Source organism: Microtus pennsylvanicus, chromosome 1 (assembly GCF_037038515.1).
Source record: "Microtus pennsylvanicus isolate mMicPen1 chromosome 1, mMicPen1.hap1, whole genome shotgun sequence".
Taxonomy (NCBI): domain Eukaryota; kingdom Metazoa; phylum Chordata; class Mammalia; order Rodentia; family Cricetidae; genus Microtus; species Microtus pennsylvanicus.
The window spans coordinates 114976515-115037462 of record NC_134579.1 but is presented as its reverse complement, the minus strand read 5'-3'; the positions used below and the strand labels follow the sequence as shown (position 1 = coordinate 115037462).

At 45.7% G+C, this 60948-nt stretch overlaps 2 protein-coding genes and 1 long non-coding RNA gene across 3 annotated transcripts; 2 read left to right on the top strand and 1 right to left on the bottom strand.

The window, feature by feature from the left end:
- Window positions 1–259: 259 nt before the first annotated feature.
- On the top strand, window positions 260–16109 carry Arpc3 (actin related protein 2/3 complex subunit 3). The gene is made up of 7 exons (XM_075979921.1): window positions 260–392; window positions 5715–5814; window positions 10668–10744; window positions 13203–13271; window positions 13995–14121; window positions 15019–15113; window positions 15815–16109. The coding sequence occupies exons 1-7, from the start codon at window positions 387–389 to the stop codon at window positions 15875–15877; spliced, it is 537 nt and encodes a 178-aa protein (XP_075836036.1). The 5' UTR covers window positions 260–386; the 3' UTR covers window positions 15878–16109.
- LOC142854411 (uncharacterized) lies at window positions 5808–24578 on the bottom strand. Its single transcript, XR_012911329.1, has 3 exons — window positions 24507–24578; window positions 23398–23475; window positions 5808–7597 (listed from the first exon to the last, which is right to left on the bottom strand). It is a non-coding gene; the product is annotated as an uncharacterized LOC142854411 (long non-coding RNA).
- A 311-nt stretch (window positions 24579–24889) lies between these two features.
- Anapc7 (anaphase promoting complex subunit 7) lies at window positions 24890–54025 on the top strand. The gene is made up of 11 exons (XM_075979908.1): window positions 24890–25087; window positions 31443–31629; window positions 32389–32508; window positions 39364–39475; window positions 40027–40180; window positions 41501–41643; window positions 44437–44554; window positions 48547–48743; window positions 49488–49712; window positions 50915–51065; window positions 53388–54025. Exons 1-11 carry the CDS (start codon window positions 24987–24989, stop codon window positions 53575–53577), a joined length of 1698 nt encoding a protein of 565 aa, XP_075836023.1. The 5' UTR covers window positions 24890–24986; the 3' UTR covers window positions 53578–54025.
- Window positions 54026–60948: the final 6923 nt, after the last annotated feature.

Below are 60948 nucleotides of genomic sequence, written 5' to 3'. Positions count from 1 at the left end.
TTGGACTTCCCCACGTGGACTGTGGTAAAAATAAAAAACTAGACATGGCAGAAGGGTAAATCAAGGAACTGAGGCCAGGGCATGAGGAAAACGCGGGAGGTGATTATTAACCTCTGAGGGATTTTTCAATTTCAAAGCCCAGCCTTCCTCTGTGCACGATTTACGCATGCGCCACACACAGAGCCTGATGCTCGCGCACCCCCTGGCGTCCTTTCTGATTAGCGCAGCTGCAGCAACCAGGGGCGGAAGCTAGGCCGGAAGTGCATCTCTTCGTTTCGCCCGCCTCTTCCGGCTCACTTCCGCCCACTCCACCCAGGCTCGCTGGCCGGAAACGTTCCGCGTTACTTGAGTCCTGCTTCTCTGGATCGAATCCGGACACCGCCAAAATGCCGGTAAGGCTTCGAGCCCCGAGGTCGGGGAGCCGAACGGGACCGGGGCCTGAGGAGGGACGGGAGTCCCGTTCTAGAAAGCCGGGGAAAGAGGAAACTGCCTCCCTCCTCTCCTGCCCAGCTTTTTGCTTCCAGCCCCAGGACCCTTTCTCTCCTCACTATTTTATCCCGAGTCCTGAAGTGTTCCCAGATCTCACCCGAGAGCTTCGAAGTTAAGAGCGACGGCTTTTAATTTTTAAATCTAAGGTCCAGCTTCTCCTTTTCTCCCCCACCCCCACCCCTTGTCACTTCCACTTCCTCCTCCGCCTTTGGTTGGCCTGCAGCTAACGACCTGTCAGGCTCATTTCCCTGACGGATCCCTACCTTGTCCTCCCTGTTGTAGCTGTATTTCTACACCCAGACCCCCACCGAGTCAGCACTGGTTTCCAAGAGTTTCCTTTGTCGTGTGCTTTCGGGTGGGAGGAAGAAATGACAATAGTCTGGTAGTCCTTAACATCTGATGTCAGTCTCCATCATGGGTTCCGTTTTGCAGATTAGTAAAGGGATAACTAAATGAAGTCCACATTGGACATGCTGAGCTCTCACTATGAAGTCCACATTGGACATGCTGGACTCTCACTATGAAGTCCACATTGGACATGCTGAGCTCTCACTATGTATGAAGTCCACACTGGACATGCTGGACTCTCACTATGAAGTCCACATTGGACATGCTGGACTCTCACTATGAAGTCCACATTGGACATGCTGGACTCTCACTATGAAGTCCACATTGGACATGCTGGACTCTCACTATGAAGTCCACACTGGACATGCTGAGCTCTCACTATGAAGTCCACATTGGACATGCTGAGCTCTCACTATGAAGTCCACATTGGACATGCTGGACTCTCACTATGAAGTCCACATTGGACATACTGGACTCTCACTATGTATGAAGTCCACACTGGACATGCTGTTCTCTCACTATGAAGCCAGCACTGGTAACAGCAGCGACTAAGGCCCTCTCAAGGAGCTCGCATTTTAACGGGTAGACAGTTACCATGTAAATGTAAATAGGAGGTAGTTCCAGATCTTAAAAAATCCTATGAAGAAAATAGATGGAGGACAACACTACCTCCATGGTGGTACTTATCTCTCATCCCAGCACTTGGAGACAGAGGCAGGAGGATTGCAAATTTCAGGCAGAAGTGGACTATGTTGTGAGTTCTAGGCCAGCTTGGGCTATACAGCTATAAAACCTGTCTCCAAAATATGGGGGAAAATAGGCTCTGGAAGGTGCTTGCTGTGCAAGAGATGGGGGTGGGGGCAGCGCAGCTTGTGTTTATTCCTTCAGCCCTGGGGAGGCAAGAGTCAGGCAGACCCTCTGGGCTCATCAGCCTGCCAGCCAGTCTAGCCAAAATCAGCAAGTGCTGGGTTCAGTGAGAGAGAAAGTGGCTCAGTAAGTGAAATGTTTAGGTGTTTAGGGCACAAGGACAAGGACCTGAGTTTGGCTGCCTAGCACCCAGTGCAGTCGGGGGAGGGGGCTCCTGCCTGTCATTCCAGAGCTGGGAAAGTATAGAGATCACTGGGGCTCCTTGTCTCACAAATAAAGAGAAAAGCAGTTGCGGAAGAGACCTCTGGCCTCCACGTGTGTACACATACACCTGCATGCACACATGAACACATTTACACACACTACATACACAAATGCTGGAAGTAATTGAGGAAGAAACCCAGCATTTGACTCTGTCTTTCACACACAAACATGCATGAGCACATGCATAAACGTGTGCAAAAAGTAAGACCACTACAGTGTCCAGTGACGGGTGGTGAAAGGAGAGCAGATGTAACTTTCAGTTGTGTGTGTGTGTGTGTGTGTGTGTGTGTGTGTTTGGCAGCACTGAGAATTGAACCCAGAGCCTCATCGCAGGCTACGTAGACCCTCTACCACTAAGCTATATCCCCACCTCTGTTTTGCCTTTTATTTTGAGAAAGGGTCTCATAAAGTTGCCCAGGCTGGCCTTGAACCTGTGATCCTCCTGCCTCAGCTTTCCAGGTAGCTATGATCACAGGCCTGCATCACCATGTTTAGCCTTGTAAGGTTTATGAGTCTTAATGAGTCTTACAGTTACTGACCATTGAGGTGTATGTGGAGACCTAGAGTTATTATCCAGATGAGTCCTTCATTCTCAGGATGACACTGTGAAGTAGATTTTCTTACTGTTTTGGTTTTCCTGAAGGAACTAGGGCTCAGGGAATTAAGTGACTTGCACAGTGTTGCTTACAAGTAGTAAAGCCAGAGTTTAAGCCAGAAAGGAAAGCTACACTGTGCTCATTCTAGTTGGACAAAGAAAGTTCTGGACTTAACTGTGGTTATTTTATGTCAGCGTTCTCTATTAGCGTGAAACGTCACACATGTCTGTATATGTATATATTTGATCTTATATGAGGGCCTAGAGAAATGGCTCAACAGTTAAGAGTGCTTGCTGCTGTTGGAACCACATATACTCGGTGTCTCACAAAGAAACACACGAATAAAGCAAAAGCAACTTCATGAAGCAGTTTCTTTTTTCCAGAAAAGGGTGTAGCATGACCTGGACCCAAACTGAGCTAGCAAGCACAATGGGATAGGTAGTTCATGTAGGTCTTATTCTCAATCAGATAGTGACTGTGTCTTTCATGACTGGCTAGTTTTCAAAGAATCTTCATGAAGGAAATGAAGGGAGGAGGAAAAGAGTCAGCCCCTTGGACTGTCAGGTTCTAGCAGTGTAGCAGTGCCTTTGGGTAACAGAAGTGTTACCAGGTAGGGCGATTAAAAGATTGCATAAGAGCTGGAGAGATGGCTCAGCAGTTAAGAGCACTGGCTTCTCTTCCAGAAGTTCCAAGTTCAATCCCCAACACCCAAATAGTAGCTCACAATCATCTATAATGGGATCTGATGTCTTCTTCTGGCATGTGCTTATACATAAAATACATAAATAAATTAAAAATGTTTTAAATGTGCATAAAAGTTTTATTAGGTGGGACAGGTTGACTTGAAGGGCTAGTCACCGTCCATAGGGAAAAAGCCCCATTCTCACACTGCTCTTAAGAGCACTAGAATTTTTGTTCCCAGCATCCATATGCAGCAGCTCACAACCGCCAATGCCAGGGAACCCAACACCCACTTCTAGACTCTGTGGGCACTGTATACACATAGAAATTCCCATACACAGACACAACACATACACATAATAAATTTTAGGTTTTTTGTTTGTTTGTTTTGGTTTTTGGAGATAGTATTTCTCTGTGTTTTTCTTTGGATCCTGTCCTGGAACTCACTCTGTAGAGCAGGCTGGCCTCAGACTCACAGAGATCCACCTGCCTCTGCCTCCCAAGTGCTGGGATTAAGGCTTGTACAGCCAATAAAATATTCTTTAATCTTAAAAAAATTACAGCCATTCATTCTATCTCGCACAAAAACGGTGCTTAGCAGTCATTTGATGGATGAATGGTTTTGTTCACAGCAGACATAAAAAGCAAAACTAGGAACCAGCATATGAATTTGTTCATCAGCACGATGTTCCCTCTCCTGTAGCTCATACCTGCTCACCAGAGACGTAGAGTTTAGTTGGTAGAGTACCTACCTAGCATGCCTGAAGCCAATACTGTGGTTATCTAGTCCTGTCATCTAAGCACTGGGGAGGTAGAGGCAGGAGGACACATTAAAAGTCATCTTCACCCACATAGTGAGAGGCCAGCCTGGGCCACATGAAACCCTGTTGGGGTTGGAGGGGGTTGGGAAACAGGCTCAAGGAAGAATCATGCAGTCTTGATTGAGACTTAAAGACGGGGAGTAGTAGATTACAAAACTAGGGCATGGGTCCTGGCTAGCTGGAGGGTGAGAAACCCATTTTGTATGGTTTCTATTATGGAATGCTCCCACCAGAAGGAAACACATCTTTCCACACCACATTTCTAGCCTAAGGATATAATCCCAGGAGGCAGAGGCAGGCAGATCTCTGTACGTTTGAGGTTAGCTTGGTCTACCTAGGAAGTCCCAGGCCAGGCAGGGCTGCTCAAAAAGCAGGTCTGGCTTTTGAGATCCTATCTCAGAAGAGCTGGTGCGGGAGAGAAGGTTCAGTGGTGAAGTGCTTGCCACTCTAGCCTGAGGATCGAGTTCAATCCTACACCCCACAAAAATAGCCAGGTGTGGTAGCATTCCTGTAAACCTGGTGCTGGGAAGGAAAGACAGGAGGATCTCTGGGGCTGGCTGGCTGGCAATCGAGCCAGTAGATGAGCTTCAGGCTCAGTGAGAGCCCCTGTCTCAAATATAAAAGTGGGGAAGCGATTGAAGAAGGTACTTGACACTGACTTCTGACCTCTGCACACAAACACATGTATACCCACACACATGTACAGCCAGATCCATGAGGACAAACACACAAAATACTAGTAGGATAAAAGAATGTTAAGAATATAGACAGTAGGGGCTGGAGAGATGACTCAGCGGTTAAGAGCACTGGCTGCTCTTCCACTGGACCCGGGTTTGAGTCCCAGAACCCACATGACAGGCCACCCTGTCTGTAACGCTAGTTCCAGGGGTCTGACACTCTCACATAGACATGAATGCAGGCCAAAACATCAGTGCATGTGAATAAAATGAAAAAAGGAACAAAGAACATAAGCAGTAAAGCCAGATATAGTGTGTGGCTTTAAGACATTAAGCCCAGCACTCTGCAGGTGGAGGCAGGTGGATCTCTCTGAGTTCCAGGCCAGCCTGGTCTTCATAGTTCAGTACAGCCAGGCTGCACAGAGAAACTGTCTCAAGAAGAAGAAGAAAAAAAAAACAACAAGATTTTGTTGTGAGTTCCAGGACAACCAGGGCTACATAGTGGAAACGCTGTCTTAAAACAAAGCCGGGTAGTGGTGGTGCATGCCCTTGATCCCAGCGCTTGGGAGGCAGAGGCAGGTGGATCTCTGAGTTCAAAGTCAGCCTCGTCTACAAGCTGGTTCCAGGACAGGCTCCAAAGCTACACAGAGAAACCCTGTCTCGAAACACCACCCCAAAAAAGAAAAACAAAAAAGGAACACAGACAATAGTCAAATGTCATGTTTTAAAATGGTGAAGTAGTAGGTACTGATTGCCTCTGTTTTGCACATCTGATTTAGTTTGGGGGCATGTGTGCTTAACAACCAGCTGACAATGTCTCAGCATCTGCTGGCTGATATCTTGAGTTAGGAGCTGGTCCCACTGCTGCTGCCAATCCTCTCCCGGAGTTAGTCTCAAGCGGGTGTTTTCCTTTGGAGGACTGGCCTTGTCCTGTAATGCTTCTTGTCTTTGTTCCCTGTTTGCCACTGCAGGCTTACCACTCTTCTCTCATGGACCCTGACACCAAGCTTGTCGGCAACATGGCGCTGCTTCCCCTCAGAAGTCAGTTCAAAGGACCCGCGCCCCGCGAGAGTGAGTCTCAGGGTTCTTTTCCATTTGGGTTCAAAGCGTCCAGCCAGCCTGCTGACGTGAGAGTGGGGAAGAGCTTAGCGGGGTCACGTTCACTCTGCTGTGTCACACTTTACACCTCGAGGCATCACAGGAAACTGCGTTATCACTTCTGACTCCTTCAGGTGTGCGGGTGAGCCAAAAGAGGAAATGTGGGCTGGGGTGAGCCTAGCATGCAGGAGGGCCTGCCTTCCTTTCACAGCGAGTACTAGGTGGAGGCAGGAAGAACAGCAGTTCAAGGTCATCCTCAGCAAGTTCTAGGCCAACCTGGGCTACCTTGTCTCAAAAAAGAAAGAGGAAATGTGTTTAATTCTGGCCACAGTCAGTCATATCAGACTAACTGGATGCCAGGTCCCCAGCCTCCTCCTGTCATCATGCTGGAAAAAGACAAGCAACAGAAAGCATTATGTGGGCATGGTGCTGTACCCAGGAGGCTGAGTCTGGTAGTTCAAGACCATCCTAAGAAACACAGGGAGCCCTAACTCCAAAAACGAGAAAAATTAACCCTTCCCCACTAAAGCTATTTCTTCTCTTGTCAACTTTTAAAAACAGTCATTTGTTTTTGACTGTGCACGTTTGTGTGTGAGGGCCTGCATGTGTGCCAGCGTACGAGTGGAGGTTAACAGATAGTAACCGCTTCAGTCCTGGTGGAGGTGAACAGATAGTAACCGCTTCAGTCCTGGTGGAGGTGAACAGATAGTAACCGCTTCAGTCCTGGTGGAGGTGAACAGATAGTAACCGCTTCAGTCCTGGTGGAGGTGGACAGATAGGAACCGCTTCAGTCCTGGTGGAGGTGAACAGATAGTAACCGCTTCAGTCCTGGTGGAGGTGAACAGATAGTAACCGCTTCAGTCCTGGTGGAGGTGAACAGATAGGAACCGCTTCAGTCCTGGTGGAGGTGAACAGATAGGAACCGCTTCAGTCCTGGTGGAGGTGAACAGATAGTAACCGCTTCAGTCCTGGTGGAGGTGAACAGATAGGAACCGCTTCAGTCCTGGTGGAGGTGAACAGATAGGAACCGCTTCAGTCCTGGTGGAGGTGAACAGATAGTAACCGCTTCAGTCCTGGGGATCCCAACTTAGGTGGCTGAGCTTTCTCTGTGAGCACTTTCACCTCTGAGCCATCGCCACAGCCCATGTCAGTTTATTATTCTTGGGGTCTTAGATTTCACCAAACCCTAGTATTAGACCTTTTTTGGGGGGGGAGGGTATGCCAGAAGAGGGTAGAACTCTGGTGGGCCTGGAAGTCAAACTGAGCCAGCCTGAATTTGTGGTGACTCTCCTGGTGGCCCTCCTGCCTGCTTCCCCAGTGTTTGGATAACAGGCATGTGCTCCATGCTTCAGTCCTAACTCTTCATCTGCTTTGAAACACTGTCCATTTCTGTCTTGCTCATGTTTTTCTGAATACTTTTGTTCTTGTGTTTTTTTGTTTTTTTTTTTTGGTTTTTTTGCTTTTATTTCTTTGCTTCTAGGGTATTTTTGTTGGGTTCTTTGTTTTTTTGTTTTTTGTTTTTTTAACTTGTTTGGTTTTGGTGGTGGTGGCTTGTTTTATTTTCTTTCTTTTTTTTCTTTCTTTTTTTCCATATTTCTTTTTAATTTATTTTACTTTGCTTTTAAACCAAAACCAAAAAAGCTGGTTTAAAGAAGCCACTGAGATGCTTGTCCATTCTCTGAATCTGCCCATCTCAGGAAACGGTGAATGGCTAGAGCAGCCATTCTGAAGCTATAGAGCTTTACTGTGGACAGAGCTGAAAACAGAAAAATAGCATTAGGACCTCTTGCCCATTTACCTCCATTCTGTCCTTCCTTGTCACCTGCTGTTACTGTTTCTCGGTCTGCTTTGTAGATGTTATACTGTGCACAGACGCACACCTGCCTATACGAGCATGTGGCTAGGTCTGTATGCGGGGAACATGTGTTCTTTACTTTGCAAGTCCATCTACTTTCCTGTACATGTTATGATTTCATTTATTTTGCAGCTGAGTGATACTCTACATTTTGTATACAACCACATTTTCATTATCTATTCATCTATTGGTGGACATCTAACTAGGTTCCATGTCCTTGCTATCATAAATAGAGTAGCAATAAACATGATGTATAAATATGTCTGGCAGGATAGGAATCCCCCCCCTCCCAGCAGGGTTTCTCCATACCTTTGGAGCCTGTCCTGAACTAGCTCTTGTAGATGAGGCTGACCTCGAACTCACAGAGATCCGCCTGTCTCTCTGCCTCCCAAGTGCTGGGATTAAAGGCGTGTGTCACCACCACGTGACCAGGATCGGAGTCTTTGGGGTATATGACCAGGACTGGGATAGTTGAATCATACGGTAATTCTATTTTTAATTTTTTTGAGGAACCTCCAACCTGATTACCACAATGGGCATAATTGCACTCTGACTGGCAGTGAATCAGGCTTCCCTCTGTCCTACAGTCTCTACAACCTTTGTTGCCAGATTTTTTGTTTGATTTTTTTTGTTTTTCAAGACAGGATTTCTCTGTAGCTTTGGATCCTGTCCTGGAACTAGCTCTGTAGACCAGGCTGGCCTCACACTCACAGAGATCTGCCTGCCTCTGCCTCTGAGTGCTGGGATTAAAGGTGTGTGCCACCACCGCCCAGCCTGTATTTTAATTTTTTGTTATTCGATAACAGCTTTGTTTCCCAGTCTGGTCTGTGATTCCCAGATTTTGGGACTGCGCACCTTTTTACCTGTTTGGTGTTTATAGTCATCAAGATGGAATGCCCACTCTGCCCCCCACTGCCCTCCTGATCCCCCATTTGATTTCTGAGGCATTGTGTTTACTGTCCCAGAAGCCTCTTTCAAACTCTGAAGCTTTCTGACATGTTCTGAGATGTTCCACCAACAGTGTCATTTCTGTGGCCTGGGTCCACTCACAGTTACAATTCCCATCTGTATCCTCACCCTCTTGCCCTTCCTCTGCCAGATTATTCGCCTTGACCTCCTCTTAAGTGAATTGTTTTTAACACTGGCTGAAACATAAGTCACCCCAGTTTTTACTTGATTCTGAGAAAAAGGAGCAGATGGGGAAAGGCAGACATGAGGAGAACATCAGTACTAAAATGTTAAGAGCCCAAAGAAAAAGAACGTTGGCCCAGTTTGCAAGGAAGAGCGGTTTGTTGTATGGTTACAGATAACACATTGCACCGGAAGGCGCAGCCAACCTAGACTGGAGAAAACACTAAGCATCTTCCTTGACTCCTTGAGGAAGAATGAGAGCCTAAGAAACTAAACAAGTGAGGGGTGACTTCTTCCTTTGCCAAAGGACTGGAACTGTTGGAGTAGATGTCTATGTTGTGAGTTATCTTAGCATTGATGAGATGAATTCTGGGGCAGGAGCACAGCTCCATGGTAAAGCTTGTGCATGGCGTTTCTGAGGTCTGGGGTTCAAGATCAGCTGCAGAAAAATTCTTTTCTGTTGTGCAAATACCTCTAGATGTCTTTGTGAACCATGCTCTGCTCTAGGTCCCCTCTCCTGCTGTTTCCTCCCAGATGCTCAGGAGAAGTTTCCTTTTCTTGAGGGCAGAATGCAGAGAACACAGCTGGATCCTTCTGCCTAGGAACTAGCTAGGTTGTAATGGGGTCGCCCAGGGCTGCAGCCTTAGGGCTGCTCTGCACCACCAGAGACCACGGCAGCTGAGGACAGGAAGTGTCTTGTCTGTCAGTGGCCTGCTGCAGCCAGCTGCTGCATATCAAACCCAGAAAGTCTGTCCTTTCAAAATGAAAAAGAGAAGAAAAGATTGCCAGAGAAATTGTTTAATGAGCTCTGTTTGTCACAGAGTGCTTCTGGCTTTCCTCAGTGTGGCCACTTAGAACAGCTCATGCTGTATTTAAACCACAGTTTCCATAAAAAGAGAGAAGGTTATCTGAACCCCAATGTTCCTAAATAATTTGAGTATTTCCCTTGAATCTCCAGTGCACGGGTTCAAATAAAATTATATTGGATGCTTTTTCCTTTTCAGGGCATTTTGTTAGAGTGTTGGGGCTGGAGGGCTAGCTCAGTGGTTAAGGAGTGCTTCCTGCTGCTCCAGAGGACAGAGTTGAGGGCCCAGCACTCACATTGGCCTCACAACCACCTGTAGCTCCAGCTCCAAGGGATCTGATGCCCTCCTCTGACCTTTATGGGCCTCTGCACTCATGTGGCATACACACATAGAAGGATTTTTTTGTTTGTTTTTTGGGGGTTTTGTTTTGTTTTTAAAGGGAGATAGCCTGTGTCTCGGCCCATTTTTATAAGTGCATTGAGGTCTTAAATGGTTACTAAGCAGTGATAGTTTGCTCTGGGTAATAAGAATTAAGATGGCAATCTTTTTTTTAATTGATTGAATTTACTTTTCTAATGAGCACATAGATTTTTTTCAGAGATAGTAGAACTAAAAATAAACCACATTGGTTTCTAGAAATACTATTAAAGACTGTATTTCAGTAGCCCTATTTATTTTTTTAAAATTTTATTTTACCATGAGGGGTGCACCCACCCACTGAGACAGTGTATTATTATTAATTGTAATTTAAAAAATAGAAAGAAAAAAAAATTTTATTTTATACATGAGTGTTTTTGCCTGGTGACCTTTGAGCCAGAAGAGGGCGCCAGATCTCCAGGAACTAACCCAGGTCCTCTGCCAGAGCAGCCAGCCCTCTTAATGCCCGAACCATCTCTCCAGCTAGCCCCAGCCTCATTTTCCTTTATCCAACTCCAGATCTTGTGATAATCACACTTGGAGACCTCTCCTTGCAGCTGTGGGTGGACCATGTCCCTTTGGTAATATCTCTGCCTTCCTTCTTGTTTCCTGCCTAGCAAAAGACACAGATATTGTGGATGAAGCCATCTATTACTTCAAGGCCAATGTCTTCTTCAAGAACTATGAAATTAAGGTAACTTCCAGAGCTGAGGGTGCTTAGTTTTCAGACGGGGATAAATGTCTACTTGAGCCAGGCAGTGGTGGTGCACACCTTTAAACCCAGCACTTGGGAGGCAGAGGCAGGTGGATCTCTGTGAGTTCAAGACCAGCCTGGTCTACAGAATGAGTTCCAGGACAGCCAGGGCTACACAAAGAAATCCTGTCTTGAAAACCCAGAAAAACCAAAAACCCATCAATCAATCAATCTACTTTGAAGTCAGGGCTGCTGTGAGAGTTAAATGAAATGACGGTGAGACTAGAATCTGAAAGCAAAGCTGGGTGGGAAAGGCTATGGGTTGTGTGGGGTTTTTTCTCCTTTTTTTTTTTATTTTTATCTTTTTCCTTTTGAGATTATTTATTTTAGGCTAGGCATGGTTATACCCACCTTTAACCCCAGCACTTAGGAGGCAAGTAGATCTGTATGAATTAGAAGCCAGCCTGATCTATATAGTGAGTTCCAAGACAGCCAGGACTCTGTAAAGAGACCCTGTCTCAAAAAAAGAGAGAGATTATTTATTTATCTGTGTGTGTGCACACATGAACACACACATAAGTGCAGTGCCCGTATGGGCCGGAAGAGGAACTGAGAGTTGAGTCCCTTGTATTGTAAGCTGCTGTGTGTGTTCTGGGAGCAAACCTAGGCCTACTGAGAAAGCAGTTGCTCTTAACCTCTGAGCTTTCACCCCAGCCGTGTTAGCTTTTATTCTTTCCCCTTCAAAATCTTCGCTATTCTGCAGGCCAAATGCCCCAGTGCCTCTTTTTGCAAATAAAGTTTTTTTAGAACACAGCCATGTTCATTTGTTTCTGTATTGGCTATGGGCTGCTGTCATACTGAACAGTGGCTAACCATCCACAGCAAAGACTGCATCAGCTCCAAAGCCTATAAAGCTTATTTATTATCCAGACTTGACAGAGTTAGCCAAGCCCCAGTCTGGATGCATCGCTATTTACTTAGTATTAATTAAGCATCCAGGAAATCCCAGGCCCGTGTTTACGGATAACTAGTCAAAGTCTCATATGTTGCTTGTTTTCTTTGAATCAGGGCTTTACTATGTAGGGTTGGCTGGAACTTGTTATATAGGCCACACTGGTCTGGAACTTACACTGGTTCTCCTGCCTCTGCCTCCCATCACTGTTTTGTATGTGTGTAGGTTGGACACTGAGAATAAATTGCTGTCTTACCAGCATTAGGAAGCTGAGGCAAGAGGACTGTTATGAGTTCCAGGCTGAAATTTTGTTTCAAAAAAATAAAAACAATGCCCTTCTTCCTTACTCTAAAAAACAAACAGGCCTCAGATGCTCCAGAATCCTAAGCTACAAACTGGATTTTGGAGTGTTTCAGACTCAGGATGAAATCTATACAGATATTCCCAAATGCAGACCATGCCAGCATCTGGAAGACTTCTGGCCCCAAACATTTCAGAGGGGCAGTCCTACTGCACTGCTGTGTTGTGGACCCAGCTGGGATGGGGGGGAGGGAACCATGAATGACCTGGCCCTTCCTTGGACCACTTCTCCCCTTCTCTCCTTGTGAGGAAGGTGGTCAATGAGAGAATAACAGTGCCTGGCAGTAAAGGGGACAGATGTACAAAACATCTCCTGAGCTACTGCGATGAGCCAGGCACAAAGAAGGGCAAGGAATGTTCTTGACAGTGTTGTAAACTGTGTGACTTCAAACTCAGCTTGCTCGACTCTGGGATATCAGGATCCAACAGGATATGGACACTATCCAGCACTGAGGCGCTTGTGCTGTGTTTGTGAGAGGTATGATAGGGACAAGCTGGATGTAGTGTCTGCCTGTGAGGAGCCAGAGGCTGAGGGATTGTCCAGGAATCAGAGACCCTGGCTCATCACAAAGCAGAGCAGAGGGGACGTCTGACTATAAAACTGGGCCTGGGCTACAGGCCACATGTAGTCAATAGTCACTGTCTTTAGATTCTCCTGCTGGTAGGATGAGATGTCGGGCCTGTAGGGCTCTATAGGGCTCTCCCAGAACTGGTCACGTGAAATGACTTCTTCCACTGCCAAGGAAGGATGTGTCTGTTCTGAGACACTCAAGGGAAGAATGGTTTTTAAAAATAAGCCACCTTAGCTGGGCAGTGGTGGCACACACCTGTAATCCCAGTACTTGAGAGGCAGAGGCCCTCTGTGAGTTCAAGGCCAGCCTGGTCTACAAAGCAAGTTCCAGGATAGCCAGAGAGAAACCTTGCCTTTTTAAAAAAAAAAAAAAAAAAAACCCACACTCTTATAATCACCCGCAACTGTTCGTTCTCCAACTTATACAGCATGAGGAAGGAGCTGTGGAGCAGGGCAGCACGCAGCTGGGCTTGGGGAGACTGAGTACCCTGTGGGTAACCAGTGGATCATGAAGGCAGACGTGCTCTGAAGTGTCCATCTCATGTGGCCATTATGTTGTTTTATTTCCCTCGCAGAATGAAGCAGATAGAACCCTGATCTACATCACACTCTACATCTCTGAGTGTCTAAAGAAACTTCAAAAGGTAACAAGGCTTGGCTCTTCACATAAGGACAGCAGACAGAGACAGGCTATCCCTCAAAACCACCTGGGTCTGCTGAACCCATAGGGGAACTGACATGAAGGAGGGCGGTGAGGTGTCAGGAGACAGTAATCCCTTCATCCTCTGAGAACAGTGGAGCATTTGCATCAGGCGTGGAGCGGGCAGCAGGATACAGACATGTTAGTATCTCCCCCACTTAGAGGCTCACAGTCCTCATGTATTTGAGAGAGCTGACTTTGAAATGTGTTCGAATTTATCACTACTTCAAAATTTAACTAGTAAGATCTTATTAGGGCCCAGTGTGGTGTCATACGCCTTTAATCCCAGCACTCTGGAGGTAGAGGCAGGTGGATCTCTTTGAGTTCAAGGCCAGCCTGGTCTATATAACAAGTTCTTGGATAGGGCTATGTAGTAAGATTGTTTCAGAAAACTTAAAAAAATATATATATTAATGTATGCATTTAGGAAGAGAAATGTGTTCCTGCCTGGTAAGTTTGGTTTTCAGTGTTTTATCTATTGTATTCCACCGTTTCTCTGTAGTTTCTCTTGGTTTTACTTCTTTGACACTGTTCTAAAGAGGGTTGCAGGTTCACTCGCTGCAGAAGTGCACTCACGAAACATGGTACACTCCTGGAAGCTGCTGGCACCAAGCAGCTGGTGTTTGGGAATTACTCTTTTTCTTATCAATGTGTCCTTCAATTTTAGTGCAATTCCAGGAGCCAAGGCGAGAAAGAAATGTACACGCTCGGAATCACAAACTTCCCCATTCCTGGAGAGCCTGGCTTCCCCCTCAATGCCATTTATGCCAAACCTGCGAATAAACAGGAGGATGGTGAGACGGGACTGTGCCTGTGAGAGGGTGTGTGTGTGCATGTGTGTGCACACGTGAGCTCGTGTATACAGCCATCCCTCTGTCTTACTTTTGGTGTTGATGTGTGGTTTTTTTGGTTGTTTCTTGGATGTGGTCTCTCTGTAATCCAGGCTGGTCTTGAACTCATGGCATGGCCCTCTGCCTTGATTGGTGTTCATTTTTTGTATATGGTGTGGAGGCGAGCAAGTAGGTGTGGGTGTGAATACACTTGTGGGCATGTTCACTTGTGTGCGTGTGTGCGTGGAGGCCAGAGATTGATGTCAGGTCATTCTCCACATTGCATATTGACGCAGGCTCTTTGACTGATCCTGGAACTCACTGATCTAGCTAGTGTAGCTGGCCAACTTGCTTGAGGAATCCCCCGACTCCGCCTCCTAAGGGAAGGGAGTACAGGCCAGCTACCATGGCCCCCCTACCTTTATATAGGTGCTGAAGATTCACACAGCAAGCTTCTTCTCCACTGAACCATCCCCCCAGCCCAGTGACTGGTTCTCAGGTTGACAATGAGGCACTTAGCACACATGTGTCGCCTTACTTTCACAGAAGAGCTTGCTAGCAAGTGTCACATGCAGAGAGTGTTGGGCCAAAATGAATGTAGTTATAAGACCATCTGGAGTCAGCAAGATGGCTCAGCCGGTAAAGGTGCTCACTGCCAACCCTGACAGTCTAGTTCGATTCCTGGGACCCACACCAAGGAAGGAGTGAACCATCTCCTGCACACGCACACAGAATGATCTGAACCATTCTTTCTTTCTCTAAGCTGTTCGAATGGATACAGATACGTTACTAAGATCAGTGTCTGGCTGGACAGGCAGTGCGTCCAGCATATCTCCTCACATGCAGATTTCCCTGTTTCAGAAGTGATGCGTGCGTACCTACAGCAGCTGAGGCAGGAGACTGGACTGCGGCTCTGTGAAAAAGTTTTTGACCCTCAGAATGATAAACCCAGCAAGGTGAGCCTTTTACGCCACCGAAGCCTTCTGTCCCAAGAACACTCACTTCTGCCCGACCTGGAGGTTCGGCAGGGCAGAGCTCACTGCCCTACACTCACTACTGAATAGATTCCAGTCATGCACAGGGTTTGTGTATGGGGTGTGTAGCCACTGCATCCACAGTCTGTGGGTGTTATGTAAAATGGCATGGTGTTCGTATATAGCGTCTGTGCATCCTCTGTGGGCTTTGAACGCCCCAGGTTACCCACGCTTATGGCGTACCGAATTCCATGTAAATGATGACTCTTTTATTGCGTAGGGAACAGTCACAAGGAGCAGTTGGTGTGTATTCACTACTGGTAGGGGCCCCTGGGGAGGGTGGGGTTTGGGAAAATAGCACAAGCTGGGCTAGAACTGGCTACACAGCCAAGGGTGACCTTGAGTTCCCCCTACCTCAGCCTTGCTAGTTCTGCAGTATATGGGTACACTATGTCTGGTTCACACACCTCTCCCCCCTTTCTGTCTATGGTTGGATGTAAGCCTCACACCTATGGAGGGCAAGTAAGCACATTTACTTTTTCTGCTGTGGTCACCTTTGAATTTGATGTAAGATGCCAAGCTAGTTTAGATACAGTTGTGTGTCATAAGTTAACTGGAATTCTGGCCTGCCCTTGAGGTAGCATTGTGCCCTGACCCTGAGATCTGTCTTGTGCCTTTGACAGTGGTGGACTTGCTTTGTGAAGAGACAGTTCATGAACAAGAGTCTCTCGGGACCTGGGCAGTGAGTGGATGGAGCCCGGGCAGCATCACATCAAGGTGTACACAGTTCTTTGTGTCCGTTCATGATGGATTATGAAGTGAGGAGCGATTGTGTCTTTGCCTGAAATGCTCTTGATCAAGAATTTGGGGGGTGGGTGTCGGGTAATCTGGATTTTCGGCAATTTCAGGCTGGTACTTAATATGTAATAAATGTCATTGCTTATCTTAGACATTGAATTAAAACATTTTTGAGATAAAGCTTACACTGTACCTTTTATGGAAAGGGGTGTGGGTGGTATATTTGGGAGCGGGGGACTGGTGTTTATATTTATGATTTGGTTTGTCTGTTTTGAGGCAGTCTCACTGTGTAGTCCCAGGGTGGCCCATAACTAACTATGCCTCCCACATGGGCCTTAAACCCCAAATCCTCCTGTAGGTGTCCTCCACTGTGCCAGGCCCCATCATAGCCTCTCAGATAACGGACAGTGTAATGGTTGTCAGTATATATGTAGTTTCCTATATCTACATGCCACACCCAAAAGGTGTGTGACCTTCTTTGCTCCAAAGTCTTCCTGTCCCCAGGCTCTGGACTAACCTAATCTGTTCTGTTTTCATAGATTTCTTTACTCTAGATATTTCGTATACTAGAGACCTATAGTGGATAATCCAGCCTTTGAATCTGGCTTCTTTCCTTTAGCATGTTTCTAAGTCCGTCCCCTCGCCCCATTCCTCATGGAAGAGGAGTCTGGCTTCTTTCCCTTAGCACAGCATCTTTGTGTTGTACCCGTGTGTGGTTCGTTCCTTTTTACGGCTGAGTAATATTCCGTCTTGGTGCAGACCACACTGTGTTTATTTATTCATCATCCAGGGGACATCTGTGTTATTTCTATTTTGGAGCTATGACCAAACAGTGTTGCCAAGAACATTGGTGTGCACATTATTCTGTCCCTCGGAGTGGAACCGCTGAGTCACATGGGAACTGTTTAGCCTTCTGGAGAACAGCAGTTGCACTGTTTTACATTCCCACAGGGACATGCGACCGTGCTGTGCCCCCCCACCTCGCCAACACTTGTTTCCTTCCTTTGCTTTCCGGTGACTGTGACATGGCGTCTCACTGTGCTCTGGCCTCTATTTCTCTAAGATGGGTAGTTGCTTTGCATATGACCATGTAGCACCTTCTCCAGAAAACTGTTTACTTCTTTGTCCATTTTCCTTTCTTTTTTGTTTTGTTTTGTTTGTTTGTTTGTTTTGAGACAGTGTCTCAACTTTGTAGCTCTGGCTGTCCTGGAACTCATTGTGTAGACCAAGCTGACATCGGAACTCACAGAGATCCACCTACCTCTGCCTCCAGAGTACTGGGATTAAAGGTGTGAGCCACTATGGTCTGACTTAGAATTTCTGTTTTGGACAGAGTTCCAGGCTGATCTTGAACTTGAGACAGTCCTACCTCAACCTCTCCATTTCCCAGATGCTCGTGAGCCACCTCACTTGCCTTAACTAAGTAGATGTGTTTATTATCTCTTTAGAGTGGGCCTCAAGGAACTCAATGTCCTGAAACTTCTAGGTAGCCAAGGATAACTGAACTCCTCCACCTCCCAAGTGCTCAGATCAAAGGTGTGTGCCGCCATGTCTGACTGTGTCATTTGCGTTCCTGAGCTCAGTGCTCTGCAGGATGTGTGTATGAGCTACAAACTAGTTAAATACCGCTTTCAGCCCAGCCCAGCCCAGGGCTGTGCACAAACCTGTCCAGGGCTGGACAAAAGGGTTAGTATAGAGGCTGTGGGTGCAAGCCCAGCGTGAAAGAAAAATAGGAAAATAAGGAAAAAATAAAAAACAAAACCTATATATATTAAAAGACACATCTTAAAGCAAAAAGGTGGTATTCTTGGGTCATTTCTCCCAGCATGTTAGTCCCTAGGATTAAATTCAGGTTGTCAGGTTTGGTGGCATTGTCTTTACCTGCTAAGCCATCCCAGGTCATGTTGTCCCCTCCCCATGACTTGTTGGTTTGTGGCAGGGTAGCTTTGGCTAGCTTGGGAGTCTCTTATGAAGACTGGACTTAGCTGGGCAGTGGTGGTGCACACCCTTAATCCCAGCACTCAGGAGGCAGAAGCAGGCAAATCTCTGTGACTTCAAGGCCAACCTGGTCTACAAGAGCTAGTTCCAGGACAGGCTCCAAAGCTACAGAGAAACCCTGTCTTGAAAAACCAAAAAAGAAAAAAAAAATCCATCGGCCTCAGCCTCCCCGATGCTTGGACTAAAGGAGTATGCTGCCACACTAGAAAGTACAATTTAAAGTACTTTAGCAATAGGCGTCAAAATTTGTATGTGTGCTGGAAACTGAACCCAGATCTACTGCTGACTGGGACCCACCCTATCAGATGTTTAAGTATGAAATCGTCTTGGTCCAGCCATTCACTACTCAATGATGAGAAAATAATCCACCTATCAGTCTGCTATCCCATTCCCAGCACTTGCCTGTAACGCTAGCACTCAGGAAGTGGAGGCAGGAGGATCAGAAGTTTACAGTCATCGGCTACATAGCAAGTTTAGGGACAGTTTGAGACCCTGTCTCAAAAAGGGGGGAAAAAAAGCAGCAGCAGCAGTTGGGGTTGTAGCCCAGTGGCAGAACATTTGACAGGCATGCACAAGGCTCTGGGTTCAATTCCCAGCCCTTTAATAATAGTAACAGGTAATAAATAAAGAGGCAGTCTGGTAACCTTGTTCTTTTCCCATAAGCATCCTGTTTATATTCGTCATTTTACTAGGGCGCTAATTGCTGTCGTTTATCATCGGGTGCAGAAAGAACACAGTGCACGGAAATACTGGAACAAGATTGATTTGAGTTCTTTCGCTCTAACTTTTTCTTCTTCCAAAAACTATTAGTACTGAAGATCTTAAAAAAAAAAAAAAAGAAAAAAACAGTGGTTGGGGCTCTGTCCAGAGATTGCTGTAGCACTTGCGCTGAAAGCACTTTGCTTTGTTTGCCCTTTCATTTGTGTTTACAGATGTTAGAAGGCCACTCCATCAGGAGGGTGTAATTTTCAGGCCACATCTGTTCTGTGTCTATGCTGAGATGAATCGTCCATGAGTTTCTACTTTGCTTTGGCTCTGAAGCTCCAGTTCATAGGCGACCTGCAGCGTGATGACACTTTAAAGTCCAGGGTACCCAAGCCTGTATGGTGACACATGCCTTTAATCCCAGCACCTGGGAGGCAGAGGCAGAGGCTGGTGGTTCTCTGAGTTCAAGGCCAGCCTGATCTACTGAGTGAATTCCAGGACAGACAGGGTTGCACAGAGAAATACTGTCTCGAAAATAAAATCAAAACAAAGCAGTTTAACAATTATGAGAAGTTCACGGGGCAAATACAGGACTATCATGAAAAGCGGTAGTTTACCGAAGTATACACCCGAAGTGGGCAGAAGGGGCAGTCAGCAATCTGAATCTGAATGGACTGAGAAGACTTGTTGCTTTTGCAGAGGACATGGGTTTGGTTCCAGCATGCACTTAGTGGCTCACCTCCACCCTCAATTCTAGTTCCAGCAGTTCTGATGACCTCGTCTGACTTCCACAGGCCATGCAGATAAAATACTCACATTAAATAAAAAGTGGGGGTTGGAAAGGTGCCTCAGCGGTTCAGAGCGCTGGCTGCTCTTCCAGAGAACCTGAGTTCAATTCCCAGCAACTACATGGTGGCTCACAGCCATCTATAGTAGGATCTGATACCATCTTCTGGCATAAAAGTGTCAGATACATAAAATCAATAAGTAAATCCTAAAAAAGAGTAAATAAATCTAGTGGGGCAGTGGTGGGACAGGTCTTTAATGACAGCATTTAGGAGGCAGAGGCAGACGAATCTCTGAGAGTTCAGGGCCAGCCTGGTCTACAGAGTGAGTTCTGGGACAGCCAGGGCTACACAGAAAAACCCTATGTCTAAAAACAAACAAGCAACTTTTTTTTTTTTTGGCCAGGAGTGGTGGCAATACACCTTTAATCCCAGCATTTAGGGGGCAGAAGCATTTGGATCTCTTGGGCTACACAGTGAGACCTTGTCTCCTTGTCTCAAAAAGAAAAAAGGAAGACAGGAATGTTTCATCGTATCATTAAATGGCTTTCCTGTCTTAGTTATTGTATTTCAGCACAGTCAGTTTCTCTTGTAATCCTATTGGGATTTAGTCACTGGATGCAGACTTGATAGACTGGAGGGCCAGAGACATGGGCTCAGGAAAGAAGTAGCTGGAGTCTGAGAAGTAAGGGTTGATGGGTGTCGCATAGGAATGAAGGTTTCCTGTAGAGGGCTGTGGGCCGTGGCGACTGAACTCTGGCTGGGCCAAGCTGCCCTATGTTGTACCTGTCTCAAAGCTATCTCTAAGTACTGTCTGTCCCTTGCACAGGTGTCCCTGGAGCAGCTGAGAAGCCCTAAGTGTTGTCTTGCCTGTTAGTCCCTTTCGTGAAAAGAGGGCCAGTTGGAAAGGTGATGTCATTTAATCCCCTGCCATGGTTCATGCAAGTTCTTTTTTTAAAATATAATTTATTTAACTTTATTTTATGTGCATTGGTATGAAGGTGTCAGATTCCCTGGAACTGGATTCACAGACAGTTGTGAGCTGTTATGTGGGTGCTGGGAATTGAACTCGGGTCCTCTGGAGAAGCAATCAGTGCTCTTAACCACCAAGCCATCTCTCCAACCCCAGGCAAATTCTTTGTCCCACCAGTGTTACACCTAATCCTGCCTGAGTCACTCAGAGAAGCCAAACTGTTTCCCCATGCAGGAAAGACTTCTGAGAAACATCAGGGAGAGATGTTTGCCCTTTGGGTGCTGCTAGGCATATAGAAAAGGCCTGGGGTGTGCCAGCTTATTCCACTGTGGTTCCTCTGTGTCACTGTGCATGGTCATGTGACTTACCTAAAGCTCAGGGCCAGTTACCACCCTGTAGCACCTGTTACTTTTGGAGAGGACCTGGGTTCAGTTCTCAGCACACACATAATGGTGCAAAGCAGGCTGTAATTCTAGTTCTAGTGGATCCAACGCCCTCCTCTGGTATCCTTGGGCACCAGGTGTTGTAATAAGGGCGGCGGGCTGCATCCCCAGCACCCGGCCGCCCCCACGGCTAGCTTTACCCGAAATAATTACATAAAAACTGTATTCTTTTAAACACCGCTTGGCCCATTTCTAATAATTTGCTGTAGCCCACGAGCTGGCTTACCAGGAATGATCTTAACCTGCATCTGCCTGGAGTGGGAGAATCATGGCGACTCCTGACTCAGCTTCTTTCTCCCAGCCTTCTGTTCTGTTTACTCCTCCCACCTATGTTTTAAACTATCAGGGCCAAAGCAGTCTTTATTGCTTAACCAATGAAATCAACAGATTGATATATGACACTCCCACATCAACCAGGCAAGCACATGGTACACAGACATGCTTGCTGGGGCTCACACACACACACACACACAAACACACACACACAAGAAAAAAGATTAGAGCCCCATGATGGCACATACCTTTAATCTCAGCACTCAGGAGGCAGAGGCAGGCAGATCTCTGTGAATTCGAGGCCAACCTGGTCTACAAAGTGAGTTCCAGGACAGCGACAACTACACAAAGAACCCCTGTCTTGAAAAACAGAAAGAAAAAAAAAAGGAAAGGGGGAATAAAAAAACTAATGTGTTCAGCACTCGGGAGGCAGAGGTATGCGGATCTCTGTGAGTTCAAGGCCAGCCTGTCCTAAAAGAGCTAGTTCCAGGACAGGAAACAAAAGCTATGGAGAAACCCTGTCTCGAAAATCAAAAACAAACAAAAAAAACCTAATGTGTTGATACACATCTTTAATCTCAGCACATGGGAGGCAGAGGCAGATGGATGTCTGTGAGTTTGAGACTAACTTGGAGCCAGGTGGTGGTGGCGCACACCTTTAATCCCAGCACTCAGGAGGCAGAGGCAGGTGGATCTCCGTGAGTTCGAGACCAGTGAGTTCCAAGCTAGCCAGGTAGCCAGTGTTACACTGTGAGACCCAGTCTGGCCTACAAGAGCTAATTTCCAGGACAGGTACCAAAGCTACAGAGAAACCCCGTCTGGCAAAACAAATACAATACAAAACAAAACAAAAAAACCCACCACCAACAACAACAAAACACTGCTACAACGTTTCATGTAGATATTTAGGCTGGTGTTGATCAGAGGCAGTCCTGGGATTATTAGCCCGCACCACCTCGTCCTTGACCAGAGATTCTTGAAACTTTTTAAACAAAACGTTACCAGTGTTACCCCGAGGACAAAACCTATCCTAAGTGGAGGGCCAGCACTCTGCGCAGGACCCCTGAATGTGAGGCACAGTGTGGTACTGAAGAGCTGCGCAATGGCCAGCCAACACCTGTGGTGTTGAAAACAGCTTCAAGCCAGCTGAACCCCACATGGTGGACCAAGACTCCAGTAGCCGTCCTCTTCTTACTTATGAAACACTTCTCCATGTCTTGAACCTGGCAAATTTCCCTGACCCCATCATGCACTTATGCCACAATCCACCTGAAAACTTGGTGCAGGCCTGGAAGCCATGGGGAGGTGGAAGAGCAGGAACAGGGGTTTATAGCCAGCTTCAGCTCCACCGTGAGTTATAGCATAACCTGTGCCAAAGTTCTAACGCCATACTTTGTTCTGAATTCTTTCTGATGTCGAAGATCCTAGGGATTGGCTAAAGGTCGCAGTTTGGTCTCTGAGAGCCTCCCAGCCCTCGCCACTGGTGACCAAGGGATCTATCTATCCGTCCCGCTTCACGCCCGTTTCCAGCTCTGAGCCTTCACCGCCTCACCCAAACTGCCACTGGCTGCTTTTCTCTCCCTTGACCTCTTTCTTTGATTGCTTGTTCTCACCTAGGATTCCTAGTCTTCCTCCGGCTCCCACAGCACCACCCTCTCTTACAACCCCCTCCCGCCCACTTCATTGGCCACTGTTTCTCATTCTCAGGTCTGGCTTCCCCCATTTCCGCAACTCCCACAGCCCTCACACCCTTGGGCCAGGTCCGGGCAGGACAGCCCGTAGTTATTGATGACTTCCTGGCTCTGTGGGTTTGTTTGTGTCTTGATACTTCACATAAGTGGACTTGGAGTTCGCCAGCACTTTCCATCTGGCTTCCTTCACCTAGGGGAGTTTTATTTTTAGCATGATATTTTTGAGATCTGTTTTTCTTATTTCATGATCAGTTTTTCCCCCCGTCCTTTTCCCTCAGCAGCGTTAAGCTATATGAGTGTATTCATCTGAGTCTTCATGGATTGCTCAATATTCATTTCCATTCTCTGGTTACTGTTGAGCATGTTATATGCCAGGTGGCGGTGGTGGCACATGCCTTTAATCCCCTGCACTTGGGAAGCAGAGGCAGGTGCTTCTCTGTGAGCTTGAGGCCAGCCTGGTAGGTTTCACAGAGAAAGTGACCAGGCCTCAGCAGCTGGTGAAGTGCTTGCTGTGTCTTAGTTACTGCTCTATGGCTGTGAGGGGACCCCATGGACCAAGGCAACTTATAAAATAAAGCATTTAATTGGGAGTTTGCTTACAGTTTCAGAGGATTAGTCCATGATCATCATGATGGGAAGCAGGGTCACGGCAGGCATGGCTGACCGCTTTCACCTGATCTGAAAGATGGAGGCAGATAGCAAGTGAGACTGGACCTGGGCTCTTGAGAACCCCAAGTCCGCCCCACACCTTCTCCATGAAGGCTGCAGTTCCTAATCATTCCTTAACAGAACACTCACCGGAAACCAAACATTCAAATATAGGAGTCTATGGGGCCATGCCAGTTCAAACCACCACACCATGCAAGCTTGAGAATGTGAGTTCTAACCCCGCATCCATGTAAGCAAGCAAGGAATAATGGCTCAGGCTTGTGATCCCAGCATTGGGAAGGCAGAGACATGTGCATAAACACACACACACACACACACACCCCTAAATAAAATAACGAAAATAAACCTTTTAAAACAGACCTTGAGTCTCAAATTTAAGCAAACAGTTTCAGTTTAAAATTTTGTTATTTGCATTTACTTATTTCCTTTGTGGGGGTGAGAGGCACATGGCTGCTGTTCCTGTGTGGAGGTCAGAGGACAATTTGAAGGCGTCAGTTCTCTCCTTCCACCATGTTGGTCACAGGGGATTGAACTCTGATGGCCAGGCTTAAGGGCAGTAAGTGCCTTACTTACTCTCAGGCCACCCCACTTCGGTTTCAACATTTTAAAATTTTGGCTTCTTCGTTGGCAAAGAGGGAATTCAAAATTTAAAATTTTTAAAGTTTATTTTTATGAGTGTCGTGCATACCTGAGTGCACATGCATGTAGGTGACCATGGAATCAGGGGGGAAGGAGTCGGATGTCTTAGAGCTGGACTCACACGACGGTTGTGGACCGCCAGGAAAGTACTGGGAACCGAATTCGTGTCTTTTGCAAAAGGAACATGCAGTTTTGTTTTGTTTTTTTAATCGCTGAGTCGGCTCCCATGGCCTTAAGGGAATGGATTAAGCGTTATGGTTTCTGAGCATGCAACCTAATAACAAGTTCGTAAAGGCTCGAGATGTTAACTGCAGCGTTATCAGCGACCCTAGCTCATTCCTGTATCTATCCTTTATTACGTCCTCCCCCCGCCCCCCCCCCGATCTACCGGGTCATTTTACCTGGTAAACCATGCCTTGCACCAAGGAATCTTTGGGTGACAGGATACACTCCACCGGAGGAGGGGGCGTGGCACCTTCACCTGGTGCGCACGCGTCGTTGTAAAAAAAGTCGGCCCTTGGCCGCCTGATTCAAAAATTCAATTTTAACTGTCAGTTTTCCACCTTATTTGTGATGGACTCCTGTACAATGTTACTAGCCTTGAAGATGCATCTTTTCCTCGGGCTGACTTCATTTCAAACGAAGTCGGTATTCCTACTGGGCTGCCTTCTATTGCGTTGTCAGCCCTCAATAAAGCTTTCGCTCCCCGGGCGCTTCTTTTTACTCAGGCACCTCAATAGCTACCTATATCCTCAGGGGTGGAGCCGCGTCTGGCCCCGAAGGTCCCCAGCGCCGCCGCCATTTTGGAACCTTCCCCGAGGCTCCGCTCTGCTCTCGGGCGTTCTGTCAGCTGCTGCTGGGCCGCGCTGTCGCCGGGCAAGATGAGCGTGATAGACCATGTGCGCGACATGGCGGCCGCGGGGCTGCACTCCAACGTGCGGCTCCTCAGCAGCTTGCTGCTGACCATGAGTAATAACAACCCGTGAGTGGAGGCGGGGAGCGGCGGTCTGGGAGCCGGGGCTGAGGTGGTGGAGGAACCGTGTGGCCCCCGCCGAGGCTGCGCGGGCGGCGAGGCCTCTTCCGGCGGCGGCGGCCTCCCAGAGACCCCGTCCCCCGAGTGTCAGACCTGGAGGTCCCGCCGCGGCGTAGGACGGGGACCGCTACACTCGGCGCCGAGAGCATCCTTGGCGCGCCAAGTGGCGCCTTTTTTTGAAAGTTTCCCTGTCGCGTTTTGTAAGGCCCGAGGCAGCCGCTCGTTTGTTTTTGTTTGTAACAGGGCCTCTTGTAGACCAGGCTAGCCTGCAACGAGCTGTCTAGCCGAGGATGGGCTTGAACTTACTACGCTTTTGCCTCCGCCTCCCAGAAGCTGGGGTCGCAGGGGTTTGCACCACCATGCTCGGTGTTCTTTTGGTGCTGGGGATCGATCCCGGCACTTCATGAAGGTTATGCAAGCACTGCCAACTGAGTGACATTTCTGGCCGGGTTTACTGAGTCTCAGATGAAGCCTTGGGTGCTTGTTGGACCCTGCTTCAAAATTCCCCCATCATGCTCACTCTTCTGCTTGGCTCCCCAAGCCGAGCGATTCCTTCTTTTCTCCCGTTTCTTCTGAAGCCCGAGCTCTCACTGCGGGCCGGCCTCCCTGGTTGTGTTTTCAGCTACTGCAGTGCACACGCTGATTGACACCTGCGGCTCCTGCTTAGTCTTCACTTTAGAACTGCCTCCCGGTTCAGGTTTCAGCGCAAGTCACTTCCTAAACAGATCTCCCGCCACCAGAATTGACCTTTTTTGATTTTCTGCTTCACTCTTGCCGCCTGTTGAAAAAGCCCAGTTCCCATTTGTGAGAAGCACTCCTGAACTTCCTGAAAGTGCTGAGGAGCTGTGCAGACCGCAGGAGGTCCTGTGTGTCAGGCGAGGTCATAGAGAACATAGAGGAGCTAGGGAATTTGAATTCTAGTTGTCTCTGATTGGGATCATTTTTATTGTAATCTACCACTAGGGCCTCCAGATGATGTTACAGTGGAATCTTCTACTCTGTGCAGCTGTTTGCTTTTGGCTTGGCTGAAGCTGGTCTAGGTCAGACAGCCAAAGACGTTGAAGGACCTGTATCCCCCATTTCACTTATTGGTGTGCTGTGGACCTTACCAGTCACACGCATCATTTTATCACTTAGTGTGAGTTGGGGAACACTGGTCTCTCAACCTGTGTTCAATCTGGAGCCTTTCCTCCTGGGTCAGCGTGATTGGTCGTAGGAAATCCTCTAATCTTTAGGGGGAGGGGTTTCTAGAAAAGGTTTCTTTGTGTTGTCCTGCTTTGTAAACCAGGCTGGCTTTGAACTCACAGAAGTCTACCTGGCTGCCTCCCGAGTACTGGGATTAAAGGTGTGTGCCATCACTGCCCAGCTGCCCTAATCTTTATTCTTGGGTCTTAATGATGTTATAGCATTGTTTGAAGCAGTTTGCTTCTCTAGTTAGACTAAACATAGCTAACCTGTGCTTTTTCTCATTAGGATAGATTGGCAGTTTTTTTAGCTATGAAAGCATTTAGGTTCCTACATTTATCCTTTATATTTTAAAGTTTTTTTAATAGACAGTGTACATACACCCTGTTAAAAAAAACAAACTAAAAACAGTTAAAATGGACTAGTGGGGCTGGCTGGAGAGATGGCTTAGGGGTTAAGAGCACTGGCTACTCTTCGAGAGATCCTGAGTTCATTCCCAGCTATCACATGGTGGCTCGCACCCATCTATAATAGGATGTGATGCCCTCTTCTGGCATGCAGGTATGCATACAGAATACTCATACATAAAATATAAATAAATTTAAAAAGAAAGAAAATAATAAAAAGCAGTACTGGTGACATAGTTAAGTGGTACAATACTTAAGTAGAATGCTTGAGGCCCTAGGTTTCATCATTAGCACTACCCAAAATACATTTTTTTAAAAAAAAGAGGTCAAGATGGCTAAATACTTTATATAAAGTTACATAATAAATTCAAGGAATCAAAGGTTGGTCTGGTTTGTGATAGCTTTCCTAAGGCTGGAGATGTAGCTCAGACATGGAGAGCCCACTTAGCATGTGTAAGACCCAGATATGGGTTCCTGGTACCACTAAAAGCAAACAGACTCTTGAAATGCCTGATTATATTTATATACTGAAAAATACGCGTTTGATACCTAAGATACTGCTCTACCCACAAGTGGTCAGTATATGCTGTAACACACTTGCCTTGTAATGTGCCTATGATGTATCTCTGGAATAATACATGAAAAACCTGTTTCCTTTGGATAAGGAAGATGGATGAGTAAGGTTCAAAACTGAGCAAGCAGCCCATCTATTTATTCATTCTCTGCTCTCTGGTTGTTGTAGAAGTTTCTGTCCTGTCTGGTCCTGCAGCCATTCAGTTCCAAAGAAATACACAGAGGCTTAAATTAATTATAAACTGTTTGGCCTATAAGCTCGGGCTTACTATTAACTAGCCCTTACAACTTAACCCATAATTCTTATCTATGTTTAGCCATGTTGCTTGGTACTTTTTCTCAGTAAGGCATCCTCATCTTGCTTCCTCTGTCTGGTTTGCAACTTCCTCTTCCCAGAATTCTCTTAGTCTGGCTACTGGTTTGTTAAACCTGTGTGAGTGACAAATCTTTACAGTGTACAAGAGCAGGTTGTTTCACACCACACTGCCCCTCACCTAGTTTCTCTGCATAACCTGGCTGCCCTGGAACTATAAAGTAGGCTAGGCATGATCTCAGATCCACCTGCCTCTGCCTCTAGAATGCTGGGATTAGACTTGAGTCATTATGCCCAGCTTTGTTTTACTTTTTGAGATAGGGTCTTGGTGAAGCTCAGACTGACCTTGAACTCTTCATCCTCCTGCGTCCACATCCAAGTTCTGAGATTATAGATGTGTTCTATTGCACTTGATTTTTTTAATGATTTTTGGTTTTGTGTGTGTGCATGTACACAGGCATACGAGTACACATAAATAATAATAAAATTATTTTTAAGAAGGTATCACAGATTAGTGCCTTCCAAGGGAAATAGGATTAGGGAATGATTGCTTGGAATTTCTTTGTTTTTTATGTGTATGCATCTACGTGTGTGTGTGTATATGTGTACCATGTGTACACATGGTGCCTTCAGAGACCAGAAGAGGGCATCAGATTCCTTGGAGGTCAGAACTGAAGTCACAGGTAGTCGTAAGCTGCCTGATAGGTGTGTTGGGAGCTAGACTTGGATCCTCTATAAAAACCCAGATGCTCGCAGGTGGTGGCGGTGGCATACACCTTTAATCCCAGCACTCGGGAGGCAGAGGCAGGCGGATCTCTGTGAGTTCGAGGCCAGCCTGGGCTACAAGGACTAGTTCCAGGACAGGCTCCAAAACTACAGAGAAACCTTGTCTCGAAAAACCAAAACAAACAAAAACCCCAAAAATCCCAGATGTTCTTAACTGTGGAGTCACCCCACTCCTGTTTTTGAAAGGGTCATAGCCCAGACTGATTTTGAACTGATTATATATATAGCCAAGGTTAGTTCTTAGAATGCCTTGTCATCCTGTCTCTGCTTCCAAATAAATGCTAGGCTTCCAAATAAATGCTAGGACTACAGGAGAGTATGACCATAGCTGGTAGTGGAACCTAGTTGTTGGGGTTTTAAGATAGCCCTCTCCCTTATCACGTTTGTTTAAGACATGGTCTCAATGCGTAGGTCTTTTTTATTTTTTAAAAAAAGATTTATTTATTATGTATACATATTCTGTCTGCATGTATGCTTAAACACCAGAAACGGGCACCAGCTGCTGGGAATTTAACTCAGGACCTATGGAAGAGCAGCCAGTGCTCTTAACCACTGAGCCATTATCTACTCCTTGATATGTAGTTCTGGCTGTCCTGGAACTGGCTATGTAGACTGGGCTGACTTAAACTCATAGAGATCTACCTGTTTCTGCCTTCTGAGTGTCAGTGAATTAAAGGCCTGTGCCACCACTTATGGCTTCCACTTTTTAATATGCGTGCCTGCTTATAGAATTCTTTGTCTCAGTCTCTTCTTTACCTGTTAGAGAGAAATGCATAATCCCCAATTAGTTTGCAAGAAGTTGGACTGGAATTATCTGACCAGGGTTGCAGATAGAGCTGTGGATAGAATGCTTGCCTAGCATGCAGAGACCTTGGATGGATACCCCATGCAGGACAAAAAGTAAACCAGTGTCCAGGCATTTAACCTTGCTGATAAGGACTAGTTAAAATGGTTTCTTTTTGAGAGTAAAGGATGAAGTTCTGTGATAGAAGGCTTGCCTGGCATTTGTGAGGCCTTCCTTGGGCTTGATCTGAAATACTGAAAAAAACAACGTTTGAGAAATATGGATTCCCTTACATTATTTTTAAACACTTGAGAGTCAAGATGATTAATAGTGCTTCTAGTGTTGAAAAGTTTGTTTTTTGTATGTGAAATTAAAAAGAGACTTTCAGATCCTGGAGAGCTGGCTCCATAGTTTAAGAATTCTTGCTGCTCTTGCAGAGGACTTGAGTTTGGTTCCCAGAACCCATATCAATTACTTTCCAGGGGATCCAGCATTCTCTACTGGCAACAGTATATACATATACATGGCACATACATATAAGTAATAGTGATGACTTTCTAAAAAGACTTCCTAAGGCTAATCCTTTTTCATCCTGCCACTTTGACTTTCCTATTCTGTTCTCACACTGGCTTTCAAATTTTTGGGTGCTTGTTTTGGTTTTTCCAGTCAGGGTTTCTCTGTGTTGTCCTGGAACTCTGTAGAGTAGGCTAGTCTTGAACTCACAGAGATCCACCTATCTCTGTCTCCCTAATGCCGTGATTAAAGGCTTATGCCTCCATGCCCAGTTCAGGTGCTTGCTTTTTCAGTGTTTTTCTAAAAAGAATTCATAGTGGTAAATTTTCTTCTTTCTGGAGTCTCTGCCCTTTGGTAATAATAGTCAAGTTGTTGAGATTGATATCCTTGGCCAATATTATCCTTAAAATTTGATGTTAACCTAAGGTAATATAGGTGTATATAAAACAGTGCTAAACTGAGAGGTCTTATTGAGTAGGCATAGGGGGCCATTCTATAATCCCATCACTTCCAAGGCAGAAGCAGGAGGACTGCCATAAATTCAAGGTTGCCTGGGCTACCAAGTGAGGCATTGTCTCAAAATGCAGGAAGAGGGTGGAAGGGCCTTAAAAAGAGCCTTAATTAAAGCATGTTTTCTTTATCATTTTATTGGATTTGATTTATAGGTATTATTTAGCTTCAGTATTAAGAAAACACTAAGTTGCACAAGATCAGAATACAGTAAGATATCGTACTTGATGTGTTGGCCGTATTTGCATGGTGTTCAAATGTTGTGCCTCTTATTTACCTACTTGCACTTAATGTATACTAACTTTTCTATAAACTAGCATACAATACTTTTTGTTAGGCTTAAGTAAAAACCAAGGTGTTTGTAGGTGATTTTTTTTTTTTTATCTCTTTGTGGGCCTCCCACCTAACTCCCAAATAAATACATGGAGTCTTATTCTTACTTATGAATGCCCAGTCTTTGCTTGGCTTGTTCTAGCCAATTTTTCTAACTTAAATTATCCTATTTCTTTCTTTTTTTTTTCTTTTTTTTTTTTTTCGAGACAGGGTTTCTCTGTGGTTTTGGAGCCTGTCCTGGAACTAGCTCTTGTAGACCAGGCTGGTCTCGAACTCACAGAGATCCGCCTGCCTCTGCCTCCGAGTGCTGGGATTAAAGGTGTGCGCCACCACCGCCCGGCTTATCCTATTTCTTTTTAACAATGTTTTATTTCTGGACTTTTTGTCTTTCTTTCATTCTTACTCCATGGCTGACTGTGTGGCTGGGAGGCTGGCCCCTGGCTTTCTGCTCTCCTCCTTTTCTTGCTCTCCCTCTTTTATCTCTGGAACCTAGGTTTCTCCTATTTATTCTCTCTCCCTGGCAGCCCCACCTATCGCTCTCCTGTCCAACTATTGGCCATTCAGCTTTTTTTTTTTTAGGGGTTTGTTTATTTAACATGTATACAGTATTCTGTCTGCATGTATCCCTGCAGGCCAGAAAAGAGCACCAGATCTCATTACAGATGATTGTGAGCCACCATGTGGTTGCTGTGAGTTGAACTCAGGAAGAGCAATTGAACTCTGGAACAGCAACCAGTGTGCTTAACCTCTGAGCCATCTCTCCAGCCCCAGTCGTTCAGCTTTTTTTATTAGACCAATTAGGTGTTTTAGACAGAGTAACATTAAACTAATATGCCACAGCAGGTGTTCTTTCTAATCTTCAAAATAACCTATGTGGGATTTGCTTCTTTTGTTTTCTAGTGAGCTGTTTTCCCCGTCTCAAAAGTACCAGCTTTTGGTGTATCATGCAGATTCTCTCTTTCACGATAAGGAGTACCGTAATGCTGTAAGTAAGTATACCATGGCTTTACAGCAGAAGAAAGCCTTGAGTAAAACTTCAAAAGTGAGACCTTCAACTGGAAATTCTGCATCTACTCCACAGAGCCAGGTGATTAAAAGAATTGATTTATTTGTTTATTTATTTGGTTTTTTTTTTTTTGGTTTTTTTTTTGTTTTGTTTTTCGAGACAGGGTTTCTCTGAGGTTTTGGAGCCTGTCCTGGAACTAGCTCTTGTAGACCAGGCTGGTCTCGAACTCACAGAGATCCGCCTGCCTCTGCCTCCCAAGTGCTGGGATTAAAGGCGTGCGCCACCACCGCCCGGCTTATTTGAGGTTTTTAAGACAGGGTTTCTCTGTGTAGGTAGCCTTGAATGTATAGGAACTCACTCTGTAGACCATATTGGTTTTAAACCTACAGAGATCTTCCTGCGTCTCCCTTCTGAGAGCTGAGATTAAAGATGTATGCACCACCATTGCCCAGTCTTTGGCACACACACACACAAATTGGTTTTTGGTGTTTTGTTTTTTATTTTGAGAGACAGGGTTGAAGTATGGGTTGAAACCATTCATTTTGTTATCATGTAATATTCCGTGGTACATGCATACTGCATTTTGTTTATCCATTCATTGATGGACATTTTGTTTATCCATTCATTGATGGACATTGGGTTGCTTATTCCTGACTACCATGAGTAATGTGGCAGTAAAGGTTTGTGCCCAGGTTTTTGGGTGATCTTGTTTTTATTTCTCGATTATATATCTAGGAGCAGATTGCTAGGTTATAAGATGACGTACCTTGTTTAATATTTTGAAGAACTGTCACACTGTTGAGATCATATTTTGAAGAGATGTTTTTTGTTATCTTGAAGTGTCTTCCTTCTGAAATTGAAGTGAAATACAAAATGGCTGAGTGTTATACAATGCTGAAACTAGACAAAGATGCCATCGCTATACTTGACGGGATTCCTTCAAGACAGAGAACTCCTAAAGTAAGCTGAAGTTTCCTCTTCCCCAGTTCTGTTCACTCTGCCTCATCCTGTATGTTCTCCATGTTTCAGGAAGTCTGTCTGATCATTCTTCTCATGGCTCTCTCATTTTTCCCCCCAGACAGAGTTAGACTGGCCTCTAACTCACAGAGATCCACCTACCTCCCAAGTGCTAGGATTAAAGGCGTGTTCCACCACAGCCCAGCAATCACTCTCATTCTTAACACTTTCTCCCTAGTAGTGGAGTTGGGGTTCAGACAGATGGAAGGTTGACTTGTTAAGGAGCCCTGAGAATTCAGTTAGGTATAGTGGCATTCACCTATAATCCTAGCACTTGAGATGGAGGAGGAGGAGAACCAGGTGTTCAAGGCTATCCCCAAACAGACAAATAACAGAAAAAATGTTTGGCTTGGTTTTGAGGTACTGGAGATCCAACCCAGGGCTTCAGGCATGCTCAGCAAGCCCCCATCACTAAGCTGCAGCCATGACCCTTTTCTTTTTATCCTAAATTTTAATCTGGAAACAAAGTCTGACTGAGTTACCCAGGCTGTCCTTAAACTGTATAACCAGGACTGGCTTGGACTTTAACGGTTCCTACCCCATCCAGCCTTATAGTTGGGATCACAGGCTTGCACCACCAGACTCAGCTATTCCTTAGCCTGCCTGCCTGTCATCTGTCCCTCTATCCGTCCGCCTGTCCTTCCTTCCTTCTGTCCTTCCTTTTTTTTTCTTTCTCTCTTTTTTTTTAAAAAATATTTATTTATTATGTATACAATATTCTCTCTACGTGTATGCCTGCAGGCCAGAAGAGGGCACCAGACCTCATTACAGATGGTTGTGAGCCACCATGTGGTTGCTGGGAATTGAACTCAGAACTTTTGGAAGAGCAGACAGTGCTCTTAACCGCTGAGCCATCTCTCCAGCCCTCTCTTTCTCTTTTTTTAAAGATTTATTTGTGTGTCTATGTGTGGTTATGTGCATATTAGTACAGGTGCTCAAAGAGGCATTGAATCTCCTGGAGCTGGAATTAACATTAGTTGTGAGCCATCTGATGTGGGTGTTGAGAACCAAATTTAAGTCCTCTGGAACCTCTGGAATAGCAGCAATGCTCTTAACCACAGCCATCTGATGTGGGTGTTGAGAACCAAATTTAAGTCCTCTGGAACCTCTGGAATAGCAGCAATGCTCTTAACCACAGCCATCTGATGTGGGTGTTGAGAACCAAATTTAAGTCCTCTGGAACCTCTGGAATAGCAGCAATGCTCTTAACCACTGAACCACCTCTCCAGCCCGTTTTTATTATTTTTAATTGTGTGTGTCAGAGAGAGTGTTTGTGTGTGTGTGTACCTCTAGAGGCTAGGGGTGTGAGATCCCCCTGGATCTGGAGTTACAGGCAGCTGTAAGCTACCTGATGTGGGTGCTGGGAACTGAATTCAGGTCCTCTGGAAGAGTAATAGATACATGTTCTTAACACTGACTGCTCCCTCCTATCCCTCTTTGACATTTCTTCATCTCAGGAATAGTGATCTGAAGAGTACTGCAGGTGCAAAAACACTTTTAAAAAGCTTCTTCCTTTTTTATATTTAATGGTGTGGTCATTTGATAACAGGAATTGTGTTAATCTTTCCCTTTATAAAATCAAAACTACAAGCTACTCTTTGAACTGAGGAGGTGGCTCAGTGGATTGAATGCTTACTATGTAAACATGAGGACCAGCATTTGGATGCTCAGTGCCAATGTAAAAAGCCCTCTGTAGCAGCACATGTCTATAGCCCCAGAGCTGGGGTGACAACAGGCTGGCCACCCAGTGTAGTAGATTTCCGAGTTCCAATGTCAATGGGAAATAGCATCTCAGTAGACATACAGCATTGATTCTGGACTCCACACATGTGTATGTATATACCCACACACTTGCATGCATCTACACATGAGCACATGCACAAAAAGACTTCATTATCCCTTGGTACATACTGGCAAAATATATATTTGTGTTTAATTTGGCAGTGTATTAAAGAGTGTGCTTTTAACTGGAACTGGTTAGACATCTGAACTATGCCCTGGCAGGGAGGACAACTTAGCAATCTGTAAATATTTTATTTTTTTTTTATAGCTAATAGTATTTTTGCATTTTCTTTGTGAATCTTTTTGAAAGCTTATTAAGTTCATGAATATAAAAATAGCCTTTTTCTTTCTTTGATTCTTTTTTCTGAACTGGGAATTGGACTTACAGCTCTGTGTTTGCCAAACAAGCATGTTACCACTGAGCAGTACCCCTAGGTGTAAAATTACTTTTTAAAATACTATTCTACAAAAATAAATAAAGTGCTATAAACAGTGCTTTAGGTGTCTATCCTTTCCTTGTGCGTGTGTCGGGGTTTGTGTGTGTGTGTTTGTTTGTTTGTTTGTTTGTTTGTTTGAGACAGGGTTTCTCTTTGTAGCCTTGGCTGTCTTGGAACTTGCTCTGTGGACCAGGTTGGCCTTGAACTCATAGAGGTCCGCCTGCCTCTGCAGAAATTAAAGCCTTAAGCCATCACTGCTTGCCTTTTTGTTTTGTTTTTTTGTAATTTTTAAAGATTTAATTATGTGTGTGAATGTTTTGCCTGTATGTATGTATATGCATCACATGCTTGCTTGGTGCCCAGTGAGGTCAAAAGAGGCCGTTGGATTACTTGCAAGTGGAGTTTTGATGGTTGCAAGATGTCATGTAGGTGCTAGGAATTGAACACAGGTCCTCTGGATCAGCAGCAGTGCTCTTAACTGCTGAGCTGTCTCTCTAGCCTTCTGTTTGCAATTTAAAAAAAAAATTATTGTATTTACAGTATGAACTACATGTATGAACCAGATCTCATTATAAATGGTTGTGAGACACCATGTAGTTGCTGGGAATTAAACTCAGGACCTCTGGGAGAGCAGCCAGTGCCAGTGCTCTTAACATCCAAGCCATCTTTCCAGCCCCTTCTCTTTGCATTTTCAAAATGACCTCTAAAATGCACTACCTAAAGCCAAATAAAATAGTTTAATTTATAGCATTTTATTATTTCAGTGTAGGCATCAGTGTGAATTAAGTTTTGTATAAGACTTATATACTGAGGTTTATAATTGAAGCAGATGTTCTTTTCAGAGCCCCTGTGTTGAGTGAATACATAATATCTGGTATGTGAAGTTGGAGATAACTGAAAATTTTAAAGATTCTTTTACTTTTGTGCTCTCATAGCCGCTGCTTTCCTCAGGTTAACAATCTACCAATACCATCTTGTTTAGAGCTTAAATTGGGGCATGGTCGTTTTCTCTTTGTACCATAAAGATTATCTGTCTTTTAATTTCTGTGTCTATTTGTATGTTATTGTGTAAGGTTTACTTGTACCTTAGTGAATATGCTGTACACTCTTTGTTAAAATGTGTCCTGGGCACTTGTATGTTCATATGTTGTGTACATTTATATGTTAGCATGTGTACTGTATGTTTGTGTGTGTTAGTGTACTTGCCTGTGTGGGTCTATGAGGAGGCCAGAGGCTAATGTTGGAATGTCTCTTTTTTTTTTTGAGACAGGGTCTCTCACTGAACTTAGTGATCCATGTTTTTGGCTCGAATGGCTGGTCAGTGAGTTGTCAGTCCTAGGGTTGCAGTTGCAAGCTGCAGTACCCAACTGTTACAAGAGTCCTGGGGATTTGAATTCAAGATTCTTGTGGTTGCCTGCACTGTGCCCACTGAGCCATCTCCCCAACCTTCATCTTTGTAATTTGTACATTCTTTGGTACTTTTAGTTTTTCTTAGAAATGTAGGGGTAGGAGCGAGAGTGTTTTGTTTCGGGTTTCATGATTTATTTATTTATTTACTTTTACTTCACTGTTATTGTGTGTGACAGCACTGCATCGGAAGTCAGAGAGCAACTTTCAGGAGTCCATTCTCTCCTTCCACAGGGATTGGACTCAGGTTGCCAGGCATGTGCAGCAAGTGCTTTCACCTACTGAGCCTGCTTGCTGCCCTGGTTAGGTTTTTTTGTAATAAGTTTATTCATTTCTTTCTTTTTGGTTTTTTGGGATAGGGTTTCTCTGTGTAGCTTGTTCTGTAGACCAGGATGGCCTTGAACTCACAGAGATCCACCTGCCTCTGCCTCCCGAGTGCTGAGATTAAAGGTGTGTGCCATCACCATCTGGCCTTATTATTTTTTTGTGTGTATGTATTTGCATGCATATATGTATGTGCAGCATATGTGTGCTTGGTACCTGTGGAGGTCAGAAGAGGGTATCAGACCTCCTGGAAATTGCCAGGTGGTGGTGGCACATGCCTTTAATTCTAGTACTTAGGAGGCAGAGGCAGGCAAATCTCTGAGCTGGAGGCCAGCCTGATGTACAGAGTGAGTTCCAGGACAACCCAGTCTATAGAGAGAAACCCTGTCTCAAAAAAACCAAAAAAACCCATTCAACCTAATAAATGAACAAACTAACTGGAAATGGAGTTATAGATGGATGTGAAGTACCATGTGAGCACTGGGAAACAAACCTGGGTCCTCTGTAAGAGCAACAAGTGCGCTTAACCACTGAGCAATCTCTCCAGCTCTCATGTTTGGGTTTTTTTTTGTTTTTTTTTTTTTTTTTTTGAGAGGCTTTCAGTATGTATCCCAAGTTAGCCTTGACCTTGTGATCATCTGCATCTGCCTCCCTAGTGCTGGGGATTATAGGTAGAGGATTATAGGGTTTTTAATGAAGGATTTCTTTTGAAATAGCTTTATTAAGTACCATATTTAAGTTTTTCTGAAATGTAGATGTCTTATCTCACTGGATTTAAATAATGTGGTTAGTCTTTGAGTTATGTCACCTTTGGAGATCACTGAGGTGTTTTTTTTTTTTTGTCTCAATATGGTGAGTAGACAGTTCTAGTTTAAGTATTAGACCATATTCTAGCCACTGGTCTGCCAGGCCAAGTTTGTCTGTTTTCCTTGGTTTATGTCATTTATTTGGTGGTGTGTGGGGGGTATCTGATCCTTCTTAAACATCTATGTCAAATGTTGTAAGCTCAGTGTTGTGGCTCATGCCTGTAATTACAGCATTTAGGAAACTGAGGCTGGAGGATTGCCGTAAATTTGTGGAATAGCCAGGCTGAGCTACTAAATAAGAAACTTAAAAAAAGCTAGCAGCCATTTAGTTGTACCTATCTGTCATCCTGTGCTTAGGAGGTGAGGCATAAGGATCGGGAATTCAAGGTCCTCCGTAGGTACACAATGAGACTGAAGCTCAGGATGGCTCATCAGTTAAGTGTTTGCTGTTCTTCCTGGGGCCAGAGTTAGTTTTCCAGCACCCACATCAGTAGCTCATAACCACCTGTAAGTCCAGCTCCAGAGGATGATCCACCTCTGCTGATCTCCAAAGGCCCCCCATGCATACCCACACACTCTTATGCTCACAGACACAGTCAGTCACATTTGTGCACATAAATAAAAATAGTCTTTTTAGAAATTGAGACAATGTCAGCGGTGGTGGCACACAGCACACCTTTAATCCCAGTACTTGGCAAGTAGTAGCCAGCGGATATCTGTGAGTTTGAGGCCAGCCTGGTCTACAAAGCAAGTTCCAAGACAGGCTACATGGAGAAACCCTGTCTTGAAGTAAAAAAAATTAAGATTTCTTCACTTTTTTCTTTTTTGAATAAAGTTTTTTTTTCTCAACTTTTATTGATTCTCTGTGGATTTCACATCATGCATCCGGATTCCACTGATCTCCCTGTCCCCTTGCTTCCCCCTTCTGCCCGTGCAACCTCCCCCAAAAACAAAACAAAAAAGTTAAAAAACAACAAAAGAAAAAAAGAATCTTTTGGTGGAAGCACTAGTGTGTTGCTGAGTCACACAGTTTACCCATTAGTCCATTCATCTTTACTTGTAAATGTTCACTTCTATGGGTCATTTGTCTGGTTTGAGGCCTCTGGCTTCTGCTACACCCAAATAATGGGCTTTCTCTGGGGCTCCCCTTGGAGATCCTGTTGGTTCGTCCTCTTCACATGCTTCAAGTTCATAGTTGCTGTGGATGTTGGGGTGGGTTAACTCATAGATCTGGGTCTGGGTGGTAGCTGGCTTGGAAGACAGGGTTTCTCTGTGTAACAACCCTTGCTGTCCTGGAACTCACAGAGATCTGCCTACCTCTGCCTCCCAAGAGCTGGGATTAAAGATACGTGCCACCATGCCTGGCTTCTTCACTTTCTTATGCTTTAGTACTAAATTTAAAATATGAGTTTAGGCTGGAAGGGTGGCTTCAGCAGTTGGGAGTGTGTACAACTCTTCAGAGGACCTGAGTTCAGTTCTCAGCACTCATGTCAGGTGGTTCAGAGCCACCTGTAACTCTAGCTCCAGGGTAATTAACTCCTTCAGCCTCTGTGGGCACCAGTACTCATACACACAGAAACACAGGTGGGAGGCGCATGCATTTAAAAGAGGCAGATAGATCTTTTATGTGATCCAGGTCAACCAGGGCTATACAGTGAGACTCTGTCTCAAAACAAAAACGAACAACAACAAAAATTTTTAAAATACATCAGCTTGAGCACTTCTGGAGCCATTCATCTTAACAGCAAAAATCAAAGTAACTAAAATTCTGGTGCATTTCTTGAGTCTGTGTTAATCCCAGAGGCAGCATCTTTGGTTAGATATAAAGAGGTTATTTGGAAGGATTACAGAACTAGGAAAAATAAGGATAATTGTTCTTTGTTTTGAGGAACGGAATCAATCTTTATTTGCACAGGGCTGTGGGTAGATTTTTCTAATAGAAAGCAGAATAGTAATTGGGAGTAAAAATCAGAACTTGTTCATAGTGAAGTACTTCCTTTGCAGATACACTTGCTTTACTGTCCTTTGTTTTTTGTGTGTAGATAAACATGATGTTGGCAAACCTGTACAAGAAAGCTGGTCAGGAACGCCCATCAGTCACCAGCTATAAGGAGGTCCTGCGGCAGTGCCCCTTGGCCCTTGACGCCATTCTAGGTATAGAAAGTTTTCTTTCTGTTGCCTGGGGTATTTGCAGTCAAAGATGATAGTTCTCAGTTATGAGTATGCGTTAGATAGAGTAGGGCATTTTTTTTAGACTTTAATTTTATTTTGTATGAATGAGGTTTTTTGCCTGTATGTATATTTGTGAACCATGTGTGTGCCTGGTGCCCGTAGAGGATAGAAGAGGACATTGAAATCCAAGAACTGGAGTTGTGGATAGTTTTAAGTCATGTGGGTTCTGGAAATCAAACCCAGATCCTCTGCAAGAACAGCAAGTGCTCTTAACCATTGAGCCATTTTTCCAGCCCCTAGAGTAGGCCTAAAACTTTCTAAATACTGCCATTTTGAAATAAAGAGTAATGCCTGTCTTTTAGGGTTAGGGGAATAGCACAGTGGCAGCATGTGCTTACCATCCTTGAGGCTCTGACCTCTTGGTGTTGTATGCATTGCTTAGACTAGGGAAGGCAGCTATGCAGCCTGCTGTTTGCTGCACTGTGGGAGGAAGATGCTGTGCCTCACCTTTCTCTTGCTTTTGGGGGGATTAGGTTTGTTATCCCTTTCTGTAAAAGGCGCGGAAGTGGCATCAATGACGATGAATGTGATCCAGACTGTGCCCAACCTGGACTGGCTGTCCGTGTGGATTAAAGCATATGCTTTTGTGCACACTGGAGACAACTCGAGAGCAATCAACACCATCTGGTGAGAGCCAGGATATAAACTCTGAGATTGTTTTGGTGGGAGGCACGGTCTGAGATATGTAAGCTCTTACTACGTGGCCTGGGCTTTCCTTGAATTGGCCTCAGTCTCCCAGCCTCAGTGTCCCTATTGCTGGTATTATAGTCATGAGCCACCAAGCCTGGCTTAATCCAAGGATTTTTAAGGCCCTTTGCTTACTTATCTGGAGATCTGATGTATTTCTGGTAAAGCAGAAAAAGTAGATGCTTACTGCTTGGCATTACAGTCTTTAGGCAGTGTTTTCTAATGCACTAAATGGTTGCAAATGTAATAAACTGTTAGAACCTGTAAAAATGAAAAGCTGGACTGAGTTCTACTCTGTTCATGTGAAGAATAGAGAGCAAACTGCTGTGGATGTCATATGTTCACGCCTTTTTCTTCGGTATATGTATTTATTGTAACACCTTACATAGGGTGCCTCTTTGTAATTGGCATTTCTTTCTATTCATAGTCCTAGGACAAAAAGCTATATATTTTTTTCAGTCATGAGTAGTTGTCACTTGTGAATGACATATAAAAATTATGTATTTTTTTTTAAACTATAGCCTTGCTAGGTGTGGTGGTACACACCTTTAATCTCAACACTCAAGAGGTATAGATAGGCTTGACAATGCTCCATAGTGAAACCCTGTCTCAAAAAAAAAATTAAGGAAAATCATAACCAGGTTTATATTTGATACACACACACAATTTCATTGTATAACTTTTAAACCATTTTATTTATTTAATTTTATGTATATGGTTGTTCTGTCTGCATGTATGTTTGTATCCCATGTGTGTGCTAAGTGCACAGAGGCCATTGGATTCCTTGGGAGTAAACTCATAGGTAGTTGTAAGCTGCTATGCTAGGGCTGGGATTGAACATGGGTCCTTTTTAAAAGTTTTTAAAATTGCATTTGTATTTATTTGTTGTTCATGGGCACAACTTGGAGGAGTCTGTTCTCTCCTTTTACTGTGTAGGTCCCAGGGATCAAACGCAAATCATCAGGCTTAGTGGCAAGTGCTGCCCTTACCTGTTGAGCCATCTTGCTGGCTTAATTATTATTATAGCTAGGAGTTATTGTGCCTGTGTAAAAATACCAGAACTTGGGAGGTGGAGGATCATGAGTTCAAGGCCAACTTGGATAAAGTAGTAGACCCTGCCTCAAAAAAACAACCCCCCAAAACCTTTTTATGAAAATGTTGTACATACGGAAAAGTACGTCATTTATATGCCCACCCCCCAAATGCAATGATTAAAGCTCTATGACAGATTCTAAGGGTTAGTATTTAATATCTTTTAAGTTCACTGGAGAAAAAATCCTTACTGCGAGACAACGTGGACCTGCTTGGGAGCTTGGCAGACCTGTACTTCAGAGCAGGAGACAGTAAGAACTCCGTCCTCAAGTTTGAACAGGCGCAGATGTTGGATCCTTATCTGATAAAAGGTGAATTCTCGGGCTGTAGAGTGTCTGTAAAAGGCAGCTAAGAGAAAAGGCAAAAAGAATGTGGCGTTGGCACCTTGTGTTTCTTGTTTTTTGTTGTTGCTTTTAGGCTTATTTTTAGTTGTGCGTAACTGTGTCTGTGTGTGGGCATGTACACGTGAGTACAGTGCCCTTGGGGGCCAGAGGTATTGGATTCTCCAGGAGTTGGATGACCCATGTGACATGGGTGTGAGAATCCACTCAGGTCATATGAAGAGCAGTACATGCTCTTTATTGCTGAGCCATCTCTCCAGCCCCTTGTTTTTTATTGTTTGAAGAGAGGGTCTCATGTAGCCAGGCCACCCTTGAACCTGGCTTTGAATTCTTGATTCTCCTGCTTCTACCTTCCGAGGAGGCATGTGCTGCCATGGTGCCCAGCTCTGCTACTGTTGGTTTTCAAGACAGCTTTTGTGAGGCTTGCTTACTGGAGCAGTTCTTTCCCTTGTCCTGGCGTATGTTTCTAACACTTAGCTAATTCTATTCTGAGTGGTTGTTTTGACTTGAATATAAGTGTTTTCTCCTCACAGACCATTGCTTAGCTTTTTCTTTTAAGGGGTATCATGGCACCCATCCCTGTGAATTATAAATTTATGATGTGGCTGACTGATGGCATCTGCAGAACCCTAATGTCCTTTTAGGGATTTTGGTTTTACTCTGTCCTTAGTATAATTATGGAGAAGTAGGGAACGGATATTAGGAAAGGGACAGAGTGGTTAAAGTATCATCAGAGCAGGCAGAGCTGTTGGTCTAGAAGCAGTTCCAGGTAAAGGAACAAGGAACAGTGGCCTGAGAGGCAGGTAAGGGACCAGCAGTTTGAAAACTTGAATGCTCAGGGGTAGAGAGAAGTGAGATCATAAAGACTCAACAGAGGCCAACAGAAGACTATGGCTCAGGACAGCAAGCAGGCTTTTTATATGAGTACAGAATGACTGAACGATAGTTGTAACACTCAGGATGCTGAGGCAGGATTGTGAGATCAAGGCTAGCTATACAGTGAGACCCTGACTCTACCAAACAAAAAGGATGACTGGGTATGAAGGGGCCTTCCCAAGTATCGAGATGTGGGAACAGTCTAGAAAGTGTGCTTGTGCAAGATCTTCCCTGTCAATCTACCTACACCACATTAGTAATCCCAGCACTTGAGAGGTAGAAAAAGAAGGGTCAGCAGTTCAAGTTCATTGGCCATTCTGGGCTACTTGAATAGAAGCCAGCAGTAGTGGTATACACCTTTAATTCCAGCACTTGGGAGGCAGAGGCAGGCAGATCTCTGAATTTGAGGTCAGCATGGTCTACAGAGTGAGTTCCAGGACAGCCAGAGTTACACAGAGATACTTCTGTCTGGAAAAAAACAAAAATCACAGAACAAAACAAAAAACCCAACAAAAACAAAAAAGTAAAGAGAGAGAGAAAAAAATTAGTGTTTAGAAAAATAAGAGCCTGGTGGCATTGGTAGCTTGGAATTGGATACTTACACTCAAAACCCAGGTTAGCAGAAGTGTGGCTTTGATCTTGCTGTGAGGAGTGGGAATTTGAAGGGATGATAAGGAAGGAGAACAGTAAGAGGAGGTTTGTGAGAGTCAGCACGGCCTTTATAAACCATGAGGGAGGAGTGAAAGGGACTTGGCAGGGTGAAGAATGAGAGAGGTGTGTTCCCTAGTGAACTACATTCCAGAACAGAACTACAGCTTTTTGGGGCATAGGCCAGAGGCCATTTTTATATGTTTGTTTGTTTGAGACTGGGTATTTTTCAGCATAGTAAGCATGTGCTGATGGCTGAGGGCTCTTGAGTAACAGCAATTATGAGATGCTTTTTTGGGTTTTTTTTCTGGGCAGTTGTTCACCACACTACAGGTTTAGGGACAGACAGTTCTTGACATTAATGGCTTTCAAGTTGTGATGTAGGATCTGTTGCTTCTGTGCCTGCCTGTCTCTGTCTTTCGTTCTTTCATGTGTGTGGTGTTTGCCTGCAAGTTTATGTTGAGCATGTATGTGCAGGAGCCCACAGAGGCCAGAAGAGAGGGCCTTTTTTGTTTTGGATAGTTTGCTGTTCATTCATCCAGTCACTTAGACCTTGAACTTCTGAACTTCTGCTTTTCCTACTTCCCAGATGCTGGGATTATTGACCTGTACCACCATCATATTTATGTGGTGCTAGACATTGAACCCTTGCATGCTCACAACTTCTCTCCCAACTGAGCTGCCTCTCCAGAGGGTTTTTTTTTTTCTTGAGACAGGGTGTCTCTGGATAATAGCCCTGGGTATCCTAGAATTCCCTCTGTATGCCAGACTGCCTCGAACTCACAGAGATCCAACTGCCTCTGCCTCCTGGGTGCTGGAACTAAAGGCATATGCCACTCCCACCCGGCTTATTTAATTTTAAAGTTAAATTATTTGTGTATGTGTGTGTATGGTATGTGTGCACATAGAAGGTCTGAGGGCATGTGAGTCCCGGAGGCTCGGTGGCAGTTTCCTTTACCCATTTCACAGGTTCTTCTCTGACTTTTTAAAATTTCTGTGTATGTTTTCCCTTCATGTGTGTATGTGTACTATGTACGTCCCTGTTTCCCTCAGAGGTCAGATTCCCTGATACTGAAGTTACATGTGGTTGTGAGCCTCTATGTTGGTGCTGGGAACTGAACCTGAGCCTCTGCAAGAAGTATTCCTGCCTGCTGAGCCATTTCTCCTGCCTCCTTTGCCTTCTGAGGACCTTTCTCTCTTTGGTAGAAGAACCTCTTACTACAATGCTCTTTCTTTCAGGAATGGATGTTTATGGCTACCTCCTGGCACGAGAAGGGCGGCTGGAGGATGTGGAGAACCTTGGCTGCCGCCTTTTCAACATTTCAGATCAGCACGCGGAGCCCTGGGTGGTCTCTGGGTATGCTGGCTTATTCTTTCTTTTTTTCTCACCAATTTTCAGTCGATTTTAAAAAAAAGATACTTTTTTCTCTTTAAGAGAATATGAGTTGAATCAGGCATAGTGGTGCAGGTTTTTATTCTCATCACTCAGGAGGCAGAGGCAGGTGGGTCTCTGTGAGTTTAGGGCTAGCCTGGTCTTCATAGCAAGCTCTAGTCAGTGAGGGCCTCATAGTTAAGACCGTGTCTTTAAACAAAAAGTTGAAATCACAGTCATGAGACCTGAATCAAACCAGGATGTGCCTGTGACTTTGGGCAGGCATTTATTGATTCTTCTGAGTATGTTTCCTTATTTGGAGACCAGGATAATGATCCCTACTTCAAGGACAGAGATAATGCGTTGTGTTTAGTAGGCCTCACTCAGGGTAAGAGCAGTCAGTACTGGCCTCAGACAACATGGCTGTAACAGGAGGATTGAGCTACTTGTTGTCCCAGCCACCCCGCTATCTTTCACACGAAATAACCACACAGAAATTGTATTAATTAAATCATTGCCTGGCCTCTTATTGGCTAACTCTCACATCTTGATTTAACCCATTTTTAATAATCTGTGTATTACCGTGTGGAAGTGGTCTACTGGGAAAGATTCAGCATGTCTGTCTCTGGCAGCTCCATGGTGGCTCTCTGTCTGTCCTTCTTCCCAGCATTCTGTTCTGTCTACTCTGCCTACCTAAGTTCTGCCCTATCAAAAGGCCAAGGCAGTTTCTTTATTCAACCAATGAAAGCAACACATAAACAGAAGAACCTCCTACACCACATGGATTTTATAAGGACAATATCTAGATGTCCTTCTAGTCCTTTTTTTTTGTTTTGTTTTTTTAGTTTTATGTGTCTGGATGTTTTTGCCTACATGTATGTCTGTGTGCCACATGAGTGGCTGGTGCTTGCCGTGGTCAGATTCCGTGGAACGGGTGTTACAAATGATGCTGGAGATTAAACCCTGGTTCTTTGCAGGAGCAGCAAGTGCTATGAAGTACTGAACCATCTCTCCAGTCCCTTTCCATTTATTTATTTATTTATTTATTTTCAAGATAAGGTTTCTCTGTGTAGCCCTGGCTGTCCTGGAACTCACTGTGTAGACCAGGCTGGTTTTGAACTCACAGAGATCCACTTGCCTCTGTCTTCCAAGTGCTGGGATTAAAGGTGTGCACCACCACTGCCAGATTTTTTTTTCTTAAGGTAGTGTGGTTTTTTTTTTTTTTTTACTTACCTGAATGTGTGAGTATGCGCCACGTATGAGCAGGTGCCTGTGGAGGTCATAAAAGGATGTTGAATCTCCTGGAGCTGGAGTTATAGACAGTTGTGAACTGCTCTTGTGGATACTAGAAACCAAACTGTTGAGCCTTCTCTTTAGTCCTCTTTTTTATTTTTAATTTTTTGGATCATTTTGTGTCTTTTTTGACCTTTTTGTTTTTGTTTTTAAACCAGGACATTTTATTTTCTGACTGTTAATCTTCAAGATGAATTGGATGCTACAAGAGCCACCCTCTTGGGGTTAGGTGTTGTTCCTTCACAAAAGCCACGCCGTTTTGTTTTGTTTTGTTTTATGGCGAGACAGGGTTTTACTGTGTAGCCCTGGCTGCTCTGGAACTTGCTCTGTAGACCAGGATGGCCTCGAACTCACAGAGATCTGTCTGTTCTGCCTCCTAAGTACTGGGATTAGAGGTGTGCACTACCACCACTGCCTGGCACAGAATCCATGCCCTAATCTGTATTAGATAATTTTTAGGTAACCTCATCGGCCCAATCCCAGTGGTGTTTCTTCTCTTAGCCTTAGCACTCTAGTTATGCTTTCTCTTGGTGTTGGCAGGGAGCTCTATTTGCCACAAGTAGTCTTCTGAAGGTGTAGGCCTTAGAGCTACAGCAGTGCTGTTACTACACAACATGTGCATCTTATTGCAAAACTTTCCAAAGGATGATGATCGGCATCTTTCCTCATCTTGTTTCTGCTATGGAGACTAAAGAGCTGCTGTTGTTTTGAAACTAAGTCTCTCTATGTAACTCTGGCTGTCCTATAACTTAGTATGTAGACCAGGCTGGCCTGGAACTCAAAAGAGATCCTTCTTCTGTGTCACCATGCTAGGCTATCCTTTGGTTTTTGTTTTGTTTTGTTTTTTAAATGTGTGTGTACACACACACACACACACACACACACACACACACAAAAAAAAAAAAATTCTGTCTGTCTGTATGCCTGCAGGCCAGAAGAGGGCACCAGACCCTATTACAGATGGTTGTGAGCCACCATGTGGTTGCTGGGAATTGAACTCAGGACCTTTGGAAAAGCAGGCAATGCTCTTAACCTCTGAGCTATCTCTCCAGCCCCTATCCTTTGTTTTTTGAGAGAGTTTCATGTACCCTAAGACTGGGGCTACCATGTAGCTGAGGCTGGCCTTAGACTTCTGATCCTTTTTTTTTTTTAAATTCCTAGAGAATTTTGTACATTGTAATTAGAGGTAGAGTTTGTTCCTGGCTGCTCAGCCCCAAAATAATCACACAGCCGGGCGGTGGTGGCGCACGCCTTTAATCCCAGCACTTGGGAGGCAGAGGCAGGCAGATCTCTGTGAGTTTGAGACCAGCCTGGTCTACAAGAGCTAGTTCCAGGACAGGCTCCAAAACCACAGAGAAACCCTGTCTCGAAAAACCAAAAAAAAAAAAAAATAATAATCACACAGAAACTATATTATTTAAGTCACTACTTGGCCCATTAGCTCTAGCTTCTTATTTGCCAATTCTTACATCTTAATTTAACCAATCTCCAATGATCTGTGCATTACCACGATGTCGTGGCCTACCAGCAAAGCTTCAGTGCGTCTTCTCTCTGACTCTGCCTCCTTTCTCCTAGCATTCAGTTTAGTTTTCCCTGCCTAGCTCTGTTCCCCTATAGCACTGCTATGGGCCCAAAGCAGTTCCTTTATTAACGATGGTATTCACAGCATACAGAGGGGAATCCCACGTCAGTATTTTGATCATATTCACTTCAGACTCCTCCTCTTAATTCCAGCAGATCCATCCTCCCTACCTCTTCCCCAACCTGCTATTCTCTTTTTTATTTAATAAACCTTTGACATCATCTTGTGCTCTCCATTTTCTTTTGGGTATAGGGCAATACAGTGGAGTGTAGTTGACCCACTGTTAAGCCAGACTTAAAGAAAAATGGACTCTCCTTTCCCCAGAGCCACCAACTATCCACAGGTCCTCATTTATGGGTGAGATGACATAGACCCTGTCCACTTCCAAGCTGGAATGTTGATTTTGTTGGACCGGAGCTCCGTGGATTCAGGAGCGCATGTGTTCTCTAATGTTCTGATGATATTGCACCAATCCTCGCAGACTTCTGCCTCTTAGACTCTTTCTGCCCTGCCCTCTTCTACAATGGCCTCTCCGAAAGGGGAGGTGACATAGTTACCCCATCTGTGGACGGGCACTCTGTCACTGATTCACTAAAGTTCAGCTTCTGAGCCTCTTTACTCCACCATCCACATGCTGGGGTTACTGGAGTGCCTGACCATGCCTGTGTGAGATGCCCTCGAAGTGATACTTAATTGGTTTATATTTGTTTTGTTTAGCTTCTTTACTGATATCTGGGTTGTAGCTGTAAGCATAATTTGTAATTGACTTTCTCTGATTGTGGATGAAGTGTCCTCAAAAGATTTTTATTACATTTTAATTTATTGTGTGTGAATGTGTCAACACCTGCCACATGTGTGTGGAAGTCACAAGACAGCAAGAGCGGTTCTCTCCTTCCCTCTGTAGGTCTTAGGAACTGAATTCAAGTCATCAGCCTTGGCTGTAAGCACCTTAATCCTCTGAGCCATTTGGACAACTTTTTTCTGTTTTGTTTTGTTTTTAAAGACAGTCTGTCAGCTTCTCAAGTGCTAAGGTTAAAGGAATTTGCACCCCCAGCCTGGCGGGCATTGAGGCTTTTCTCAAATAACTTGTTGTTTTCCCTAGATGCCATAGCTTCTATAGCAAACGCTACTCTCGGGCCCTATACCTGGGTGCCAAGGCCATTCAGCTGAACAGCAACAGTGTCCAAGCTCTGCTCCTCAAAGGAGCAGCACTCAGGAACATGGGCAGAGTCCAGGAAGCTATCATACATTTTCGGGAGGCCATAAGGCTCGCACCTTGTCGCTTAGACTGTTATGAAGGTAAGATAGGAGACTGCCAGTGTGACTGACGTGACAGCTGCGCTCCATGGGAGGTTTTGTTAGGTCAGAGTTCTGTTATATGTTAGGGTCATGGCGGCTGGGGAAGAGCAGCTTTAAAAAACAGACAGAGTCTCTCCAGCATTGATTGGTTGGTTAATTTTTTTTTAATATTTCTTTATTTATTATGTATACAATAGTCTGTGTGTATGCCTGCAGGCCAGAAGAGGGCAGCAGACCCCATTACAGATGGTTGTAAGCCACCATGTGGTTGCTGGAAATCGAACTCAGGACCTTTGGAAGAGGAGGCAATGCTCTTAACCTCTGAGCCGTCTCTCCAGCCCCTGGTTAATTTTTTTTTAAAAAATTTATTATTAATATGTTTTGAGACAGGATGTTGCTGTAGCCCAGCAGAGCTGTGCCAGGTTTAGCAACATTTGGTGACTGAGTCACCAATACTAAAATAGCTCTTACAAGATTCTGTTCCTCTAAAACATTTTTATAAGAATTTAAAAATAAGCTCAGTAGTCTGTCTCGTAACGGGAAGATGAGTTCAAATTTGAAGAGAAAAATTTGAAGTTGGAAAGAAGAAAAATGTGCTTATATAGTCAGAGGCTATGCTGGGTCATTTTTAGTCCCGTTGGGTCATTAGAATGGGGGAAGGCACAGCAGAGCGGGTGCGGCAGAGCATGGTGAGTGGTGTGATGAGGCTGTCTTGCGATACAGCATCTCTGCTTTGTTTTTCAGGTCTCATAGAATGTTACTTAGCTTCAAACAGCATTCGAGAAGCAATGGTGATGGCCAACAATGTTTACAAAACTCTAGGTGCAAATGCGCAGACTCTTACCCTCTTAGCCACCGTGTGTCTGGAAGATCCAGTGACGCAGGAGAAAGCCAAAACTTTGTTAGATAAAGCACTGGCCCAGAGGCCGGACTATGTGAAGGCTGTCGTGAAAAAGGCAGAGCTGCTCAGTGAGTGCACCACCCTTCTGTGTTCTTCTTGGTTGTTGGGTCCCACATCTCCGGGGGGTGTTGCAGTCCCTGAAGCTTATGATGATAGAGCAGGTCTGAGCCTGCCTGAAATGCTTTACATATACCACAACCAGACAGGCTCAGGCCTACTTAGATTGGTGTGAACCAGCTAAAATCACTTGTAGCTGCTCAGCTAATCTCTGGTTTAGTTTTGAACTACTTTAGTCTGAATGCAGCTGGTTTTAGTCAGTTTGAGCTGTTCTGAGCTGTCTGGGTTCTCTGGGCTTTGTTCTTGCTTCTGGCATAACCATGTTTACATGATGCTGGGAGGAAGCTGTTTTGGCTCGTGGTTCTAGTGCAGGGCCAGTGGTCTCTCGTCTGGTGCTGGCCTTCTGGCTGGCATCTGTATTCTAAAGGCAGCACAGGACATCACATGAGTAGGGACACCATTTGTTCTGACTCATGATAAACTCCTATATTTTTGCTGGTTTGGGAAATAAAATTGAATTTGACTGTTTTGTTTAGTTTTCAAGATAGTGTTTTTCTGTGTATCAACTCTGACTATCCTGGAACTTGCTCTGTAGACCTGGCTGGCCTCGTACTTACAGAGATCCTCCTGCCTCTGCCTCCCTAGTGCTGGCATGCACTAGCGTGCCCTCCCCTTTTTTTTTTAATTTTCGAGACAGGGTTTTTCCGTAGCTTTTGGTTCCTGTCCTGGAACTAGCTCTTGTAGACCAGGCTGGCCTCGAACTCAGAGATCCGCCTGCCTCTGCCTCCCGAGTGCTGGGATTAAGGCGTGCGCCACCACCGCCTGCGTCCCCCCCCCCCTTTTTTAAGTTTAATAGTGTATCTAAAGATTCAGAACACAGGTTCAGTGGCTTAAGTAAAGATGCCATCAAGGCTGACAGCTTCAATTCAGGCCTCAAGACCCACTTGATAGGACAGAACCAACTTCCACAATTGTCCTCTGACCTTCACTCACGTGCTGTGGTATGCTCACCTCCTTTCACATAAATTGATGTAAGAAAATGTTTTTTTAAAGATTCAGTACTCATTTTACCATTTCCTAATGAAATAAAGACCACACACACATGAGTGAAAAGGCAATTGCAGTGCCCTTTAAGGATGTCTCTGGGGAAGTTGTCATATGTGGTGGGTGTGACTGTGCATTGGCTGAGCAGTGAAATTGTCTTTCTCTGTAGGCAGGGAACAGAAATATGAAGATGGAATTGCTCTGTTGAGGAATGCCCTGGCCAATCAGAGCGACTGTGTCCTGCATCGGATCCTGGGGGACTTCCTAGTAGCTGTGAACGAATACCAGGAAGCAATGGACCAGTACAGTATAGCACTGAGGTGGGTGCTCAGCCTCTCATGGGGAGGGAGGGAGGGAGGGAGGGAGGGAGGGAAGGAGGGAGGGAGGGAGGGAGGGAGGGAGAGGAGGTAGACACCTACTTTGTCCACAGTTGAAGGCAGGCTAAGAATAGTAATGAGATTTTTTGAATCCTCGACTTCTGACATAGTAACAGTTAGAGAAGCTTCCCTCTTCTTCAGCCCCGTCATCACATTAGACTGTACCAATGCTCCACGCTACAACTTCATAGGGTTTCACCTCGTGTATCTTTTTAAGATCAAAGTAGCAGTAAATGTTTTCCTGTATTTCTACCTTCTATAATAACTAAAAACTTAAATTCTGAAGTTTAAATACAGCTTTTACCTGACATCTTGATCAAAATACTAACCATTTTCCTTGTTATATTTACTTCATTGGTTATTAAATTACTGAGTTAAGGACTATCAAGATGGTTCAGCCAGTAATGGTATTTGCCACACAACCCTGGAGACCTGAGTTCAGTTCTCAGAACCCACATAAAGGTGGAAGGAGAGAACCACCTGAAAGGTTGTCCTTTGACCTCTGCATGCATGCCATGACTTATACATCATGCACAGACAAATGTCTACATGTACACACACACACACACAAATTAACAACGCTAATAATAATAAACTTAATTTTTGAAAATAAATAAATGGCTGAATGAGAATTCAGAGTATTCAATAAAAAGTGCTTAACACTGTACCTGGTATGGAGTAAATAATAAATGCTGGCATTTTTGCTGATTAGTGCAGAAGTGGGTTTTTTTTTTTTTTTGAGACTTGAGAGTATGTATTAGGTATAGCAAGGAGGTGTCCTCATCAAGTCTCACATTCATCTGAGGCAGCGTTTCTGAGCACTCAGTGACACTCAGTACACAGAACTCTTTGCTGCAGTGTGTAGGGTGGGCCAAAGTGTGTGAGCCTCTGGGTAGGCAAGAGTTTCGTGTAAGCTTTGGGTAAGGAGGAGATATAACAAACTACCCTGTGTCTGTGAGCATGGCCTGAAATGAAGTCAAGCACCAAGGTTAGAGGTATTTGCCAACCCACTAACTGCCGTGGGTGGTCATCACTGGAGAAAGGCTGCTTGTGGCTGGGGACTTGCTTCAGAGGGAGAGTGCTTGCTTAAGGAGCCAAATAATGAAGATTCTGGGCTCGCATCTTTGTGGGGTTGCTACTAATGAAAATGCCTTGGTCCTGATTCCTATTCTCAGGACTTAATCAGTTCCATGGTGTAGCATGCAGTCTTTGTGATAACATGGACATAAGTGGCTGTGTCTGGCTGCTCCTGCTAGCATAGTGCTAGAGCTTGGTAGTTGTGAGATGGTTTAAGAACTTTATGGAGGGGATGGAGAGATGGCTCAGTGGTTACAAACATTGTCTGTTCTTCCAGAGGTCCTGAGTTCAATTCCCGGCAACCACATCTGTAATGAGATCTGGTGCCCTTTTCTGGTCTGCAGACATACACACAGACAGAACGTTGTATACATAATACATAATTTTTTTTTAAAAGAAAACTTTATGGAGGAAAAACTTAAATTTTTTTCTTTCTTTGGTTTTTCTGTTTGTTGTTGTTTTTGATTTTTTTTTTTTTTTTTGGTTTTTTCGAGACAGGGTTTCTCTGTGGCTTTGGAGCCTGTCCTGGAACTAGCTCTTGTAGTCCAGGCTGGCCTCGAACTCACAGAGATCTGCCTGCCTCTGCCTCCCGAGTGCTGGGATTAAAGGCGTGCACCACCAACGCCTGGCTTTGTTTTTGATTTTTTTGAGACAGGCTTTCTCTGTGTCGCTTTGGACCCTGTCCTAGAACTCACTCCCAAGAGCGGGGATTAAAGGCGCGCACCACCACTGACTAATTAAGAATTTTTAATTGCAATTTTAGTCATTATATTTTATTGTTTATTAATTTATTTTTACTTTATGTATGGTGTGTGGTTGCTTTGCCTGCATATGTCTGTATACCATGTGTGCCTGAAGGGGGTGTCAGATACCTGGGTCCTGGGGTCACAGGTGGTCATGAGTCACCATGTGGGTGCTGGGAACTGAACCTAGGTCCTCTGAATGAACGAACAACAAGTGCTCTTCACCGCTGAGCGACCTCTCCAGCCCCCTCAAGTTAAAATTTCTAAAACTTAGGACAGTGTCCCTTTTCACTTCTGATGGACTCCCCAGGTCCAGCCTTGGAAGACACAATCATTTGCATCATCTCTGACCCTAGCGTTTCACTGCTCGGCCAGCTTGGTGACAGAGCAGTCCAGTGGAGCAAGGCAGAGACTCAGGCCTCTCCTTTGTTTTGTTGTTCCTTAGTTTGGACCCCAATGACCAGAAGTCTCTAGAGGGCATGCAGAAGATGGAGAAGGAGGAGAGTCCCACAGATGCTACCCAGGAGGAAGATGTGGATGACATGGAAGGGAGTGGGGAAGAAGGAGACCTGGAGGGCAGCGACAGTGAGGCCGCCCAGTGGGCTGACCAGGAGCAGTGGTTTGGCATGCAGTGAAGGCCCAGCGGCAGCTTCTGGTGATTCTTGGACAGGCGGATGCTGTGGGAGGAGTGTGCTTGTGACAGGAGTCCTTGCCCGCTTCCTCACCTTGTGGTCAGGACTTCAGTCTGTCAGAAGGACTTTACTCTACCCTGCTTTGCTGAGGACTGAGAGCCACCCAAGCTGCAGACTCACCAGGCTCTGAGTGGTTCTGATGTACCGGTGGAGGACGCTTTTTTCTCTCAGTGAATGGGTTCACGGGACATGCACAGGCATGGTCAGAGGTGTTGTGGTCCTGGGCTCGCCCACCCCCTGGTAGGAACGGCAGTGCAGAACTGTGTTCTTCACTGACTGCAGAGCGGCGCTCGGCCTCAGCTTGGGCAGGTCTGAGAAGCAGCATGATGGGAGTGTGGCCGCACACTGGGCCGGTCCACCTAATAAAACTGTTGAGTGGTGTCACAGTGGACACCCTTTCACAGACTCTCCTTCCGTCTCCTAGTCAGCCCTGAGACCCTACAACAGTTTGCCATAAATACACCCCTTTCTCCCGTGTGTTTGGAGGCAGAACCCTGAACCCTTCATACAGGGTCACCTGGCTCTCAGAGGCCCGAGGTCAGGGTCTGATTTCAGCATCTGTCCTGGAGCAGCTGAAAGTCACTCAGCTACTGGGAAGAAGTTGCCTCATCCTCCCTCCTGGGTTCTGCAGGTGGATGCTTTTCAGGATGCAGTCCAAGGTACATGAGCACATGAAAGATTGATTGTGCCAGCGATGGTGGCGCACGCCTTTAATCCCAGCACTCGGGAGGCAGAGGCAGGCGGATCTCTGTGATTCCAGGCCAGCCTGGTCTACAAGAGCTAGTTCCAGGACAACTAGGGCTGTTACACAGAAAAACCCTGTCTCATAAAACCAAGCAAAAGATTCATTGTAAATGTACAGTAGTCAAATTCAGAACATCCATCAGAGCAGTGGAAAGTGGGCCAGAGCAGCCTGGTGGTGACATATACTGGAGTCTTGCGTTTGGGAGGCAGAGGCATGACAGTTCTACACATGCTGGCCCATACAATAAGATACATGTCTCAAGATACATGGTAAGTAAATGGACCAAGTCTCATGAAAATGTCTCAGTGTGAGCCTCAGCCTGTGCTCACTACCTGCCCTGAGCCATTTCATAGGCAGCATGTGGGTGGTGCTTTTCCTGACGTGGCCTCCCCACAGCACCACTGACCAGTCAGTGCTGAAAGAAAAGACAAAACCCTTTGAGCATAACGTGAACCCAGACCCCCCTCCTGTCCTCATTTCAGGCTGGATTCACATAGGTCAGATAGTTCTCCAGCTCCCTTCAGTGTCCTGGAATTCTTCCCCTTCTTACATGTCTCCCATGCTGCAGGGAGCTTCTGGGCCAGTGTGACTCTCCATCCCAGGTGGACCCCTCAGGTCCAGCCTGGGGCTGCGGCATAAAGAGTGTAGCAACCCCATGGTTAGGAAGCACTTTCACAGGATGGAGTGTTGACACTGCCACTTTGACTACAGCACATCAGGACCGGGAGCCTGTGACTCTCCACTTGAACTATTGCTTGCTGGGAAGCCAAGCAACCTGAGTGGCAATGAGCCTTAAACATACACGATTCCCCACAGGGACCTTGTGGCATCAGCATGTCATAGCTGGGATGAAGTGTTTATGCTAAGGTCTTGTACTCCCCATCCAAGTGTGGGGGCAGCTGTGCAGCCTCCCCGCTTAGGATTCAGCAAGCAGGAGACCCCGGCATAGCGCTGTCTTATCCTCTGGCTGTGAAGACACCCTGACTATGGCAACTCTTTTTGTTTGCTTTTCTTTTTTTTTTTGAGACGGGGTTTTTCTGTTGCTTTGGAGCCTGTCCTGGAACTAGCTCTTGTAGACCTTAAACTCACAGAGATCCGCCTGCCTCTGCCTCCCAAGTGCTGGAATTAAAGACATGCGCCACCACTGCCAACTCTTATTGAAAGAAAACATTTAATTGAGGGCTTGCTTAGAGTTTCAGATGTTTAGTCCACTCTCATTATGGTGGGGAACATGGTAGCATGCAGGCAGGCACTGAGCCTGTGGTGCCTCAGAAATGACTCAGGGCAGGTAGTACGCACAGGTTGAGGTCACAGAGACTTTGAGGAGACTTGGCCTGTTTTATTTATCTTGTGTCTTTTGAGACAGATGTTGCTGTGTAACCAGCAGTTCTGGAGAACAACAGCCTAGCCTGATCCATAGAGAGCAAGCTTGGGCCTAGCATGGGGTTTTGAAGCCTCAGAGCCCACTGCCCATTCTGAAACACTACTTCCAAGGCCACGCACCTCCTAATCCTCTGACCCTTTCAAACGGTGCCGCTTCCTGGTGACTGAGCACTCAAACCTATGATCTGAGTCCTTCTTATTAAAACCGCAGGTGCTGAGGAGCTGTCAGCCGCTAGTCCTTCCTGGTGGGGACTGTAGCCCTGCCCTGCTCATGGGCCTCTCTCCATTGCCGAGTCCCTGCTGGACCCAGTGGCCTGGTACATGTGGTTCACCCACAGGACCCATGGCAGCCACACACGTGTTTCTGAACCTTCCTCTGGCACACAACCAGCCATCCAGCCAGCCTCACGCTTGGGCGTGGTTCTCTGCTGTAGACTGTGGGATCTGGAACCCTGACCTGGGGCGTGGTCATCTTTGCTCTACCCAACTTCCTGGTTTTGGCAGGCTTGTTGGACTTGAGGCTGACTTCAGAGAGGTCCTGGAGCTCCACCCTGTAGAAACCTGTGAGTGGGAAGAATGGGCCTTAACTGGCCTTACCTGTGGCATCTGGGTCTTACAGCCTAAACCTGGCTCACCTAGGACAGGCCCAGGCCGGTAAGCATCACACTGCTCCTGCCAGCACAGACTCAACACGCTCATTGTGAGGACTGCCAAGACCAGTTCTCAAGGGCCACATCAGCTGCTGATGTCAGACACTGAGGCCAGACTGGACAGACGGCTCACTATGGCCTCTGGGGAAGCTGCTGAGGTAAGCACCTTGCTCAGGCTTTCCACATTACACAGAGGGAGGCCTCCCTCCCCTGAGGAGGAGGTGAGGCATCAGCTGCCACCTCTCTCTCGGGGAGGAGGAAGGGCACAAAGGCTGGCTTCTGCTGTCAAGCTCCCTCCAGGCCTGACCAGCAGTAGACAGGGCAAGGGCATGGGGTTTTCCAAGACTACAGGAAATGTTTGTCATTAGCAGGGGAGAGAGTTTATGTTACAAAGCACACATCAACAAACCAGGAAGATTCCAGAACCCTACCGATTGCCTGCCTTAGTGGCCATCAATAGAAAGTGTATCAGTCTGTTGGGATGTAAGAAGTGTGGGCATGCTGAGAGCTGGCTCAGAGGTTAAGAGCACTGGCTGCTCTAAGGATCCGGGTCAATTCCCAGCATGCACATGACAACTTCCAACTGCCTGTACCTCCAGGATCTGACAACCTCACAGACATACATGCAGGCAAAACACCAATGCACATACAAAGAAATCACTAAAAAAGAAAAAAGTGCGGCCACGTGGAAAATTCTGGTAGATCCAAAGTTGTGGCAGCCCCTTTATTCCACTTCTGGAAGATGTTCAAAGGGATGAAAGGAGGCACCCAGACAGGGACTGCACGTCTGTGTTCACAATTGACAAGAGGTGGGAACAACCCAGGCATCCAGTGAAGAATGCATACACAGAATGTGGTCCAGCTAAGATTGTCATGCAACCACAAAACTGAAAACGTGAATGCACTTTAAGAATGTTCTGCTAGATGAAAGACGCCACCAGTCACAGGGCAGACGGTTCTACTTATCTCAAGCACCTGGAAGAGTCAAGTTTCTCACACTAGGCAGGGTAGAACTGCTGCAGCAGGGAATGCATGGCTGAGTGGGTGAGAGCTGCAGCTAGGGATGCATAGCTGGTACACAAGAATGTAGTTCCTGCTAGTGAAATGCTTTGAAAAATGGGTAAAAGCCATTCACAGTCTGAAATGAAACGACTGTGTATGGCACACACTTTGTATGAAATGAAAACCCAGGCTCTGCTGGACACATTCATCACGTGCTGTGCAGAGCCCTTGCATGCCCTTAGCTGTTGGTGGATGCTTTTCTTGAGGTCAGACACTGTTTCTGACCCGACCCGATAGTCCCAGGGCACAAGAAGTTCACATTCTTGTGGACTGCAGTGTGCCATGAGGGCCATCATGGATGTGGCATTCACTCTCGGGTGGCAGACTAGAACCTTCCCTGACCTGGGGTTCACCAGGCATTTAATGTCTGGCCATATCTACCATGTCATGTTAGCCCTAGAACTGTGGGCTTCTGGCCTGGCACTGCCTCAGCTCTCTTTGACCTCACATTGCTGTTCAACCCTGAGGTCACATGCTGTGACTCCCTGAGCAGAATGTTCACTGGCTCATGGCTGTCATTCTCCAGCTGATGCAGCTCCCCCCACCCCCAGGTGCTCTAGCCTTGTCCTCTGAGCAGCCCTCATGCTCAGTCTTGCTGCGTTCAGGCTGCCAGCCAGCCTGGCCATGGGGCTGTCATCCTGAGACTGGTGCCCCTGCCACTTAGGTCTTCCGAGTCTGTCTATAAACAGCCCTCTGGCGGCTTCTCTTAGCTCCCAGCTTTTCCTTCTTTGGGTAAATCCCTAGCAGGATGTGCGGAGTGGAGTGGAGTAATCCTTGGAACTTTCCAGGGGGGGCTGGCCAACTGTTCAGACTGTAATAATCTGTAGCCCAGGCTGCCCCCCCCAGCTGTCCCCTCACTCTCTAATACTTGTTCTTGAGCATTAGATTAGGGGTGAACCAGGACCCAGTCTTAAATGGCCAGCTGGGAGTGAGTGACAACTGTTCTCTCAGGCCTGGGGGCTCAGGAAAATCCCTTGTGCCCAGCTCTGCCTTCGGGGAACTCCTTCCCTTTGCTGAAGTTAGACCACTTCGCCTGAAGGTTGAGGGCTGACTCCTGGATCTGACTCTGCATGTGGGATGAGGCTCGTGGTTCCTTTGGTGTCCCCCCAGGGCCTTGGCCTGTCCCAGACATCCCTGTCAGTACATCCCTGGAGCCCCCCCCCACCCGCTAGAGCTTTGTGGCTGGTCCTTTGAGGCCCAGGCTCCCGTGGACATGATTTCCCCCTTGCTTTCAGACAGCCTCAGACCTGCTTTCAGACGGGCTCAGATTTCTCTTGTATGATTGGTGCTGTCTGGTTTAGCCAGACCAAGGCCTGTAGAAACTGAGTTTTCCATCTACTCCAACCTCTTAGCACAAAGTACTGCCTCTGCCATCCCATAGACAGCTTGGATTTACCTCAGGAGTTAGCTGGGAACCAGAGAGCAAGAATCTGCCCTGATGGAGTCAAGAGGATGGTGCCAGACAGTGGGCATCACTCCTTTTTTAAATTTATTTTTATTTACTTTGGTGTTTTGCCATGGATGATGGGTCTCATGAAACTGAAGTTATAGATAGTTGTGAGCTGCCGTGTGGGTACTGGGAATTGAACCCAGGTCCTCTGGAAGAGCAGTCAGTGCTCTTAGCCACTGAGCTGTCTCCCCGGCCCATTGCTCTTATATCATCAGAGGGCACAATGGACCTGCTACTTCCCAGGTCAAGGCTGTAGAGCACCCTGCCAATGAGTCCAGGCCTAGCACTTCTGGGGAGTTCACAGCATTTTCTCTCTTGATTTACTTTTAGATACAGGATCTCACTCTGTAGACCAAGCTGGCCTCAGACTCATAGAGTCTGCCTCTGCCTCCTGAGTGCTAGGGTTAAAGGCTGCGCCACCACTGTCCACACAAGCAGTGAAATGAAAATGTTGTTAGGTGAGTGCCCATAATTCTCAGCATTGGGGAAGGAGTAGAGGGAAGGAGTAGATCTCAGAAGTTTGAGATCATCGTCAGTTATATAGCAAATTTAAGGCCAACCTGGAATACAAAAGCCACAAGCCCCACTTGGGTATCTTCTGTGACTCTGGGAACAGCCATATTCTCGGGTCTTTGTTTTTTGAGACAAGGTCTTTCTACATAGCCTTGGTTGTTCTGGAACTCACCACGTAGACCAGGCTGGCCTTACTCACTGAGATCCTGCCTGTGCCTCTTGAGTGCCGGGATTAAAGGTGTGTGCCGCTATACCTGGCTGCCAACATTGATTCCTGTCATTTGTACGTAGAAATGTAGAGCTGTACAGAACTTGAGCACCTTTCCACTCACACGCCATAGCTGGTTCTAATTATCATGGTGAAACAATCTTTCTTCATGGGGGGGGGGTACGGAGAGTCCCCCTCCTCCTCTGGCGCATGGTTGGCCTTTCTGGAGGCAGTGCAGGGGGCTCTGCACAGAAACAGTGGGCAGGTAGGTTTTAGTGACACCTGGCTTATGGACACTTGCCCCGGAGTTCAGAGGCAAATTTCCACCCTCAGATCTTCCTACAGCTTTCCTGCTGTTTCATCCCTTGCTGCAGCTGCTTCTGATCTCAGCAGCTCCTTAAGACAGCAATAAACTCGGATGTCCAGGACTGACCTGGATGACAGGTGTCAGGTCTACCTCAAGTCCATCTAGTCCTGTCCCAAACGGAATTACCCATTTCAGGTCTGTGTAAAATGCCTTGTCACCTCAATTCCTTATAAACTCTGTGCAGTCTCCCCTTGGTGGCTTCACTATCATTCCTGCAAAGCGCCCTCCCCAGCCATGTAAGTCAGATTCCCTGTGCTCTGCAGTTTACTGAGTTTCTTCAAAGGACACATCTCCACGTGCACCCATCTGTCCCTGTGGCCCCTGCTGCATCCTGGTTAGTGATTCGTTGCTGATCTGTCTCTGATGTCACCCCCATTCTCAAGTCTGTGGTTTGGGTGACTACCTTTCTATTATACATTCGTTGAATTTTTGACATCTTGAGGTTTCAGGGTGCTCATCAGTATTCTCTGGAGTCTTGTCAGGTATGCTCCTGGTCTGAGGTGTGAAGCATTTTAGAAAGGTGCCTTCCTCAGGATGTCACCAGCACTGTGTTTAACTTGCTTGCCCAGTGTGTACTCCCTCGCCTTCGCCATCCACACTGTCCAGCCTCCTTTGGGGACACAGTCTTCACTGCTGAGCCTGTTGAGGGGTGGACCTGAGCTCTGCAGCTCTTAGACCCTGCCCCCTTTAACCCTTTGTTCACACCAATGCCAACCTGAGGCTTTAGCACTCTACAGTGAGGTTGGTCCCATGTCCTTTGATAACCTGTCTGTATGACGCTGAGCACTGCCTTACTTTAGGCAGATTGCTTTTTGGAACCTGCCATGGAAAGTGGTCTGAGGGGGCTGGAGAGATGGCTCAGAGGACCTGAGTTCAATTCCCAGCAACCACATGGTGGCTCACAACCATCTGTAATGAGATCTGGTGCCCTCTTCT

Coding starts and splice junctions, on each gene's coding strand:
- Arpc3 (XM_075979921.1), top strand. Junction 14,122..15,018: donor TGCGAATAAACAGGAGGATG/GTGAGACGGGAC, acceptor TCCCTGTTTCAG/AAGTGATGCGTGCGTACCTA. Junction 15,114..15,814: donor AGAATGATAAACCCAGCAAG/GTGAGCCTTTTA, acceptor TGCCTTTGACAG/TGGTGGACTTGCTTTGTGAA.
- Anapc7 (XM_075979908.1), top strand. CDS start 24,987: ATGAGCGTGATAGACCATGTGCGCGACATGGCGGCCGCGGGGCTGCAC. Junction 40,181..41,500: donor AGAGCAATCAACACCATCTG/GTGAGAGCCAGG, acceptor ATATCTTTTAAG/TTCACTGGAGAAAAAATCCT. Junction 41,644..44,436: donor GGATCCTTATCTGATAAAAG/GTGAATTCTCGG, acceptor TCTTTCTTTCAG/GAATGGATGTTTATGGCTAC.